At 39.7% G+C, this 72,089-nt stretch overlaps 5 protein-coding genes across 12 annotated transcripts in view; 2 read left to right on the top strand and 3 right to left on the bottom strand.

The window, feature by feature from the left end:
- Positions 1–4,944, bottom strand: part of arpc2 (actin related protein 2/3 complex, subunit 2) — a 20,847-nt gene extending 15,903 nt beyond the window's left edge. Inside the window, exon 1 of the mRNA XM_027162616.2 lies at positions 4,736–4,944. Within this exon, the coding sequence (XP_027018417.1) occupies positions 4,736–4,809 (74 nt within the window). The 5' untranslated portion in view covers positions 4,810–4,944. The remainder of the gene's footprint in view (positions 1–4,735) is intronic.
- An 8,502-nt stretch (positions 4,945–13,446) lies between these two features.
- LOC113653103 (C-X-C chemokine receptor type 1) lies at positions 13,447–16,590 on the top strand. Its single transcript, XM_027162547.2, has 2 exons — positions 13,447–13,771; positions 15,165–16,590. Exons 1-2 carry the CDS (start codon positions 13,765–13,767, stop codon positions 16,241–16,243), a joined length of 1,086 nt encoding a protein of 361 aa, XP_027018348.2. The 5' UTR covers positions 13,447–13,764; the 3' UTR covers positions 16,244–16,590.
- Positions 16,591–19,872: 3,282 nt separating this feature from the next.
- LOC125141546 (nectin-4-like) lies at positions 19,873–26,282 on the bottom strand. 3 transcript variants are annotated; one of them, XM_047815489.1, is made up of 8 exons: positions 26,046–26,282; positions 23,876–24,214; positions 22,166–22,471; positions 21,891–21,999; positions 20,829–20,977; positions 20,237–20,348; positions 20,104–20,152; positions 19,873–20,014 (listed from the first exon to the last, which is right to left on the bottom strand). In XM_047815489.1, exons 1-7 carry the CDS (start codon positions 26,107–26,109, stop codon positions 20,104–20,106), a joined length of 1,128 nt encoding a protein of 375 aa, XP_047671445.1. In that variant the 5' UTR covers positions 26,110–26,282; the 3' UTR covers positions 19,873–20,014. The 3 variants fall into 3 exon arrangements, 2 of the variants coding, with proteins under 2 accessions (XP_047671445.1, XP_047671446.1); XM_047815490.1 differs by having other exon boundaries at positions 23,876–23,953; positions 26,046–26,277; XR_007140971.1 differs by lacking the exons at positions 19,873–20,014; positions 20,829–20,977 and having other exon boundaries at positions 20,105–20,152; positions 26,046–26,280.
- Positions 26,283–50,831: 24,549 nt separating this feature from the next.
- Positions 50,832–62,370, bottom strand: LOC113653162 (nectin-4-like). 3 transcript variants are annotated; one of them, XM_047815491.1, is made up of 8 exons: positions 62,033–62,370; positions 61,268–61,345; positions 59,033–59,338; positions 58,765–58,873; positions 54,433–54,581; positions 51,199–51,310; positions 51,066–51,114; positions 50,832–50,976 (listed from the first exon to the last, which is right to left on the bottom strand). In XM_047815491.1, the coding sequence occupies exons 1-8, from the start codon at positions 62,094–62,096 to the stop codon at positions 50,953–50,955; spliced, it is 891 nt and encodes a 296-aa protein (XP_047671447.1). In that variant the 5' UTR covers positions 62,097–62,370; the 3' UTR covers positions 50,832–50,952. The 3 variants fall into 3 exon arrangements, with proteins under 3 accessions (XP_047671447.1, XP_047671449.1, XP_047671448.1); XM_047815493.1 differs by lacking the exon at positions 51,199–51,310; XM_047815492.1 differs by lacking the exon at positions 61,268–61,345.
- A 1,758-nt stretch (positions 62,371–64,128) lies between these two features.
- cxcr2 (chemokine (C-X-C motif) receptor 2) lies at positions 64,129–69,516 on the top strand. Of its 4 annotated transcripts, none has more exons than XM_047815440.1 (3): positions 64,129–64,369; positions 66,562–66,638; positions 67,272–69,516. In XM_047815440.1, exon 3 carries the CDS (start codon positions 67,287–67,289, stop codon positions 68,322–68,324), a length of 1,038 nt encoding a protein of 345 aa, XP_047671396.1. In that variant the 5' UTR covers positions 64,129–64,369; positions 66,562–66,638; positions 67,272–67,286; the 3' UTR covers positions 68,325–69,516. The 4 variants fall into 4 exon arrangements, with proteins under 4 accessions (XP_047671396.1, XP_047671394.1, XP_047671395.1 ...); XM_047815438.1 differs by having other exon boundaries at positions 64,612–66,638; XM_047815439.1 differs by lacking the exon at positions 64,129–64,369 and adding an exon at positions 64,457–64,616.
- Positions 69,517–72,089: the final 2,573 nt, after the last annotated feature.

Here is a 72,089-nt window from a genome sequence, read left to right as displayed (position 1 = left end):
GTTTTTTCATGTATCGTGCCACCCCTAGTCTCTAGGACTAACTTACTAAGTCCTTAGCCCTGTCTTTGTTCTATGTAGCACAATGGTCCTGGAGAAACGTTGTCTCATTTCACTGTGTACTGCGTCAGCTCTATATGGTTGTAATGACCTTTAAAAGCTTCTTGACTCCATGTGAAATATCTAAAAGAAGCTTAAGCTTTCTTCAAGGTTCATCTGCAGAGAATCTGGGAAGACAAAGTGCCTTCACTTGAACCTTGCTTCAAATTGAGTTCATCTACATATACCTGAACCCTACAAATGAACAATTTGGAAGCATGGGCCGACTGAAACGACTGAACCATGGGGTCGTGTCATCCTGTGAGACTCAGCGAGAAGTGATTTCCGTTTCAGTATAACCGCTGTAGGGATGTTGAGAATGAGGAACTCTTTGTTGCCTACAAGTCCTGCTCCCAGAATAGCCATGTGAGACATCTGGTCCAGCTGCTTTACTAACCTTCTGCTTGTTGAAGATCTTGTAAAAATTCCTCAATTCCCTGACAGTGATGACGGTTGTGTTTTGGGAGGATGGAGACTCTATGTTTTGTTTGTCCTTAGTGTGAGCTTTGAGGGGATAGGAAGGAGACGGTAAGGTGTCAAATGGAGAATCCGTCTTAGGGGCTTTTTACACCTGGTCACTTCATGCGTTTTCTGTGATCAGATAGCTATCCGATGGTAAAAAGACCAGGTCTGAATGCCCTCTGAAACGTTTTCGAGACGGATATAAATCCGATCTCTCAAACCACTTCAGGAGGAGGTCTGGGACGCATTTCAGATGAAACTGGACAGGTGTACATGAATGTGGTTGTTCAAGCCACATACGTCAGCGCTATACTCCTCCCAAACGGAAGTTCGTCACTCGCAGGTGATCTTTCACCCAGGAGTCTCTTTGTCGTTTTTTGTAGAATAACCGTTAAGCCATTCTTAAAAATATTTTGGTTTGCAGTAACAGTAAAAGAAAAAAAAAATAAATTAAAAAATTAAAAAAAAAATGCAATTTTGGTGATGGTGATTACATAGGTGTGACTTTAAACAAATTAACATATCGTGACGTCACTGACTGCGTCTTCAACCTGTGCCTTCGGGCACATCATTGCAAACCTAATTTTGATGCTGGGCACAGTTTTTCCAGAACTTCGTGCCAAGTTAAAGCGGCGTCGAGCCGTTTTAATGATTTTTTTTAGATGTATTATGGTGCCCGAACCCGTATGACTTTGAACGGTGAACACGAAAATTTTGTTTACTGCAGCCGCAGGCATCATTACTAAGCGCGAACCGTTGACTGACAGTGAATGAGAGAGAATGAGACGAAGTGAACGCACAGGCCGTAGTGTGACATCCGGTAAACATAGATGACGTCACAGGTTTGTATTTAAAAGAAAGAACGTAGCCTTCGTTTGTATGTATACCTAAGCAATTTATATATTTACAATACTTACTAAAATATAATTAATATTATATTATTTTATTGCTTTTGTATTAGTTGTTTGAAGAGTAAAAAAAAAATTGGTCGGTCTTAACGCAAATTTATAACCGGCAAGTCGGTCGGACTTGCAAAAATAATAAAAAAATTGAGTCGGCCCTAAATTGACAGGGTCGGTCGGGTTACGGCAAACAAGAATATTTTTAAGGATGGCCTCATAAGTTTTTTCGTCTTCTTTTTGATTGCATTCTGAAAACCGCATACACCAAAGAGTGTTCCATTTCAATTACCCCGGAAATGAAGTCAAATATATTTGCATTTTGGGCGGGAGTAAAATGATGGGATCGATATCCGATTCGCCGAGAGGCATTTATGTGGCCTAATGTAAATGGAACAGTTTTTACAAATCAGATAGCTATCGGATCAGAGAAAACACATGAAGTGACCGGGTGTAAAAAGGCTCTCACTGTTTAAACACATGTTGATGTGCACGTAAGGTAGGATTGAAGGTTTTACTGATTATCAAATCAAGCATTAAACTTTTCATTTGGTTCGCCAGGTTAAAGAAAGCAGGTGCTTCAGGGCTCAGCTGATTAAAGTCACAATGTCTCCGTAAGGAGCCCCAGGAAGCTATGAAGTGCTTTCTGCCAAACTGCTTTCCAGCCTTTCCTGATATTCGGCCATTACTGCTTTCAGTGTGTTCTTGCACTGCCGTTTCACAAGACAGTATTCCTCGCCATTCAAGATCTGTAGGCCTATTCTTTACTCAATCTGAGCACTTTCAGTTCTTTAGTGAACCAAAGCTTTGTCATTACTGTACATCACAAGTCTTCTTAGGGAGGCACATGACTTCAGATGTAGGATGTACAGTACACTGCTACACCGGTCTTACACTGGATTCTAATCAGTGGATACCACCAGGCAGTATAAGGGTGGCATGATTCGTGATTCTAGCGGCTTAAGATAGCTCCAATTATTTTTCACACGTGGCTACAACTCATAGTTCGTTCCGAGTTACCAAGACGTGTGTGTTAAAAGTGACCGAATGGATTTTTGTGGTTGTGTAGAATCAGTCAATGGATATTTCCTCCTGAGTGGTGCAGCCTATCTGCTAATGGTATTTAAGTAGATCGTGTCTCATATTACTGTGAACAATTCTCATCAGACTTGTGTGATGGCCCACAAAAGACAATAGCTAACTATTTATAGCTACAATGAATCTAACAAGACAAGTTAGTTTTTATCACTTATGTCACTGCTGTGAACAGATGCTACCTCACGAGTTCCCCAAAAAAAAAAAAAAAAAAAACCCACAGAAACCAGAAACTGCAAACTTGTATGTCTTAAACACCCCCATGATGAACACATAAATGTCTTTCCATAAATGTTAAACATCTCCTTGTTTAAGCTCACAGGCTTCATGTTTAAATCAGCTCGTCGGGCATATTTCAGGAAAAAGAACATAAAAGCGAGTATAAGAGTTAAACATACAGCTGTAATGTATCGTTTTTAGTCCTCTACAATTTTAAGAGTAGTGTGTCTTACATTTGATCTATTGTCTTCTTTCTTTTGTTGAAATGTTTGGAAAACTAAGACATTTTTGTACTGACTAATCAAATAAACATTTAAGACAAAGTCTGATGCAAACACAACGTGTGCAGTAGCGTCTATCTGTCTATCTATCGCTGCTTGTATCTATCTACTAATTATTCTCTCAATCTGGATACATGTCCCTCTTCCTTTAGCTGTCTATCTATCTCTGCCTGTCAATCTGTGTCCATTGATCAACCTCTCTTTCCCGATCTATGTGGCTCTTTAGTTTGGTTGCCTGTCTGTCTGTCTATCCATCCATCTATACATCCCTCCACCCATCACTCCATCTGAACTAATCTCTCTTTCCTTATCCGGTAATCTGTTCTGTGTATGTAATAAATATGTAATAAATATGTAAATACATATTAAAAGCACGACATAATAGACGACAGCGTCATCGTACAAATATTCTCACACAATGTAGGAGGATAACGATAGGGGATGTGTAGCCTAGTGTTTAAGGTGTTGGGCTACCATTCGGAAGGTTGTAAGTTCGAATCCCACATCTGCCAAGCTGCCGGTGTTGGGCCCCTGAGTAAGGCCCTTAACCCTCAATTACTCAGTTGTATAAAATGAAATAAAAATTGTAAGTCGCTCTAGATATAAGGGCATCTGCTAAATGCTGCAAATGTCAATAATCACAAGTGGATTTTTTTTTTTTGTCTCTCTTTCTATTTTAGTTTAATATCTTGAATCCAGAACAGTTTTAGCTTCAGGGCTTGGACTACATCATGTGGTGATATAGGTGCTGTTCCTAGCTGTATAGCTAATACATGCTTTGCAAAAGGAAAGGAAAAGAAAACAAAAGTGACAGCAGCACAAACTGGGAACGCGTCCAGACAGGAAGAAGGACGAAAATCGTGTCAATAATCTAAAACTACAAGTCAAATCGGTCAGCACCGGTTTGGCTGTGGAGAAGTGAGGAAGTGAGAAGCAGCTGTAAATCAGAGAGAGAGAGAGAGAGAGAGAGAGAGAGAGAGAGAGAGAGAGAGAGAGAGAGAGCGCTGACAGGGGCGGAGGCTTGAAAGCGATGAACAAAACCACCTTATATGGCAAAAGCTCTGTATGGAGACTGATAGGTGGAGTCACCATAAGCAGAAAAGACACAAACGTCTCAATTAACAAACACCTTAGTGAAAGATTTCACACTTAAGGCTGCACAAAGCATCCATTCGTTATAGAAAACAAAGTTTAATGTAAAGAATATTTTATCATCATCATTATTTGTATCATAACCTCAAGGGTTTGACAGGTTTAACCTGCAGGTCACCTGAATCTGGGTGGCAACTAGATAAAGCATTAGTACTGACACGTCCAGCTATAGTACTGACACGTTTACTACTACTACTACTACTACTACTACTAATAATAATAATAATAATAATAATAATAATAATAATAATATCACCACCACAAACCTTTCATTAGTTGCTGATCTTATAGTGTTGTTGTTTTAACCCTAGACTTCATACATCATTAGAGCAACACGGGAGGATTTAAAGACACCCCATTAAAAAAAAAGCACCTTTTACAGATTATTACCTCTAAAATGCACTTATATTTTCACTCGTGTCTAAAGCAAGGCGAGTCTTTTGTAAAACTATTAGCTCGTTAGCATTAGCTTGTTAGCATTAGCTTGTTAGCATTAGCTCGTTAGCATTAGCTCTGTGTATTTAAACTCACCCGTTGGAAGCGCTTTCAAACTTAAGCTTTAGCGTCTCCTCTACGATCCGATTGTTTATTTCCAACAGAATCATGGTGACTGGTGATCAGTGCGGCCTGAAATTAAAAAGATATAATAATAATAATAAAAAAAATACTATAACAAGCCTCCGAAAGATGCTACAATATCTCTGGGCTGCGCTTCCGGTCTTCACTTCCGCAGTGAAGTTCAGGCCCTGACGTCTGTAGGTGTCCATAAAGGTGCCTGCGTCAAATGCGTATAAATACATATATGAGCATTGCAGGGCCAGGCAAGAGTGACATCTCCAACCCCAACCCACCCCACCCCACCCCCACTCGAACAAAACAATTTATGATAACTTTCCAAACTTAATATTTGAATTAAACAACACATATAAGTTAATACAATGTAGTGCTGTTGTTTAGTAGCCCTGAGATTTAATTACACATAATTTATGATAAATTCATTATTTTATAAAATGTCATAAAAACCCGGGCCCCTGGCACCTTCTCAGTGCCCCCCGGTTTGAGAACCACTGACCTAGACTACTTGTTCTGAGCAGGTGTTGTCAGTGAACAGTCTGTAAAACTGTTGGCTAAGTTACAGACACTCATGAAAACCTGATGCTGTTTATCTGGGAAACGTCTCTAACAGCAGTCACAATGTCATTGTTTGTGTCAAACAAGTTGTGAATTTGTTGTAACATTACAACAGGAGATCGTGACTTATTCTGTGCTCAAAGTGATGCTCGCAGCTCAGGCGGTTTTCTCTATGGGTGAACGAGGATGATGCTGAACAGTTCCAGGATATGTTTTTTTCCATTGGTTGTTGCATTAAATCTTGCCCAGATACAATAGTGCTATTTTCTGATTGGCTATTGTGTAGCTTCTTTTTTTTTTTTTGATTGGCTGATAAGTGTCAGGCTCTACTAAGAGCTCCAGGGGAGACGCGCTTGATTCTGGCCCGGTTCCATAAAGACAGCGGTGTGGACTGATACATTTTGGATGCTGTGGCTTATTAAATATATGATAAATAGTCAGTTTTTCTGCGTGACAAATACGATGTGTGGCGGGAGCGTGACAAAAGACCGAGATGAGTGACTGTCACTTGATGCTTGAGAGCCCTGTCATTGATTTTATTTTGTTTATTATGTCCTATATATGTTATGTTTTGTGTATTTAGTGTTATTTTATCACAAGCTACTACAGGTGCATTATAATATCCCACTAATGTGACAAACTCAATAACACTGATCTTATTCTGATATTTATATCAAAACAAATAAAATTATCAAAACTTTTTCTCTAAACCAGTTATTCCACTTAGGACAAATAGAACAATACAACTATTAAAAAACTATTAAAAATGTTTGCGGTGATTATTTAATGTTGGCTCATATCACACAGTGTATTTTAACGTTCCTCTTGTTCATCTGTGTGTTTTGGTTCTTCTCATATTGTTCTTCCCTATCTGTTATCATACACTTGTCAGAAATGTGTTTGTATGTTGTAGTATTATGTTTTCCCATCATTAGGCTTGTGTGGCACAAACATGTTCCCGGCATGACGACGCCATGTGCACAAAGGAAGCTCCATGAAGACATGGTGTGTTAATTGAAGTGGAAGAACTACAGTGACCTGAGACCTGAACCCAAACCTCACTAAATATGTTTAAGATCAACTGGAACACAGACTGCACCCCAGACGTTCTCACCTGACATCAATACCTGAGCTCATGGATGCTGTTGGAACCGAATGAATCAAAACGAGACTCTGCTTTATTTGCACATACAAGGCATTATATATATTCTTTCCATCCATTCCAAGCCATGCTGTAATGATACATGACAGACACAATGATGGCTGAGTAAAACTTTATCAGCTCCTTTGGCAGGTAAAAAGATCCAACCTCGGCTGGACCTTCTTTGCAGTGGACTCAATGTGTCTTCCACTACAGGTCCTGAAAGAAACAATAGTGACGTTTAGTGAGCTCAACAGCAATGATGTCTTACTACCAAAAATAGCAGTTCAATGACGTGACGTGACATATAGCTAAGTACGGTGACCCATACTCAGAATTCGTTCTCTGCATTTAACCCATCCAAAGTGCACACATACAGCAGTGAACACACACACACCGTGAACACACACCCGGAGCAGTGGGCAGCCATTTACGCTGCGGTGCCCGGGTAGCAGTTGGGTGGGTTTGGTGCTTTGCTTAAGGTCCCTCAGTCGTGGTATTGACGGCCTGAGACTCGAACCCACAACCTTAGGGTTAGTCAAACACTCTAACCATTAGGCCACGACTTCCCCATAACATAGAGGATTCAAGTCACACTAAGGGCTGAGGTGAAGTATTGCAGAACAAATTCCAAAATTCGAACTGAATAGAATTATGACACAGTCGATCTAATCTCTCATAATAAACAGTACTGTATTTTTTTTTTAATTCTCTTTTTTTCCCTCAAATACCTTCTATAGAACTTGTCAGCTGCGGTCGAGTGTGGAATAGTTTAGGGTTTAGATCTGTCCGTATCTTTTCTCATGTCTGTAAAAACATCCTAAATGACTCAATTCAACATTATGACACAAACATCAATGACGCTGTATAGTGGTTTTTAAAATAGAGGAAGTAAAGCTGTTTTTGTCAGCTGAAGAGCTGTATACAATATCAACATTATATACAATATGTGTATATGATACACACATTTCCACAGCGGTTCCAGTCAGCTAATCACCTCTGTTGTTAGGAAATCTGAAAAAAACTGTTTTGTAATGAATTCCAAAGTAAAGCAGTCTATGATGTTGTTATGGTCACCTGTTTAATTCTCAGTTTTTCCTGAAAACAGAATGACAACACTAGAACTGTTTGGCATGTCATGCCAAAGCAGATTAGATGCTAGTTAGTGATAAAATTTGCTGAAGGATATAATGACAAGCCAGCTAGATCAAATTTCTGGAACAAACTTACAAAATAAAGCCAAACATTTAAATACAAGATTGTACATAGATTTAATGGAAATATTTACATATATCAGTAAAAGAATTTGCATAGGAGCATTTTAAAAAATTTAAATTAAAATTCAAGTATAGTCTTAAAACAATCACACATGGTTCCAGATTTTTACATTGCTAACATTAATAATATAATTATTAACATGAACTTATAAACAAAACATAAGCTCATAGTGATAAGTCTTATGAACTAAGAAAGAATGCCCATTCGTGTTAATTGTTTATCTGCACCTTTTTAAACAAGAGATTTCATGTTTTTGTTGAATAATTCTAACCTAGATCAATGTGTAAAAAATTTGTTGAATTATCTATCTTTTCTAGTCAAGACTGTAAGAGTTAACAGTGTAATAGCCGGTTGTCAGTGTACGATTTCAACACCACATTGAGATGATAGTAGTCTTTTGTCTGGCATTGATTTCATCAGAATTCCTCTCCCCTCTTTTTCCCCTGAAGAGCAAACATGTTCCTACCTGTCCGGAGAGGGGTTTTGGGATTGTATTTATTCCTGACATTTCCAAGGCAAAACAGCTTGCATTCCACATCCTTTTGAATAACGTTATACGGATTCAAAAGCACCAACTGCTGCGTCTCATAGATTTAAGGGTTTTAATAAGATACAGAGATAAAGAAAAAAAGAAACTTACTTTCTGGAAATTCTGCCTATAGTTACAGGTCACAGGTACAAATCAGACATTGCGTCTTGCAGCTGATTATGAGAGGTAAAATCATTGCAATAGATTAATTCACAATTTCCTACATCTACTAGCTCTTATGACTTTCATTCCAAAGTAACAATCAATCAACATTCCAGATTTTCATCTACGGCTTTGTTCGTTATCATTCCATCCATCTGTCAAATAGCTTTTTCTTTGGAAACACCATGATTCATTCTTTTACAAAAGAGCCAAAGGCCACACCATATTTTGTAGGTTTCATGAGAGATTGAAATCACTTAAATGTATATAGGCTTCACACGGTTTCTGCAGATTGCTATGAAAGATGAACATACAGATCTCCACAGATATCAGAGTTTATTTCAGGCACATAAGAGACAGTTATTAGTACTATAAGAACCACACCTACGTTCTGAACAAAAAGATGACCCATATGCAGCTAATAAATCTTTTATATAGTATATAAATTCTAACCTAAGTTCTGGTCCATATAAAGCCTGAGATAAGATCACAATGAGTTTGAATAATGGCCATGTCCTAGCATTAACATAACTTATAAATGTCAAAACATGTTCCCCTCACACCTTCAGGGTCAGGGTTCGATTCCCACCTCCGCCTTGTGTGTGCGGAGTTTGCATGTTTCCTCCGGGTACTCCGGTCCCCCCCCCGGTCCAAAGACATGCATGGTAGGTTGATTGGCATCTCTGGAAAACTGTCCATAGTGTGTGAGTGTGTGAGTGAATGAGAGTGTGTGTGTGCCCTGCGATGGGTTGGCACTCAATCCAGGGGGTATCCTGCCTCGATGCCCGATGACGCCTGAGGCACAGGCTCTCCGTGACCCAAGGTAGTTCGGATAAGTGGTAGAAAATGAGTGATTTAGTGAGATAAATGTCAAAAGAATTAGTGTGTTACACACAGCTTTATTTTATAAGTAAAATAATATGCAATATAAACACATCAGTTTAAACTAGTTTATTTTTAGAAAAAAAGGGGAAAAGAGGAAGGAATAGGCACAGACATTTAATACAGAGGTTTAATATCAGTATAAATCCCTCCTGTCTTTCTTTGCTCCCTGTAATAATTACTTACCTGTATTTCATAATACTAGAAAAGTGCAGTGCGCCACCTGCTGGTCAAAAATATTGTTGTTATTTCAATAATGTTTTTGATTTATTACACTTGTTATTACGACAAAAACAATAAGAGACTAATGTACGTTTCTGGTAGAATGTCCCACTAGTGTTACTACAGGAAAACATTGTTATTACAGAAATCTGGATGTAAATCCGAATCCGAATCAGAATCAGAAAGAGCTTTATTGCCAGGCATGTTTTCACATGCGAGGAATTTGTTTTAGTGACAGAAGCTCCACAGTGTAACAGAATGACATATACAATATTGGCAAAATTGTACGTACACATGTACAGGTTGAAATGTGCAATTAAAATATACATATACAAATATAGGCAATTTGTATGTACAGATGTGCAAGTATGAAAATGTGCGATTGAAGTATACAATATGTACAATATGTATGTACAAGTGTGCAATTGTGAAATGTACAAATGAACTAAACAGTATAGACAATTTGTATGTACAGATTTGCAAGTATGAAATGTGCAATTGAAGTAAACATAGTACAAACTTTTTAATGAATCCCTAATGAACAAGCCAAAGTGGCATGGAAAAGAAAAAAGGCCAGGTTATTAAAATATAATTTCAGCCAATACTTGAACACTTGGTGGAAGGGTTTCAAGGCTGCTATATGCTGTTAAAGAGTCACTATACAGTACCTATTCCTGTTGTTAGTATACGGCAATGCCCCGGGTTGGAAGGCTGTTCTGCCCCCTGCTGTGGCCTTTATTATTAATGACCAATAATAACAGTCACACAAAAAATATGGAGGAAAAATTGCATTATAAAAAATGATATGTATAAAAATCTCTCTCTCTCTCTCTCTCTCTCTCTCTCTCTCTCTCTCTCTCTCTCTCTCTCTCTCTCTCTCTCACTTTCTCTCTCTCTCTCTCTCTCTCTCTCTCTCTCTCTCTCTCTCTTACTCACTCTCTCTCTCTCTCTCTCTCTCTCTCTCTCTCTCTTTGCTTTTATTCACTGCTCCAGGTTACAGTCTTTCTTTATGTTTTTATGGAGCATTTTCAGGCTGTTTTATGTTGTTTTTACTGTTCAGTGTTTTATTTTTGGTTTTAAGTACGTTAGGAAACAAAGGTTCAGGTGCCAACTGGTCAACTTCATCTTCGGTCAAGCGAAGATGGCAATATACCTGAGCCGGAGAAACCAGATTACACAGAACACTGACTGTGAGGCCACAACGATATTAAAAAGGCTGATAAAATCAAGAATTTTAAATGATTTTAATTTTTACAAAAGTACGAACAATGTTGATGGTTTTAAATGTGTGTCGTGTTGGGAAAATGCTTTGTGCTTTGTGGAGGAAGGAGAACTGAACTTTTCCCCGGAGTTCAACTAATCACCCAACTGTTTTAATTAATGTAGAAACCATCTTAACATATTTATTTATTTATTTATTTATTTATTTATTTATTTATTTATTTATTAAGTCGCCATGAATTTTAATGATATGTGACTTGTGTAAATAAAGTGTTGAAAAAGTCAAAAAGTCTCTCTCTCTCTTTCTCTCTCTCTCTTCCTCACTTTCTAACTCTTCCTCACTTTCTCTCTCTCTCTCTCTCTCTCTCTCTCTCTCTCTCTCTCTCTCTCTCTCTCTCCCCCCCCTCTCTCTGTATTACCTGCTCTCTACCCACAGCAGCTATTGTTTGACTCCCCCTGCAGCTTCTTCCACACACATTCATTCATTCATTCAATCATTCATTTTCTACCGCTTTATCCGATTCCACACACATTACTTAACTTTATTAATCTGGTGTCTGAATTCTGTTGCCTGTAATCACCAGATATCTATAGCTGGGTCGTATCATCAGCATGACAATGAAGTTAATACCATGATTATGAGTACTCAGAGGTAACATGTTCCATAGTAACCAGGCTTAATCTCAAATATAACAAGAAAAGCATCACAATACTCCAAAAAAAAAAAAAAAAAAAGACAATCTCGCTGCTCAAAGATTATAATACTTCTAATGGGTGTATAATAAATAATGATTACATATTTCATATTTAATATATAATTTAAAATCTCATTATGGCAATCAAATCACATCCTTTTACTGGGTCTTTAACTGCAATGTAATTAAAGTGCCACTGTTCTCATGGGATTAACAAAGAGTCAGAAAAACATGTTACCCAATTTCCTTATTTGATTAAAACACTTTGGCAGAGAGATTTTTACTTAACATGTGTCTCCATGCACGTGTCCATTACGACACTTCGTTACCATATTACGAGAAAGGTTTCATTACAAGATGTTTTCTCTCATCCCTCAGCTGGTTATTTACAGCCTACGTGTTATTTTTACCTCACATATTAAATCACAAGCTTTTACTTATGGGAAATATGAGTTCATGAACAGTATTTTCTGAACAAAAATTCCAACTTTTCTGCTTCATCTTTTATTAGCTTATTATTTTATTTTCATTCATTAACTATAACTATAACTATAGGTAACATATGTATATGTAAAATGTTGCATGCATGTGTAATTGTTTTAGCACGTTATGCATTATATTAGATGTACCGTCAATATATCATTTAGATTGCAAACATAATATAATAATTTTATAATTTGAATTTTTTAGACTAATTATTACAATTAATGCAATCATTATATAATATAATAATGAATTGCTAAATAATTAAAAAAACCTGAAATTATTCAATTATTTTAGACAAAACCTTAGACCTTTATTTAACCCTACCTTCACAGGACCTTTAAGAAAGAGTTAACGTAAAAGATAGCCATATAAAATATACAGTTATAATAATAATAATAATAATAATAATAATAATAATAATAATAATAATAATAATACATAACAACAACAATAATAATAATAATAATTCATACTACTACTACTACTACTACTACTACTACTACTACTAATAATAATAATAATAATAATACAGTAATAATACAGTAATAATGATAATTCATAACAACAACAACAACAACAACAACAACAACAACAACAATAATAATAATAATAATAATAATAATAATAATAATAATAATAATAATAATAATAATAATAATTTACAATATGATCATTTACAATTTACAATATGATTACAATATGATACAAAAAAGTGTCCTGGCATTTTTGCTCAATAATACAATAATAATAAAAAAAACAGCTAACAAGAGAGTACAACACATGAACTAACATGACGATGATTGGCTGGTGTCACTGTGATTGACAGGGCCACAGGTGGCCATCACATTAAATATGTAATCTGAGTATCCCAGACATAAGGAGAAAAAATGACATTAGAGGTTTTAATAAATTGCGGAGATTATAATTAGCGGTTTAAATAAACTTTGCCTTTATGTGAAAGAGAGGAGATTTATCATTGTGTTATCATTATGGCTCAACTGCTCAGGTCAATGTTTCTATTATTTTATCATTATCTTGTTTATTCATTTGTCAACTAACAGCACATTCATGAGATTGTTATAAATACAAATTTGACCGCATAATTCGAGGAAATTAAAATCATTCGCTTAGAAATGCAATGGTTTTTTTTTAATGTAAACCATTCTAAATAATTTTCTTGTATCTGACCACATATTCATTTTTTAAGTGAATGTGTTTTAACAAAAGCTATATGTAGGTCCCTATAAAACAGTCCCATGCCAAGCAACGCTTTGTTTTGCTCTAGTTTATACATCTTAGTTTCATTTTAAGAATCACATGCTGAGAATGTGACATGTTTTGTTTTGGCTTCAGTGTTATGATCATATTGATACCCCACGGTGAACACGAGTGTAAGTCTTGTGACTGAATGGATGTTTAAAACTTCCCCAGCTGGAGCTCATCACCACCATTATGATCTTCTGCTTTTTTTTTCACATAAATGCAACATCTTTCAACATCATCAACTTCTTCCCTCAAAGCTCCACCGCACAGAATATCAACAGCATTCAACTTTTTTTAAAAAGAAGAAACTACAAAGATACTAATAGCATTGAGAAATATAAAAATGTTTCAAGTAATATTATTTACATAAAGCTTTATATAGAGTGCAGGGAACTTGGTACTTTTTGGTATATTTGGGATATTTTTGGACCTTATTTTGCAATTGGGTAAACAGGATGTAACATCATGTCCTAATGGCTGTGAGTTCTCATTGCTGTCTTCCCAGTCATGTACATCACTTCAATCTGAACTGTTGGGAAAAGAAGCCACGATGACCGGTAAGAGAGCTTTTGTTAAACAATTTTTGTTATGTCGAGATAACGAGAAAGTCATTATCATGACAAAACAAGAAAGAAAAATATAATAATTCTTGGCCTCTTAGGACGTCCGTAAAAATTTGATATAATTCAAATCTTATTTACTTTTTTTTTTTTTGTGTGTGTAGAAGTGTGTGTTGTTTATATATATATATAAATATTGTCTTAGATCTAATCTGCATTACTGTATCGGTAATATTTTAGCTTTTACTTGCATTCATTTTCCAAAATAATGTAATATTCCAGAAAAGTATTTGTATCTCATTAAAGAATGAAAAATACCAAGGAATAGGCTAAACTAAGTATAAAAAACATAATGAAGGCCTATAAGATCATTAGGATATATTCTATGTAAGCATTCACAATGTACAAGCTCTTACTGAATGGTTTGATGATGTACTGTAAATCATATGCTATTGTATATGTAAAATCATAGTCACTGAATCGCAACCTAACACCAGCTGAGGGAAAATCTGTCATTTCCAAAAAGCCGTTAAGGCACATTGAAGCTTACTCGTAGTGGCAAAAAAGGTTACTAAGAAACATTATGTTAGTTTTTCCTTTTGTTTGTGACCCAAATGTCAGTTGAATCTCACCTTTCCACCATAAAATATTATATCTAAGCTCCAACATACATGGGCATTTGGTAGAATAATTAGTGGATAAGGTGTTGAACTACCAATCAGAAGGTTGTGAGTTCGCATCCCACATCCACCAAGCTGGTATGATTTACAACATTTTGCAACTAAGCGATCGAAGGGTCTTGTTCAATCATACCTAACTGCTGAACAAGACCCTTCGATCGCTTAGTTGCAAAATGTTGTAAATCATAGCAGCTTGGTGGGTATGGGATGTGAACTCACAACCTTCTGATAGGTAGTTCAACACCTTATCCACTATTCTACCACTATTCTACCTAACTGCTGAAAGTCATTTTCTCAGCAAAGTGATTCAAGCCAGAAATCTAGATTTTGATTTATTTAGCCTAACAAACAAATCAGTGGTAAACAAAGTGACGAGTAACCTAGACAGGAACTAGACTCAAAAGGGAACTCATTCTTTCCATTCTCTTCTGGGTGACGCTGGTTAGTGAAGCAATAATAAATACATGAAAAACAGTACAAAACGTGTTAAGACGTATTAGGATGTATACAGTAAATGTGTATGCCAGGTGAATTTTTGTGATTGTTTCAGTCAAAAATGTTTGCTTTTGCTGCAGCTTTTTTTTTTTTTCAAAATTTGCTATGCAACATAAATCGGTGAAATTCCCAAGGCAGCGATTTATCCACTGCAGCAATAAGGTTAATTCACACCCAAAATCTAATGTGAACGTTGCCCTCTTTTCCACTTTTAGGTCTAAACATGTCACTTCTTCTGGTGGACTTCTCTGAGTTTTACGACCTGGAATTCAACAACAGCATCGTGAACACCACCTACATTCTAGATGAGACAACTATGGCATGCCAGGAGTTCACCATATCGCTCTCCATCAACATTGCTGTGTGCATTTTATTCGTGCACATCTTCCTCCTTGCCATCCCTGGCAATCTGATTGTAGGGCTGGTGATCCTTTCAAACCTGCGCTTTCTTTCTCCATCTGACATCTACCTGTTCCACCTGGTGATTGCAGACATGCTGATGGCCCTCGCCCTCCCCTTCTTCTCCACCTCTGTCATCGCTGGATGGATCTTTGGTGACATCATGTGCAAGCTGGTCAACTTAGTTAAAGAAGCCAACTTCTACACCAGCATCCTGTTTTTGGTCTGCATTAGTGTGGATCGCTACATGGTAATTGTGCGAGCTATGGAGGCCCGGAAGGTCCAAAGGATCTTTTGTAGCTGGGCTGTTTGCTTCGTGGTCTGGATTTTGGGTGTCCTACTTTCCCTCCCTGCTTTGTACAACGAAGTCCATTACATCACAGACAAAGACTTGCCCATCTGTGCTGAACGTTTCGAATTTGACAAATCAGACGAATGGAGAATAGCAACTCGTGTGATGAGGCATCTTCTGGGCTTCTTGCTACCTCTGTGCGTCATGCTGACGTGCTACGGAGTGACGGTGGCAAGGCTGCTACGCACGAGAGGTTTTCAGCGCCAGAGAGCCATGAAATTGATTGCAGCTGTGATTGTGGCTTTCTTACTCTGTTGGACACCCTTCAACATTGCCACCATGGTTGATACGCTCATGAGAGCCAATCTGGTGAGAAACGACTGCTCAGCTAAAAATGGTGTAAGCTTGGCCATGTTTATCACACAGAGCCTGGGGCTGCTGCACTGCTCTGTCAACCCATTGCTATATGCCTTTGTGGGAGAGAAGTTCAGGATGAGGTTCTTCAACATGATCCACAGGACACGGAAGATTGAACGTTTTACGCCATCGAGGTCCACCAGGTCCACCTCGCAGTCTTCAGATGGTGTGTCCCACTTCCTCTAAGCAAAAGCTCTTCCAATGTGTCACAGCTATGTACATCAATGTCTAAGATTCTATTTATTAAGAAAGGGATAACAATGTATATGAACTAGGATACCTGATTAATACATTAGACTAAAGGCGAATAACTACTTTTTATTTCTCAAATAATTTTTTGATCGATGAGCCTTTAATCTCTGTTGATACCAAAGAAAACGAACAAACAAAAAAAAATTACACTTAACCCGTAAATTATTTAAAACAAAGTTTGTGGTGAAAAATTATTGTTTTGTGGCAGCTTAATGTTTAGTATTTTGTACATTTAATAGGTACCTTTTTTTTTTTAATAAATTAAAAATTATTTCTTTTCATCTCTTCAAGTTTCGAGTGTATTTCCCAATAACAAATCTTGTGCAGGTGGACTGGAGTGTGAGGAAATATACCAACTAAAATCTAGACCATGAACCAATTTCACCATCTAATAACATAATTAAAAATATCTGGATCAAATAATTAAAAGAACAGAAGTGGACATTTTTAGGGTAGAATCAACATTTATTAACCACAGACCAATCCTTCTATTTTTTCTGGTTTTCTCAGGACATAATTAAATCTCTCACCACACGATTGTTTTTGGTGTATATCGTGGTGTATGTGCCTCCTTGTTAAGTGTCGGACAATTATGTGGAAGCTGACAGACCCTAATGAAAGTAAAAGCGAATGCGATCATTCATGATGCTTTTGTTGTTTCTAGACATGTTCTTATACTAAATACACAGAAAAATGAAGTAGTGATCATGAGTGAACAACTATGGTACTCAATGCAGTGTCAAGAACTATTTGAGATGCCTTCTTCTTCTTCACCTTCCACCTAACTCTATCCTCATCATCCTCTACTCTCGCACCAATTACCTTCATGTCCTCATTTAACACATCCATATATCTCCTCTTTGTCCTTCCTCTTGACCTCTTACCTGCAGCTCCATCTCCAACATCCTTCTACCAATATAACCAGCTCCCTCCTCTGTACATGTCCAAACCATCTCAGTCTAGTCTCTCTGATCTTGTCCCCAAAACAGCGAACCAGAGCTGTCCCTCTTATGTGCTTGTTTCTAATCCTGTCCATCCTCGTCACTCATAAAGAGAACCTCAACATCCTCATCTCTGCTACCTCCATCTGTGCCTCATGTCTTTTCCTCACTGCTACAGTCTCTAACCCACACAGTATAGCTGGACTCACTACTGTCTTCTACACATTACCTTTGATTCTGACACTCTTCTCTCACACAACACTACTACAGGGCTTTCACGCATCGAGAGTGAAAGTCACGCATTTGGGTATTTTATCACGCAGAAAAACTTTTGGACTATTTATCATATATTTAATCAGCCGCAGTATCAGTCCGCACTGCTTAGTCGAGCCTGACACTTATCAGCCAATCAAAAAAGAAAAGAGGATACACAATAGCCAATCAGAAAATAGCACAATCTGGGTAAGATTTAACGCAACAACCAATAAAAAAAAAAAAAACATTAGCAAGGATATTTTCGATGGTAGGTTTGAACAAAACCTCAACACGAAACAGCTTGTCTCTGGACGGGACATTGTCCTCAATCATGACCCTAAAAATGTCTGGGCTTGAGCCGAACTGTTTTATATGGGAGCAACATTACAAATGATAAAGGAGTCCAAAAAGTCAACAAACACTTACAAGAAACAACACCAGTCATAATCTCTCTCTCTCTCTCTCTCTCTCTCTCTCTCTCTCTCACACACACACACACACACACACACACACACACAGTAATAATACTTTGTATTTGGTTAAATTGTGGTCAGTGATCCTTAACAAACACAACAACTCCCCCATTATTGTTTTTTTTGTTTGTTTTTTCGGGTGCTGGGGGGGTTGGAGATGTCACGCTTGCCTGTCTTCAAAACTTGAGAGCCCTGCTACTGACACTTTTCTCCACCCAATCCAACACGCCTGCACTCACTTGCCTCTTCATCTCTTTTCCACGCTAATGTTTGAGATGTATTATTTATTATCACCCTTTCTTTTTCAGAATAGAGTGTAAAATGATTCACAGCTTCTGACTGGAGTTCATCTACTTTAACAGACCGCAGATGCGACATTGAGCCTGTAGAGGACGCTCATTTCTTACTTTACAAAATTTAAACCAGCACAGAAACAGCCAGTTATGTATTTTTTTAAATTGATTTGTTTTATTGATGCAATATCTGGATCCAGCTTGATTCAATGTCTTCTTCATCTTATGTTCAAATTTCCAGAGAAGTCTTTAAGTAGTTAAAACCTTCTCATCTAATGAAAACATTCTGAATGACGAAACAGACTTTTCTGAAATACACAAATTTGTATCCAAATTAATTAATTTATTTAATGTGTGTGTGTGTGTGCAGTTGTGCTCTGTAATGAGAAAGCAAGGCTTCCAGTGTGTCCCCTGTGTTGTGTACATAGTCGTGTGGTATACGGTGCATCTCAATAAATTAGGAAGTTAATTCATTTCAGTAAATCAACTTAAATATTGAAACTTATTTATTATATAAATTCAGTACACACAGACTGAAGTAGTTTAAGTCTTTGGTTCTTTTAACTGTGATGATTTTGGCTCAAAAAATTTGAATAACATTTTTATTGAATTGTTGCCATTCTGGAAAATATGTTCATTTATACTGTATACAGTGTGTACTCAATACTTGGTTGGTGTTATGACGCGGGGCAGGAAGTGGACCCCGAAGCGCCAAATCCCGACAAGGTCCAGGAGGGGGGCGAGGCACACGGCGAAGGCAGGTGGGGTGAGCAAGGCACACTGCGAAGGCAGGTGGGGGGAGCAAGGCACACGGCGGCCTAGCCAGCGGGGGCCAAACGACGTCCACAGCCGAGCAGAAGGGCCGAGCGACGTCCACAGCCGAGCAGAAGGGCCGAGCGACATCCACAGCCGAGCAGAAGGGCCGAGCGACGTCCACAGCCGAGCAGAAGGGCCGAGCGACGTCCACAGCCGAGCAGAAGGGCCAAGCGACTTCCATAGCTGAGCTGAAGGGCAGAGCGACATCCACAGCCGAGCAGAAGGGCCGCGAATAACTCCTGACGCTCCAAAAAATACGGGCCTGCAACACCCCCCACGAACAGGAAGTGGGGCAACGTCCTCCATGGAAACAGAATGTGAAGCGATGCCCCCTACCGGACAAATGCGGGGCGATGTCACAGGACACCGAAAAAACAAAACAAAACTCGGGCTGGCGACATGGCCCGCAACCCGGAAGTGAGGCGGCGCCCCCCACGAAGAAACCGGATGCGGAGCGGCGTCCCTCACCGAAAAAATGCGGACCGATGTCACTACACCCGCAAAGTCCGGGGGAGAAAAAAAACAAAACAAAAAAAGCTCCCACGATAACCGGTCCGAGCTGCTATCCTGCTGGGTCCTGGTGTGGCGGAATCTTCTGTCATGACGCAGGGCAGGAAGCGGACCCAGACGCAGGACAGCAAAACAAAACAGGGTTTAATAACAAAGGGAACACGAAACATGACACAGACTGAAGACAAGACAGGACAACAGTAGATTCCGCGCTGCACAAGGCAACGCGGCACAATTAAATATACAAGACAATCATGACACAATGAGGAGCAGGTGTGATGACAGGAAGCAGCAGACGAAGGCGGGGCAGACACGTGACGAGAAACATAAACAAAACTGCACGTGGCCAAAGTCCGAGCTGAATCATGACAGTTGGGGCTTCTTGTGCTTTAATTACTGCTTCAATTTGGCATGCTCCTAAGCAAAACAAACACTTTCCATTTAATCACCAACATAGATGAACAAAACAAAACCATAGAGATTTAAATAAATGGTTTCACACAGACCTATTCGTGGTCTGGAGATTCCGTACACACAGGTTGATGGATATCACGCCTGAGAGAAAACAGAAAATAAACAACTCACTTTAACAACTCATTTAATGTTTATAATCTGCTCTCATTAAATGACAAAACTCACCGCAGTATTTTATTAACACGCTGAAACAATTCAAACTTCCAAATGAGAAAACAGCAAACCCCAGCAACGAGGGTCAGGATGAACAGAGTCCAACAGGTTTTAGATTCTGTAGCTGCAATGCCATTGAGAAAGTATTTTAGTTAGTTCACATGACACACTACATCAAGATTTCCATAACTTATCTTAAACGTTACACCACATGCTGCACTTACAAAGCTAACAGCATTGTGGATGGCCCCACACAACCCTCACATTCACTTTTTACCATCCTGATATCTGAAAAAAGGCTTTGAAACATTTAGTTCCACACAACCAGACTGAGTTTTTTCAGCTAAACCCATCTGGCCTCACAGACGCACTCAATATTCTCAGTTTATTTGCAGTCTATGCATTCACTATAATGTCATTTTGCACATAATAATTCAGTGCTGCTATTGTAGCTGTACATATGCTAACACATTACTTAATAAATGTAGAAAGATGACTTGTAGTTATGTTTAATAGATAAACTGTGGATAAATGTGAAATGTGTCAACTATCTTGCCAAAGCATTTATTTACTGTTCCAGTGAAGGACAAATATACATACTTACATGTTTCAACATGCATATAGAGGGAACCAACAGCTTCCCCGTATTGGTTAGACACCAAACAGTAGTAAGGTCCGTTACTACCAGGGGTCAGCGGAACAATCAGTCTGCTACTACCACCACTGGAAAGAGTCTCGTTCACTGGAAAAGATCTAAATGAAAATGTATTTGGTAAATAACGCGAAGTGTGATTGTATAAACAGCATATTACACTGATAAACATAATACTGATGGGGAAACTGGCTTCAAAATGCTTATTTTGCAAATACTGTTTTTACTGATAACACTTAAATGACTCAAAGCATTTATTAGCATTTAAACTGTTCTATTCCTCAAATGTGAAAAATGTACATTATTAGAGCAATGTTAATGCTACTAGGCTATGTACTGAAGACACACTTCATACAAAATATCACCATGATTGTGAAGAATACGTGAAGAGTGTTTTGTGAATTTGGATAGTAATTGGACAGGAACATTGCAGTAAAGATCAGGAACATATGAGCAAGGAAAATATCAGAAATACATCAGCCATTGGAGTGATAGAGAACAGAGTGGTCTGACTTTAAGGCTAGATTCAGATCAAATAATTAAACATATGGATTAGATTATTAACACACAAATCAACATTAGGATAAACTCAAAACCTAACAATATAATAATATAGGTTAAGTTAACTTTATTTGCTATAACTCTTAAAACCATGTAAAAACAACACTGATGGCTGGCTGTCTTGATAACAAAATCCAAAACCAGGCTTGCGTTCAAGTTTCACACACACATTTTTAACAACAAAGCTGTACATGTTATATGATAATCCATATAATATGCCTCGTGTACGTTAAATATCTAAGTACTGAATTTTTCTTCTCATGACATCTGAGTTTTATTGCTACAGCAAGAAATCAAAAACTACATCTGTGTTTATTTAAAGCTTCTTTGTGCTGATGTCTGTTGTTAAGAGTACTATGAGCAGGTACAGCATTATTGTAAACATAATAAGGTTTATGTACCTTACTGTGGCATTTTATGATTAACACACAAAAGAAGACTCAGCTCTGTTACCTGCCCCAGGTAAAGTTTGTAGGTTTTGGATTAGCGTCTGTGGCACACAGAAATTCACGGGTTTCCCCTTGATCACCTGCTGAACTAATATAAACCACCTGGGGAGGATCTGAGAGAAAAATGAAAGAAACATCAATACTTTACACAATGTACCATTCAGTAAAACAGAATTAGGTGTAATATTTTTTGTGTTAAATCTGACTGCCCACATATACCTTTTATTTTAGTTTATGGTTATAAGCATCTGTATAAAAATAATAAACAAGTCATCTTACAGTGAATATCCAATGAGTAACTCAGTTCCAGTTTCTGCTTTAGGCCAGGGTGTGTGACTACACACTGAACCTTCTTCTGGTTTAGATCTTTAGATGCAGTTCCAATCAGGTTGCTTTTAACAGTGTATCTATCTTCAGAGTCCACAGTGACAGTATTTTGTACTTTCGCCGTGTTGTTTAAAGCACCCCGACTCCATGACACTTCTGCTGCAGGCTTTGCATGGGCTGCAGTGCAGGTCGCTAAAATCCCCCCAGTGTCTCCAGCAACAGCAGGAACATTAGTGCCCACAGTGACAACAGGAGGAACTGAAAATGAAAACATGAACAAGAATGAAGAAAATAAATAAATAATGTTGTTTAACAGATCTCTGAATTAATGTGTTTCATTAATATGTATGTCTGACCCTGATCACTCATGTGATTTAGAACAAGTTTTATTTATAGAACTGTGAAGACATTGTAGACTTGTTGTGATGGTAGGGTTTGACTATTTCAGTCTGCAGTGGTGAAAACCATTAAAATCCCATGCAAGCTCAAGTTCAAGTAATCAGATCTGTTTTAGTTTACAACAGCATGCACTGTCAACAGCCTGATGTTTCATTTTCATGTTTATCTAGTCTCAGCCATTTAAATGCGTTTCTCTCCCATTTGAGTTTGGTGCCTCTAAAGTTTTCTTCCACACAACATCTCATGAAGTATTTCTAGGCACAACCTTACTCATCGGGAATATAAATATTCATCTGGATTTTTAAAGCTGCTGTTAGGAAGTAGCGACATACAAATAAAATTTATCACGTGAATATATGAGATCCTCATGTGACACATTTTAGACAAACCACCAGTGCTAATAAACAGAGTACAATGCATAATTAAATGTATTTAATCTACTTCACAGTACTGTTACTTATTTCATATCTGATAAGAAAAGAATTCAATATTCTAAAGTCTCAAAATGATACATTTTCTATACTGCAAACATGAACATTGCTAAAAGATGGGTCATCAGGTTCAAAATTCAAGAAAATGCACTGAAAGCTCACTTTATATAACACTCTTAACACACACTTTACCAGTCACGTTTTTGCCGGCGCATAATTGTGATGAATGGCGATGTAGATTAAAAGTCACATAAAATCTGCCTTGGCTGTTCACACTGTGGCCACATTGGAAAAAAATCAGATTTGGGTCTGATTCAGGACCACATATGGAAGCGGCCCAGATCTGATTTGAAAAAATCAGATCTGGACCAGATTTGAGTGTTCACACTACTCCTGAAGAAGTCTGACCTGGTCACTTGACCCCAAAGAAATCGGATTTGGGCCACTTTTACCTGCAGTGTGAACGGGGCCAAAGAGCTTGTGAATTTTTTTCAAATGAACCAAATTCATTTAATTGGTTTGCAGTTTGAGATACATTTTACTGAAGATAATGGACATGCAATGGACACAGTCATGAAAATGCTTGCGTTTAAAAAGCATTACCATACCATTACCCTATACAATGTATTTTACGGCTGTGTGGACCCCCAGTATAAGTCTGTACTACAATGGGTGAAAGTCTTCTGTGTTGACCAGGTAAACACCATGTATATGTGTTTAGATGTAGGTAAGTGGAGAAAAACAAACACATTCAAAATACAAAACTGTATAATATGTTTGTTATATCCTTAACATTGTTTGGGTTTATCAGAACATCTACAAAGAATTTTACCTTGTACTCTGAGACGAATTTCTGTTTCATTTCGTCCACTTGGAAATACTCTGAAGATGCAGGTGTAGATTCCTTCATCTAAAAGAGTAACATTACTTAGAAGAATTGAGCCGTCCAGTACTGTTAAGTTCCCTGCAAATTTTACACGGTCCCCAAATCGGTTTATATATTCTTTGCCACTGGAAGTGATAACCAAAAAATCTGTATTTCTTGGCCTTTTCTTTGTTCGTCTTTGCCACCTAATAATTGTTAGAGTCTCAGTTGTCTCGATCGCTTCACAGAATAACTGCACATCATCTCCTGCTGTCACAGTCACATCCCGACCAATGACCTTTATGGCTGTGTTTAAAAAAAAACAAAAAACAGAATATTTTAATAATAAAATATGTTCACATCATGAGAATGAGCAAATTGTTGCTTTCCTCCAGAGAGCTAATTGTGTGTTGTGCACCTCTACTGTGCTAAGAACCAACCAGAATTTAGAAGAAGGCTGACTAATTAGTGGAGATTTAGCAAAGGACTCAGCAATATCTCAAGAGTAATGCAATTCAAGCATAGGCTGGGTCAATTAAGGACATCCAGAAACTTGTACTAAAGCCACATCAGTGTTATCTTTGCTGTGTGAATTGGCTGAGTGTAATACTGAAAGGGGGGGCACTTTATATTAGTGCCCATGGTTTTGTAGCAGGATGTCCATCAAGTTCATATACACTCACCAGTCACTTTATTAGATATTCATGTAAACACATTTATACAGCTATCTAATTAGCACTTACAACTGAGCAGTGGCAGCTTGGTGGACCTGGGGTTCAAACCCATGACCTTCCGATCAGTAGCCAAACACCTTAACCACTGAGCTACCAAACCCCACAAACACAGACACATTCCAGCAGCACAGTCTCTACACATTAATCAGAATGGTGCAAAAAAGTAAAAAAAAAAAAAAAAAAGTGAGCAGCAGTTTTGTGGATGCAACAGTAACAGATAAACAGAGCTGTGGTTATAACAAAACATCTCAGACTGCATGTCAGTGAGCTACAACAGCAGAAAACCACAACAGGTTTTACTTCTTTCAGACAAGAACAGAAAGCTGAGGCTGCAGTTGGAATGAACTCTCCAAATCAGGGCATCCAACGACATGAACACATACAGTAGCACACCTATAGTATAACCTATATACATGTAGGGTCAGAATTTTCTGTGGCAATATTCCATGCTAGTGGAGATGATGGTTTGGTGAATGTTTCTGAGTATTGGTGCTGCTCATCCTCCTGAGCAAAAACCTTAATCTGGTGTCACAATGACAAGGAATCCGATGTCATTTCCAGTCACTAGATCCAATTCCAATAAAACAGCAGTGGAATGTGGCAGAACAGGAGATTCACAGTATTAAAGTGCAGCTGAACAATTCCCAGAAAATGTGTGGGGAAAATATTTTTCAACATCTTGCAGAATACATGTCAGAAAGTTGTTCATGGAGTGTAGATTTTATGGTCTGGTGTCCACATACATTTCATTTATTTGGAGAAGAAACATTTAGGTAGTCAGGGTCTGTACCAAAAAGACACACTGTACACACACTGCTAACTTTATCGGAGTTTGTCAAACACATCTGCCATAAAATCCTCACGTATCAGCAATCCTCCCTCAGATATTAAAGAGTTTTTAAAACAACATAAACTATGCTTCTTGTATACATTATGATTATTGTTTTTTTGTCCCAAACTGAAATAAGGTCCAGTTTCTCTTCTCTGTCCAGTCTCCAGGAGGTCAGAATCAGCAGGATTAGAGTGGAAGGGTTTAAAATGTAAAATATCACGTTCATAATAGATCAGTATCAAGAAAAGGGCAGTTCACAGTGAAAACCTCATTTACAGAAGAAAAGTTTAAAAAATATGCATTTATTTTCCCTGAGAGAAGAAAAAACACTTTATTTAAAATAAACTGGAAAATACTAAAATCGTCACACCAAGTTGTAAATTGATAATAAACAATTAAAATATAAAATTAAGTTTGTAGTACAGACAAGAGACATTAAAAATACTATATAACAAAACATTTAGTCTATTCAGTAAAAAACAACCCAGCTACAGAGTTTCACACTTTTGTGAAGATTTTTTCAACCCCTAAAATTATACTTTTGTTTAACAGATAAAGAAGGAGCTCCTACCTTTAATGCTGGCAAAAAACAAAAGCAGCAGACAAATCCATGTAAACCCCGTCCTGAACACCATCTTATAATGATGTTACCAATGCCACCGAAGCTCCGAGGCGTGTGTCAAAAAAGGTCAGGGTATATTCTGGCAAACGGTTTCCATATTGCGATTTCGCAATCGGCAGAGCAAATGTAGCACACGCCATTTACCAACTCGCGATGGGTAATTCACAAAGCACAACATTCCTTCCGTTTACCCAGCGCAAGATCATAGGTAGGAATTAAAAGTACGAGACTCCAGGTGTAAGAGGCGGGGCAACATTTACCAAATTTCAAACTTAAAGTTCATGCAAACAGATATTAATAGACAGGTTTCAGTCAAATATTTATGAATTTAGGAATCAAAATGATAAAAGATAGGCTACTACGCCAAGTTGTCAGAGGAAATGTAACTTAACCGAGTTTTGGAGAAAAAAAACAGAAAACAATTAACTATTAGTTTTTATTTATTTATTTTATTTAACCTTTATTTAACCAGGTTCTCACTGAGATTAAAATTTACAGGAGTGACCTGGGCAAGATGAGAAGTAGCACAAGTAATTCAATAACAGACTTAAACAATACAAACAAACTTTTTATAAGTTATATAGTTATTACGAGATCTATCCTTGAAAGGTTATACCATGCTTCTCAGTCTTTAATTGTGAATTGTGTCAATTAAAAAAAAAAAGTAACATGCAAACTCCACACACACAATGCGGAGGCGGGAATCGAACCCCCAACCCTGGAGGTGTGAGGCAAACGTTCTAACCGCTAAGCCAACGTGTCCCCCACACCAACCAACATAACTTATCAAATCATTGTATAAAGCATTCTTTGTGTTATTTCATTGCTTTGTAAGTTTGAAATTGTTTCGTGTCATTCATTTTCTGTGGAAGGGGACACAAACTAGGATGCACATTGCATACTGCCAGAGGGTCTCATGCTGATACAGTTTTAGAACCACCTAATGTCTACCACATTCTGAAATAGTGATGATGACCACTGATGTGGACATTCAGACTGCAATTAAAATCATCTACAGCTTAATCTTTTTTCTTACTGTACATTAGAGTTGCTCAAATCATAAACGTCACCCGAATCGGCAGCTTCGATATCATTTAATCCTTTTTTAATGAATGCTGTTTTAAATGAACGTTCATTTATATAAATATATCATATCTCTCATATCCACCTACGACCCACCCGTGATTTATAAAAATACACGTTATTTCTTATTATGCTACCCATCCCGTGAGTTACCCACAGCGCAGCGATAGGCTTTAACCGCGATCCGAATGAAATGTGTAATGATTAACTTCAATTTTGCATTATTGTCAAATCTGTAATTGTTTTCTGCAACAAAAATAAATATAAAATATTTTATAAAATAAAAATAAAGATAAATATTGTACAATGCTGATAATATTGCTTTTATTTTATTATTATCTTGTGTGTGGAAAATTGGTTTGGTCATCAGTTTATTTAATATGGAAAAATAACTTAACACAAAAAGGTCGCAAAGTGCAATTTCATAACGAACTTTGCAAAGAGACGGTCATGTGATAAATAGCGTGAAACAAAATGGCGTGTTTAAAGCCTGAGGCCTGCGTCTCGGTACCGAGCCACGACCGCTAGGAGGCGAAAATGCATCAAATTCATTGTAACTTCATTGTAACTTTTAAGCATTAAATCCTCTAAATACACGGTTAAATTATATATTGTTTGAAAGCTTAGACTCTCAGGATTTTATTAAGCGCACACACACAGCATAATATGATTTATAGTAATTTAACCATTTGATAGAAAATTGAACTAGGTGGCGCTAGTTCGATCTGTTTACTCACTTTTAAACGCTGGTCTTTAAATTTCCCTTTCTTCACATTGTCACTAATGTTAATGTATTTTCCAAAACAAATGCTTGTAAAAATCCCCGAGAGTCCAAAAAACTTGAAAATGTAATCCTTTTAATCCAAAACGCTTTGCTCGCTTCACAAGAATTATGTGTTTGACCGGAAACTGAACACGAAGCTTCACTTCCGCCCTTTGTTGGACTCCTACGTCTCATTGGACACATACCAAAATTTCAAAACGCGTCAGATTTGTAGTCGAGGATGTGACGAAGCAAACAAGCCCTCGCATGAGCCAACCAGTGCCTGTGCGGCCGAGATAGGCAGCTAAGAAGCCAATGAGGTCTCTCCATGCTATGTGGGTGACCCGCCCTTTGACTGACATTTGCTCCGTCCAGTAGCGATTTGATGTTTCGCGAGCATCATAGCTCTTTAGCCAATAAGGAGACGATTCCAACGAGATGCAACATAATACATCTGGTGAGGGCGGGCTGTGCAATAAGCGTGCGCATATTAATTTTTTTCAGCTTTATTGCGCAATTCTCGAACGTTTCACACTCTCACACCTCAGGGTGTCAGTTTACAGGCATTTTTTCAAAACAGAGTTATAGGCAGAGGGGTTCTCTTTGTTATAGGACTTTTGAACTAAGCATGCAGTCCTTTTATACAAAGTTATACAGTAAAAAAAATAAACAAGAAAAACCTGAACAGACGGACATGTCCATAGAAAAATATTCATATAAAATCCATTTTTGAGTCTTTTGACTTCATTTTTTTTTTGGTGAAAGCCAAGACATGTGGCTATGGCCCTCAGTTGTTGTTTACCAACCAGAATTAAATACAGCAATGTATGTAATCAGTTTATCAGGTAAACAACTCAGACGGAAATAAAAATCCTCCATTCTAGCCTCTATAACTCTGTGTCAGTAAGGCTTAGAATCAAGCTGATACTTGTGTCGGAAACTAGAGACTCTCTTCTTTCCAATGAGACCAAGCTCACCTCTGTGTGTCAAAGTATATGGGAGCTGTACCACTTTTTATGTGGGTATGTCATCTAGGCGAAAATCATGAAAATGGGGGGGCGACAGGTAACAGGTTAATGAAAAGAGGTAATAGGCACTTATGCTTCGTTCATGATTATGAAAACTGTGAATATGCGAGTAAAGTAAATGGAAACAGTTGTGATTTAAATTACCATTTATAAATATTTGTTGATATGATGCAATGTATTGTTCACATTGGTGACTTATTAAGTTACTGGTAACAATATGGACTTTATTTGAAAAGAGAGACTTTATTTGAACTTATGGACTCTTGAAGACATAGTTGATTAGAAATGTATTTTCCTATTGTGTTATTTGTTTGTTTTTTTTCGGAATCTGAATAGTGATTCATGTTGACCTTGTCTGAGAGAAAAGAGAAAGAAAGGTCAGAGTTCATTAAACATTGCAAGAGTTCACAGCGCAAACGTCTTTTATTTCTCTGCAGTGTTACACATTCAACTTGCCCCTCTGGGTTTCTCTGGCCTAGAGCGGGTAACACATGGTATAACCTTTCAAGGATAGATCTCGTAATAACTATATAACTTATAAAAAGTTTGTTTGTATTGTTTAAGTCTGTTATTGAATTACTTGTGCTACTTCTCATCTTGCCCAGGTCACTCCTGTAAATTTTAATCTCAGTGAGAACCTGGTTAAATAAAGGTTAAATAAAATAAATAAATAAAAACTAATAGTTAATTGTTTTCTGTTTTTTTTCTCCAAAACTCGGTTAAGTTACATTTCCTCTGACAACTTGGCGTAGTAGCCTATCTTTTATCATTTTGATTCCTAAATTCATAAATATTTGACTGAAACCTGTCTATTAATATCTGTTTGCATGAACTTTAAGTTTGAAATTTGGTAAATGTTGCCCCGCCTCTTACACCTGGAGTCTCGTACTTTTAATTCCTACCTATGATCTTGCGCTGGGTAAACGGAAGGAATGTTGTGCTTTGTGAATTACCCATCGCGAGTTGGTAAATGGCGTGTGCTACATTTGCTCTGCCGATTGCGAAATCGCAATATGGAAACCGTTTGCCAGAATATACCCTGACCGGGATGGGACGGGAATTTTTTTCTGGGAGTGGGACGGGAGAGGTTTGAAAATCCACTCCCGTGTCCCCCTCTATACGAAACGTAATTAATTATTATTCAGCATCAATTTACTTGTTTTTGTGATACCATTTTCACACAAATGGATTTATCTAACACAAACATTGAAACATAATGAATTAAATGAATAAATTAAAAGGCACAAAAATAAATTTAATTTCCTCTGACATGTGTAGTAGCCTATCTTTTATTATTTTGATTCCTACGTTTATGATGCTCACTTTGATGAGAATATTAGAAGAGGAACCATAGAAGAGAATGCATGTTTATAAAATAGTTGATCAAATGCGTGTCCACAAAATTTTGAATGTTGTTTTGCACTTTCTTATTTATTATTATATGTTGCTTAAATTTTATATTTAGTGTTAAATAAATAATTGTTAAATGTTGTACAGAGTCTGTGGTCTGCGGCGCCCTCGTGTGTTGTTTTGGAGTATTGCGATATTATTTGTAAGGGAGGGGAGATGTAATGTATTGTCATTTTGGCAGTGTTTCTTTAAGTGCTACTTAGGCCTCCGTAGTTGATGTTATGACTCCTCCTACTTTTGTATATGCACTGCAGTACTGAGTAAAGAACCGAGCATGTCTTGAAGCTGCGTGTCAGTAGCATTACTTTACATTGTTTCAGAAGTCTGTCAGGAACAGATAATAAACAAAGTATGGCATCATCACAGTTTGATCACCCTAAGATCGACTGGGATGCTCCAGATTTGTTCCAAGAGTTTGAAAGATTTCGGAGCCACATCACATTCTTGTTTGACCCCCGCTATCGGAGCAAACGGCTAAGCAGTGTGCAGGCTGGCTGGGCACGTGGATCGGTGAGCAGGGCAGAGAGATATATAAGACGCTACACTGGGGTGAAGGTGAGAAAGATGACCCGTCTAAAGTCCTGGACAAGTTTTTCACCTATATAAGGCCGAGGAAAAATAAGAGAATAGCCAGACACCGTTTTAAACAAAGAAAACAAGGAGTCACGGAAGGTTTTGATCACTTTGTGAAGGATTTGAGACTCCTGCTCATGGATTGCGAGTTTGGTGATCCAGATGATATGTTAATCGATGCAATAATCACGGGTGTCAGAGAAAAGCGCGTCCAAGAGAGACTGTTTTAACCTGTTTTAATCTGTTCTCAAAGAGATTTGAGACAGATTTAACGCTACCAAAAGCAATTGAAATCGCCCAGCAGTTTGAACTGTCACAGAAGCAAATTAAAATTGTCAGAGAAGAAGAATCTCAGGTGCAAGCAGTGAAGATGAATACAAAACACCAAACAGCAGACAAGAAAACATTTCAGAAAAATTAGACAAAATTTGTGCAGAAAGACATACATGCAGGTTGGTGGAGAGCTCCTGCCTCAAGTGGAGGAGTTTAAGTATCTTGGGGTCTAGTTTACGAGTGAGGGAAGGATGGAGCGGGAGATCGACAGGCGGATTGGTGTATCTTCTGCAGTGATGCGGTCGATATACCGATCTGTTGTGGTGAAGAAAGAGCTGAGCCACAAGGTGAAGCTCTCTATTTACCGGTCGATCTACGTTTCTACCCTCACGTATGGTCATGAGCTTTGGGTCATGACCGAAAGGACGAGATCCCGGATACAGGCGGTTGAAATGAGTTTCCTCCGCAGGGTGGCTGGCCGCTCCCTTATAGATAGGGTGAGGAGCTCGGTCACTCGGGAGGAGCTCAGAGTAGAGCCACTGCTCCTCCACATTGAGAGGGGTCAGCTGAGGTGGCTCGGGCATCTGTTTCGGATGCCTCCTGGACGCCTCCCTAGGGAGGTGTTCCGGACATGTCCAACCGGGAGGAGGCCCCGGGGAAGACCTAGGACACGCTGGAGGGACTATGTCTCTCAGCTGGCCTGGGAACGCCTCGGTATTCCCCCGGAACTGCTGGAGGAAGTGTCTGGGGAGAGGGAAGTCTGGGCATCCCTGCTTAGACTGCTGCCCCCGTGACCTGGCCCCGGATAAGAGGTAGAAGAAGACATACATGCAAACCGACCAAAAACCTGTCCAAGTTGTGGCAAAGACCAACAGCATAAGTGGAATCAAGGTAAATGTCCAGCAAAAGGCTCTGTATGCTCGTACTGTCATAAACCGAACCACTGGGTGGCAGTATGCCGAAAAAGATCAGTAAACGCAGTCATTGTGCAGATGCGATCAGAATCAGAAGATGATGAGATGCTGAGCATAAATATCACACAATCAAATGAGCACAGTGATGATAAATGGACAGCAGACATTGAAATTCTGTCTCAGAAGGTGCCATTCCGAATTGATACTGGTGCAAGATGTAACACATTGACTTTAAGTAGTTATCAGGCACTCCTGCATGATGGTGAGCTCAGATTTTCTAATCGAGTGCTGATGTCCTACTCTAACCACAAGCTGAAGCCTATAGCTGCGGTTGACCTTCTGGCTAAAAATAAGGATGCTGAGATTTTAACAGAATTTGAGATTGTGGACATCTCTCAGGAAAATGTACTCAGCGGTGCGACAGCAGAAGCATTAGGCTTAATTATGCGACTTGATGCATTGCAGTCTACTAACAAAGGACATAAGACACATTATGGTCATACGACAACGGAACAAAAAGTGCCAACGGGACTAGACGATTACCCAGAGCTGACTCGCACTACTGGAACTTTACCAGGCAAATACACAATTAAAATTGATCCTGATGCAAAAGGTGTAGTTCATCCTGTCTGCCGTCAACCAGCTGCGCTGAAAAAGAAAATAATAGAGAAGCTACATGAGATGGTTAAAGAAGGATACATCAAAAAGTCAGCCAGCCGACTGAGTGGGTGAGTTCAATGGTAGCAGCTGTCCGTAATGACAAGATAAGGATCTGCATTGACCCAAGCGACTTGAATAAGGTCATAAAAAGAGAACAATACCCAATGTGAACGATCGAAGAGGTAGTCTCCGCAATGCCTGGTGCTAAAGTGTTCTCGGTCTTGGATGCAAAATCTGGTTTCCTACAAATAGAACTAGATGAAGCATCATCATTTTTGACAACCTTTAACAAGCCCATTGGTAGATTTAGGTGACTTAGGTTACCTTTTGGCCTAAAATGCGCACCAAAGATCTTTCAGCGTATTATGGATGAGATTCTTGAGGGTGTCAGCGGAGCAATAAGTGTCATGGACGACATTCTCATCGCAGCACCCTCAGTAAAGGAACATGATGAGACCCTCCGCAAAGTCATTCAGAGAACAACAAGCTATAATCTGAGCCTCAATTTCGGCAAATGCCATATCAGGCAATCTTCTGTGCCCTACGTAGGCCACCTAATAACATCAGATGGTCTGAAGGCAGACCCAGCGAAAATAGAGGCTGTCAAGTCCATGCCAACACTGACGGACAAGGATGGTGTTTGTCGTTTCTTAGGTTTTCTCACCTATCTGTCAAAATTCCTGCCAAACCTCAGCGAAGTCGACGCTCCTCTAAGACAGCTCCTGAAACCGGATGTTGAATTTGCATGGCAACCAGCACAACAGCAAGCATTTGACAAACTCAAGGACTTGTGCACAAGGTTCCCCGTACTGCATTTTTTCGATCCATTCAAGCCTGTTGAGATATTCTGTGATGCCAGCAGCAATGGCCTCGGTGCTGTCTTACTTCAGGACAGTCATCCAGTGGCTTTCTCATCCAGGTCTCTGACAGATACAGAAACGCGCAATGCGCAAATTGAGAAGGAGATGCTCTGCATAGTTCATGCATGTGTCAAGTTCCACAATTACATATTTGGAGACCACGTCACAGTGTACAACGACAATAAGTCCCTGGATATTTTTAGAAAGCCACTGCTCTCTACCCCCATGCGAATACAAAGAATGCGGCTCCGCCTGCAGTGGTATGATCTGTCTGTAAAGTACAGACGAGGAAAGGATATGGAACTGCCTGACACACTGTCTAGAGCTCAGTTACCTGAAAACAAGCCAGAGATGGATTGCTTTGAGTGTGTCTCCATGCTCAACTTTGTTTCGGTGAGTGAGCAGAAATATTCAGAGCTCCAGGACTGCACAAAGAAGGAGCTCAGCGGTCTTCATCACATAATCCGACAAGATTGGCCAGACCACAGGCGTGATGTACCTAATTCAGTTCAGCCGTTTTGGGACTCACGAAGCCAACTTGTCGTTGCTGATGGTGTTGTCTATAAAGGCCTTCGTCCTTCCATGCGAGAACATATGCTGAAGCTTATACATCAGTCTCACTTAGGTATAGTGAAGAGCAAGCAGAGTGCTCGCGAGGTCCTATACTGGCCAGGCATGAGTTCGGATATTGACCAAATGGTGAAGAACTGCGGCAAGTGTGCAGACTTTCAGAATCGGTTACCTAGACAACCGCTCAAACAAACAGAAACGCCTGATCTTCCATTCGAAGAAGTAGCTTCTGACCTGTTTGAGTTTGAAGGAAACCATTATGTTCTGCTGGTGGATTACTACTCGAAATTCATCGAAGTGGAGAAGCTGAAGGGCTTACACTGTCGTGCTGTAATAGAAAAGCTCAAGGCTCAATTCAGCAGACATGGAATCCCAATTATCCTCGAACAGACAATGGGCCACAATATTCAGCGGATGAGTTTAAGGATTTCTGCCAAAGTTATGGAATCATTCACAAAACATCATCCCCACATACGCCACACTCTAATGGTGAGGCAGAGCCCGCAGTCCAGACCGTTAAAAAACTTTGGTGTAAGACACCAGACACCAGACACTTGCACTGCTTGACTACAGAACGACGCCACTGGAGTCAGTAGGCCTTTCACCAGCTCAGCTGCTGATGGCCAGGTGTCCCCGCAACAACCTGCCTGCTGCCCGTCTGCTGCTCACACCAACAGCGTACGACCCCCTTAAAGTTAAACGGCAACTAGACAAAAACAAAAGTGTTCAGAAGTTTTACCACGACCGCAAACGGGCAAGCCACCCTCGTGCTGCGCTGAGGCCTGGAGATGAAGTAAGGATGCAACCACATCCTGGCAGTCACACATGGTCTCCTGGAGTTGTTGTGAGATCACACTGTGCCCCAAGATCTTATGTTGTTGACTGTGGAAGCAGATAGTTCCGTTGCAACATTCAGCATCTTCGCAAGAGCACAGCAGCTGCTAACGAGTCTCGTCACAGGCTTAACGGTGATCAGTGGGCAGAGACACCAGAGTCAGTGAGTGTCGAGGAGCCAAAGTCTGTGGATCATCCTAATCCATCCCAAGCATCACCTGCAGAACTAAGGGCTGCTAAGCAGACATTGTCAACTGGGCAATATACTACTAGACGAGGCAGAGTGGTGAAGCCTCCAGACAGGCTCTGCTTGTAGTTAGGGAAAGGCGTGGTAAAGACGCTTGTGGAAGTGATGTGCTAGCAACCTCTCCTTCCTAGTTACATCTGTTTGTGTTCAACAGTTCATTGTTTGATAGATTGTGTTTTGACTAGGATGTATGCATGTTGTGTTAAAATCCCTTTTATATGTGAACATGCAAGTTTATGCAAATTTCAGAGTTAAAGAGTAAACGCCGCAATGTCTAATTCTTGTGATGTCTGTATATATACACAAGTGATTATTTTAGCATGGTTTTGTTTCATGCTTAGGAGGGGAGATGTAATGTATTGTCATTTTGGCAGTGTTTCTTTAAGTGCTACTCAGGCCTCCGTAGTTGATGTTATGACTCCTCCTACTTTTGTATATGCACTGCAGTACTGAGTAAAGAACCGAGCATGTCTTGAAGCTGCGTGTCAGTAGCATTACTTTACACTATTTACCCCCCTATAAAAATAATGGATCAATCCCTATGGCATCACATCCAGGAAGTGACATCACACAAGTCTCTTGAAGAACTGTCAGATTAAGATTGCCAGGCTCAACATTTCAACTCTGTTGTATGACTAAATGATAGTAAACAACTGTTTAAGAAAAATTAAATAATAGTTTTCAAAAACATTAAACTTGTATGATGTCCTAAATGCCATGTGATGCTGCTGTCTTAGCTAAGTACGGAGTTACAGCTACTGTTAGCCAAAAACGTCAACCCCGTCACATTTTTTTATTATAACAGGGCTGAATCGTTGGGACAGGGTTTACTGTTTGACACTTCTTAGTAGATTACTCAATTGTAGACTTGTTGTATTGTGATGTGAACTGTTAGAAATAATCGATTATGGTATTTTATGTTCAATATTTTCAGACATCGAAAATGGCAAAAACAGCAGCAGAAAGGCAGAGACAGTACAGAGCAAGAAGAGATGCAGACACAGAGAGAAGGGAAACATATCTCAGGAGTGAGCGTGAAAGGTGGAAAAGAGACTCAGAGGCAGGGAAAAAGAATAAAATAAGTGATCTGGGTGACAGAACTAAACAATATAAGCGAAAGATGTGGAGGGATGCTAAAAAAAAGACACCCCTCCACAAAGTCCGGATAATCAAAATGCAGGGCAACCTAGATCTGGGTCCTTGAGGTCAGTTGTAAGGAGTTAATTTAGATTAGACTTACTAAAACTGTGTCCTGTGATACCACTCGCAAGGATTGTATGTGTGAGAACTGTAAAGATAAAACAGTTCCCCTCTCCAGTATGTACGACAGTGTAAAAAAAGTGTCCTATACTCTGTGGGGGACAGAAGAGAAGGCAAAAATGGATGATCAGGAGGGGCCAAAAGTAATGATATCTGTTAAACAAATTGTTGAGGGAACCCAGGAGCAACTTGCTGAGCAGTTCAAGAAGCATTCATTCAATATTAGACAACAGTATGCCTACAGTACTACCGTGAGCTGAGAAAGAGCATGGCCACTGATGAATGTCTAATTCACATAGATTTTTCGGAGAACTTCACCTGCAAGTACAGTTCTGAAATCCAAGCAGAGCACTTTGGATCATATCAACAGGCAACACTACATACGGGGATTCTTTGTGTAGGCGGTAGCAAAGAATCGACCTGCTTTAGCACAATATCTCCATCAAAGCACAAAAGCCCAGCAGCTATTTGGGAGCATCTGAACCCTGTATTGGATTATGTGCAGGCAACACACCCAGAGGTTTCTGTGATACACTTCTTTAGTGATGGGCCTTGTACCCATTACAAGCAGAAGGGCAATTTTTTCCTTTTTAGCACTGAGCTGGCGAAAAGAGCCATAAAGGCAGGGACATGGAATTTTTTTGAGGCCAGCCATGGCAAAGGAGCACCAGATGGTGTTGGAGCAGCCTTGAAGAGGGCTGCTGACATGCTAATAAGCCATGGCCGGGACATCCAAGATGCACATGAGCTCTTCGAGGCCCTTTTGGAGACCAACACATCAATCAAGTTGTTCTTTGTCAATAATGATACTGTTGAGCAGGCACTTGAGAGGATGCCATCAAACCTACCAGCAGTCCCAGCAACCATGCGGATACATCAGGTGGTAACTCTTGCTCCAGGAGAGATACTGTCTCGCAGTGTTGTATAAAGTAGTAGAAAGCAATACTTGAGTAAAAGTACAAGTATCGTACTAGAAAAAGACTTTGGTAGAAGTGAAAGTCCCCTTTTAGAATATTACTCAAAAGTCTTAAAGTATCTGAAGTTTACTGTACTTAAGTATCAAAAGTAATTTTCTGATATTTAATGTACTTAAGTATTTGAAGTAAAAAGTAAAATTTCAGTGATTTTCGGTAGGCATAAGAGCAGGGGCGGTTCTAGGATTTCATCTTTAGGGGTTTTAGCCCTCAGTGAGAATTTAAAACAAGAAGAGTTTTATATTATATATTATTTGACTACACAGTAAGCCAAAAGATATGGTATTATTTAAAATGGCAGAAGTGGACACAAATTTTATGCATGATGTAATGATGCCAGTCTTGGATCAGATCAGTTCATGTGCATTCTCTACAAACAGTGTGTCAATGAATGCAGTCATTAATAAACTAATATTCACAAGACAAAGACCAAATCAATAAATGTCATTTTTATTTAGTATTGATATTGCATTAATATTTTGTATGTGCTATCAACTCTGGTAATAAGAATAGTGACATTTCACTGCTTTTGGTTGCCGCCGTTATAGATAAATGCCTCCAGCTCTGACTGCGTGTGCACGCTGCGCGTACCTGAGCTTCTCCGTAGAGCGCGCGTAATTCGCCAAACCTCCCTTATTGCAGTCGCACACATTTCTTCTATTTTATTTCATAGTAACGAGTAACGAAGATGCTTAGTGGAAATATAACGGAGTAAAAGTATTCATTTTATCTAGGAAATGTAGGGGAGTAAAAGTGAAAGTTGTCATAAATTTAAATAGCGAAGTAAAGTACAGATACGAAGTATTTTTACTCCGTTATATTACAACACTGCTGTCTCGTGATGTCAGCTGTATGTGCTCGACCCATTAGCAGTTACAATGTGAGTGTTGAAACACACAACATTTCAGCTTTGTTAAGTAAGTGTCAGGTGCTGTGTCACAGAGGCAGACACGAATCCATTGAGAAGGTGCTAGGGCAGTGGTGTGTGCTCACATATGATAAAGAGCTGTTCCCAGGAATAATACTTGCAATGGATGAAACACATGTGCAAGTAAAAATGCATGCATCGTGTCAGGTCAAACAGGTTCTTTTGGCCTGCTCGTGAGTATGTGCTTTGGTATGTTTTTGATGATGTGCTTGAGCTCATCCCACCTCCTAAGCCAGTGACAACATGGAAATTCAAAAAGATGTTTGGGCCAGGCTTTCTGAATAAAGAATGAATTGATGGACATCTTACAGTCCTGTTTTCAAAATGTTGAGCACTAAAAACAAGTTTTAATCAAAATGAGATCCAGCGAGGTAGTTTTCCATAGCCTATGTTGTTTTTATAAGGGATTTTTTGGATCAAATGGAAAGATCGATTGATGTTTGTGATTAATCAATGCTTAATGCTTTTGATTTAATGTTAAATAGGGCTGGGCAAGTGAACGCATTTTTATCGCGTTAACGCATTAATTAATTAACGCCGACAATTAGTTTATTGCGCCTTAACGTACTTTTTATTTTGCAAGTCCGTTGCTCACTGCCTTTGAATACACATAGACAGACTGTAATAATACAAACGAATACAACACAAACCATGGGTTACAGGAAGGGTGGGATGTGTATCAGTAGGCTACTGACTGCTTGGGATGAGCGTCATCACGCGTCTCAACCAACGAAAGCATTTGAAAGGAATCAAGCGCATCTCAGTTCTTAGTCGAGCCTGACACGTATCAGCCAATCAAAAAAAGAGGTTACACAATAGCCAATCATAAAATAGCACAATCTGGGTCAGATTTCACGCAACAACCAATGAAAAAAAAAAATTCATTAGCGAGGGTATTTTCGATAGTCGTTTTGAACAAAACGCCCCTCCTTGAACCGCCACCTTATTGTGGTGGAGGGGTTTGCGTGCCTGAATGATCCTAGGAGCTATGTTGTCTGGGGCTTTTTGCCCCTGGTAGGGTCTCCCAAGGCAAACAGGTCCTAGGTGACAGGCCAGACAAAGAGAGGTTCAAAAAGCCCCTTATGAAGAATTCAATATCAAGGTCCATGACCTTGGGGGTTGGGGCTCGCATGCGAGCGCCTGGTGGCCGGGTCTTTCCCCACGCTGCACGGCTGGGCTCAGCCCGAAGGAGCAACGTGGGGGCCGATCTCCCGTGGGCCCACCACCTGCAGGAGGAACCGTAAGGGGTCGGTGCATTGTGGATTGGGTGGCAGTCGAAGGCAGGGGCCTCGGCAACCCAATCCCCGGACACGTAATCTGACTCTAGGGACATGGAATGTCACCTCGCTGGGGGGGGGGAGCCTGAGCTGGTGCAGGAGGCTGAGAGATACCGACTAGAGATATTTGGGCTCACCTCCACGCACAGCTTGGGCTCTGGAACCCAACTCCTCGACAGAGGCTGGACTCTCTACTACTCTGGAGTTGCCCGTGGTGAGAGGAGGTGTGGGCTTGCTCATAGCCCCCCAGCTCAGTCACCATGTGTTGGAGTTCACCCCGGTGAACGAGAGGGTCGTTTCCCTACGCCTTCAGAATGGGGATAGGTCTTCTTACAGTTATTTGTGCTTATGGGCCAAATGGCAGTGTAGAGTACCCAACCTTCTTGACCCTGGGAGGGGTGCTGGAAAGTGCTCCCACCGGGGACTCCGTCATTCTACTGGGGGACTTCAATGCTCACGTGGGCAGTGACAGTGATGCCTGGAGGGGCGTGATTGGGAGGAACGGCCCCCCGACCTGAACCCGAGTGGTGTTCTATTTTTGGACTTCTGTGCTAGTCACAGTTTGTCCATAACGAACACTAAGTTCAAGCAAATAAGGGTGTCCATCAGTACACACCCTAGGTCGGAGTAACTTTGTGGTTGTTTCATCTGACCTCCGGCCATATGTCTTGGACACTCGGGTAAAGAGAGGGGCGGAGCTATCAACTGATCACCACCTGGTGATGAGTTGGATCCAATGGCAGGGGAGGAAGTTGGACAGACTTGGCAGACCCACACATACTGTGAGGGTTTGCTGGGAACGTTTGGTAGAGTCTCCGGTCAGAAAGATCTTCAACTCCCACCTCCGGCAGAGCTTCAACCAGTTCCCAGGGTGGACCATGTTCTCCACCTCCATTGTCAACGCGGCTGCTCGGAGCTGAGGTCGCAAGGTTTCCAGTGCCTGTCGTGGCGGCAATCCCCATACCCGGTGGTGGACCCCAGAAGTAAGGGATGCCGTCAAGCTGAAGAAGGAGTCCTATCGAGCCTGGTTGGCTCTGGGGACTCTGGAGGCAGCTAATAGGTACCGGAGGGCCAAGCGAGCTTCAGCCCGGGTGGTTGAGGAGGCGAAAACTCGGTTCTGGGAGGAGTTCGGTGAGGCCATGGAAGAGGGGAAAGCAGGAGGGGAAAGCAGTGCCCTGCACACACTGTTTACAGTGGAAGTGGGAATCTGCTGACTTCGACTGGGGACATTCTCGGACGGTGGAAGGAGTACTTCGAGGATCTCCTCGACCCCACCGACATGTCTTCCACTGAGGAAGCAGAGGCCGAGGGCTCGGTTGTGGACTCGTCGATCCCCCAAGCTGAGGTCACTGAGGTATTGGCAAGGCACCAGAGGTGGATGAGATCTGCCCAGAGTACCTCAAGTCTCTGGATATTGTGGGGCTGTCTTGGTTGACACGCCTCTGCAACATCACGTGGCGGCTGGGGACAGTGCCTCTGGACTGGCAGACTGGGGTAGTGGTCCCTCTGTTTAAGAAGGGGGACCGGAGGGTGTGTTCCAACTACAGGGGGATCACACTCCTCAGCCTCCCCGGAAAAGTCTATGCCAGGGTACTGGAGAGGAGAATTCAGCCGATTGTTGAACCTCGGATTCAGGAGGAACAATGCGGGTTTCGTCCCGGTCGTGGAACACTGGACCATCTCTATACCCTCGCCAGGTTGCTGGAGGGTGCATGGGAGTTTGCCCAACCTGTCCACATGTGCTTTGTGGATTTGGAGACGGCATTCGACTGTGTCCCTCGTGGTGACCTGTGGGGGGTGTTCTGGGAATATGGGGTCCAGGGCCCTCTGTTAAGGGCTGTCCGGTCCCTATATGCCCAGAGCAGGAGTTTGGTTCGCATAGACGGCAGTAAGTCAGACTTGTTCCCAGTGCATGTTGGACTCCGACAGGGCTGCCCTTTGTCACCGGTCCTGTTCATTATTTATATGGACAGGATTTCTAGGCGCAGTCAGGGTCCGGAGGGAGTCCGTTTTGGGGACCACAGGATTTCATCTCTGCTTTTTGCAGATGATGTTGTCCTGTTGGCTTCCTCAAATCAGGACCTTCAGTGTGCACTGGGACGGTTTGCAGCCGAGTGTGAAGCGGCAGGGATGAGAATCAGCACCTCCAAGTCCGTGGCCATGGTTCTCAGCCGGAAAAGGGTGGCTTGTCCCCTTCAGGTTGGCGGAGAGCTCCTGCCTCAAGTGGAAGAGTTTAAGTATCTTGGGGTCTTGTTCACGAGTGAGGGAAGGATGGAGCGGGAGATCAACAGGCGGATCGGTGTATCTTCTGCAGTGATGCGCTCTCTGTACCGGTCTATTGTGGTGAAGAAAGAGCTGAGCCACAAGGCATAGCTCTCTATTTACCAGTCGATCTACATTTCTACCCTCACCTATGGTCATGAGCTTTGGGTCATGACTGAAAGGACAAAATCCCGGATACAGGTGGCCGAAATGAGTTTCCTCTGGTCACTCAGGAGGAGCTCAGAGTAGAGCCGCTGCTCCTCCACATCGAGAGGAGTCAGTTGAGGTGGCTCGGGCATCTGTTTCGGATGCCTCCTGGACGCCTCCCTAGGGAGGTGTTCCGGGTATGTCCAACTGGGAGGAGGCCCAGGGGAAGACCTAGGACACGCTGGAGGGACTATGTCTCTCGGCTGGCCTGGGAACGCCTGGGTATTGCCCCGGAAGAGCTGGAGGAGAGGGAAGTCTGGGCATCCCTGCTTAGTCTGCTGCCCCCGCGACCCGGCCCCGGATAAAGCGGTAGAAGATGGATGGATGGATGGTTTTGAACAAAACCTCAACACGAAACAATCATGACCCTAAAAATGTCAGGGCTTGAGCCAAACTGTTTTAAATGGGAGCAACATTGCAAATGATAAAGGAGTCCAAAAAGGCAACAAACACTTATAATAAATAACACCAGTCATAATCTCTCTCTCTCTCTCTCTCTCTCTCTCTCTCTCTGTCTCTCACACACACACACACAGAAAAACACACACACACAGACACACACACACACACACACACACACACACACACACAAACAAATGAATAAATGGAAATTGATCAAATACTTTGTATTTGGTTAGATTGCGGTCAGTGATCCTCATGTCCTTTCTTCATGTCATGACTTTCATGTCCTCATTTAACACATCCATATATCTCCTCTTTGTCCTGCCTCTTGACCTCTTACCTTACTGTGGCGCATTGCTGCCACCTACAATTATTTTTTCCACTCAAATATGTCATAATAACGAGATATGTTGTTTTAACGAGAAAATATGTCGTTTTAACGAGAAAATATGTAATAATAACAAAGAAATATGTAATAATAACGAGAAAATATGTCATTTTAATGAGAAAATGTCATAATAATGAGAAAATATGTCGTTTTAACGAGAAAATATGTCATAATAACGAGAAAATATGTCGTTAAAACGAGAAAATATGTCATAATAACGAGAAAATATGCCGTTAAAACGGGAAAATATGTCTTTAAAACGAGATAATATGTCTATCGAAATAACGGAATTACATGAAGGGCATTGAATTGTAAGTTGGCACAAGATGGCACATGTAACGGAACTGATTTTGTTTTATTACCTCGGTTTAAACCACGAAAAGATTTTAATGGCATTAAGCCATGTTGACGGACTTATTATCAGTATGAAGACACTGCGTCGGCATCTTAAACATCTGAGACTGTACAGACGAAAGAATCAAACAGATCCATTGGATGTGGTATTATTCCTTGTTGATTAACTAGACTGTTACGGGAAGCTACATGGCTATAAACTACAACATCTAAAATGTATTCAGGCTGGATTTGTTGTCAGTCAAAGTGTAATTCGACATTTATTAAATATTCTGAATCCGTATGGAGTGCAACTCAGAAAGAGAAATCGCTTAAGACGTTGTATGTATAAAAATCCTGGCCCCAATTTTATGTGGCACCTAGACTCCTATGACAAACTGAAACCTTTTGGTATCTGCATTAACGGCGCAATCGATGGATTTTCTAGGATGGTAATTTGGCTACATGCTTATACTACTAATTCTAACCCGAAGGTCATCGCGAGCTATTTTATTAATGAGGTTGCAGAGAGGATGGGGACACCAGCCAGACTGAGGTCAGATATGGGAACAGAGAATTGTTACGTGGAATAAATGCAAAAGTTCCTCCATTATGGCCACAATGACGAATACGCTGAAAACTGCTTCGTTTACGGTTCAAGCAATCACAATCTGCGCATAGAGAGCTGGTGGGCATTTATGAGAAAACAGATGGCTCAGTACTGGATAAATTGTTTCCAGAATTTGAAGGAGGTGGTTTTCTGGTCACTCAATTGATATTATTCACTTGTCTGAATATCATTGAGGTAAGGTTATATTAAAACTAAACCTAAAATGCCCACAATTTCTATTCTTTATTAGCTCTTTTTATAATAATAAATAATTTTACATGATTCTTTTATATGCAGCTGTCTACTCAAGTGGGGGTTCAGTCTTCAACTGGCTGGCAGGAGTTGGCACGTGACCCGCCAACCAGACACTGGCAGGTCCTGCAATTGGCAGCACTTTGAATTTAGTGATAATTTAGTGTCAGAGGCAATATTTTTTGTTGTTTCATGTAATTTTATCAACTTTATTATTCTGTAAGGTGTTTGAAAGGATTACTTATATAATGCATTTTACACGCTACAAAGAAACACTCAGTCCAGTCAACTGCTCAGAGATATGTCATCTGCGCTTCTCTCTATACAGTACAGTATGTTTATATGAATGAACTACGTCTGTTTTAAGTGAATTACTCAAATGAATATGTCCTTAAACTTGATACAAGTTAATTTTCGATCTATTGCCTCTATACGTGGCTCGAAATATTGTGATGCCCACCGAATTTTACGCGTTTTTCATGTACTTTAAAATTAAAGTAATTTTCTATTCGCATTTGTACCTATGGATGTCTTCTTATACACTATGTACATTTTGTCCACATTTTTTACTGTTAAGGGGTGAAAACAGTGTGATCCCAAATGGCAGGTAATATCTCTAACTGACAGCTCCATTCAATGCGCACACTATAAGGAAATTATAATAACTTCTTTTGGATATCTTCAGTCTTATTTAACTGTTAAAACTAATTTAGACGTTTAAACCCAGTTGGTGGAAATGTCAGACGGTACCTTATATATCATGCGCAATGCGCAAGTCACCTTCCAGTTGGGATCACGTGAATTTGAGTGCCTTAACAGTAATAAATGTTGACATAAATGGGTATCTTACAAAAGAAGATATCCATACGTAATGCATGATCGAATCACTATAAATTCTTGAGAGGTGTCAAAGTGTGCGCATTTAATGGAGCTGTCAGTTAAAGAAATTACCTGCCAGTTGGAATCACACTGTTTACCCCCTTATTAGTAAAAAAAAATTGGACAAAACACGTCAAAGTGTGTGCATTAAATGGAGCTGTGCAAATGCAAAATAGAAAATTACTTTAATTTTAAAGTATGTGATAGCAAAGGGAGGAGTCAAAGTCCTGCCAGCCAGTAGAAGATGAACCCATAGTGGGTGGTTTATTGTTACAATAATGTTATTGTATGTGTAAAGTATGTTTGTTTACTTCACTGTCACAGGAAGAGCTGCAACAAGTTCAGCATTTGTGGCACAGTCACAGAATTCGCCAGAGCAGACATGCAGTGGCTCCAAATGGCCGTCCACTCATGATGTATCATCTACCACAACTTTTTGGAGCAATAGATTACCTGAAACCTGGCTCTCAGGATGCTGTGGATGCCTGTAGAGAGGAATGTCTTCAAAGAGGACCATACTCATGTGATGAGACAGTTTTTACTTTTTTTTATCATGCCTTCTTATGGAAGAGAACCATCTTCATCCACCCACAACACCTGATGAAGCTATTGAATTGTACATGTTCCTGATGAGCTATATAGTTGCAAATCTGTAATAATTTATTTTAACATGAGACTGTCTCCTCAGTTTTACTTTCATAATTGCATTTGTTGTACATCAGACTGAAGATTTGGTAATTGTGTAATTTGGTAATCATCTTTCCTCCATCAGTTCATCTGCATTACAATTTGAGAAGTGAATGATGCAAAAATGTAATCAAATCTATTGTGAAATGTGAGACACACTAACAATTATAACATCAAGCACAATGTAAAATCAAATTGCAATAATAAATTCCATACTGTTTTATAAAATTAACTGGGTTCTTTTTATTTATGTCACATGAAATGCAACCTTTTTAAACATTTCCAGTTAACATGAACTGTAAAAAAAGAAAGATTGAATTACATTTGAAGATGTAAATAAAAAAGTCACCTGAGCAGCCTTGAACACCTTACATTAATTACATTATTTGAAGAGGATAAGATCAACTGTTCAAATTTACATTGAATGTTTTAACGGTTTATATGCTGAATATGAACATTTGTAAACAATGTAAACATTTTAAAAGAACTGAAATTTCAAAAATTAAAAACCCTGCAGTGCACATGTTTGAGGTAGCATATTTAACTCCAATTTTTATGGCAAATACAATAACAGATCACAGCTATATTCTTCTGTTAACATTTAGGTCATGATTCATACAATGTCCATGATAAGTGCATGTCTACTTGATAATATACTTTCGAAATCAGAGCGCAGCTCTGGGTAAGAGCTGTATGTGGAAGGAAGCTCCAGCTTTCAGTCCTTCAATTTAGGACTGAAAGTCCTCAGATGAACCAGCCTCTGTTCTGGTATTTATTCCCATCTTTTGTCTTAGTTTTTCAAGCAGATTCTGTCTTGTATCATGTGATTTGATTTTTTTGATTTTTTTTTTACAGAAGCCTTTTGCTGCAATCCTGTCACCATATATGGGAATGTACCTTGATAAGCTGTCATCATCAAGGTCTTCTATTGTAGCTTCATCTATCTAATTAAAAGATGATAAAATCCTAGATTTTATAGATATAGATTTACAGACAGGTTATTTGCTAAAACGTTGCTACGTTTACCTACAGTAATCCGTGAGGCGCCGTATGGGGGTTTAAATCAAACATTTTGAATATACATTATATATATATATATATATATATATATATATATATATATATATATATACATTATATATATATATATATATATATATATATATATATATATATATATATATATATATATATATACACGTATATAAATTACTCACATATAGGTAAACTATCGGATGTTGAAACAAATATATGTGCATACTAACATACTACAATTAAACTACATGCACTTTAAGTCACTCACACAAACATATGAACTCGACACATCATATCACTATTAAACATATGCGCACTTATAAGATGTATCGATTGGATTGATCGATTTCATATTAGTATGCACATGTATTTAACATGTATTTGTTTGAACATCTGATAGTATATCTACTGTATATATGCGAGCTATTGTTTATAATTTATAAGCGATGTTTGATTTAAACCGTGCACGGCGCCTCATAGTAAACAATAATCATACATGAGAATTAAATAAATGTGCCTATATTTTGCATGAACACAATTCAAAAAGAATATGTTCATCTGAAACCCCTCGATTTTACAGAAAGGTCCAAAAATCCATGGTGACCTGACCGTCTTGTGACTATGTTGACTACCATAGCCAACAGTGGGCCGTGCGGAGTTCACCTATGAAAACATGACTAAACTTCTACCAAAAATATATAATTTTAACGACATATTTTCTCGTTTTAATTACATATTTTCTCATTACTATGACATAATTGAGTGGAAAACAATATTTGTAGGTGGCAGCAATGCGCTTGTCACGATTAGGCACGGTGAGACAAAGGCGAGTGAGGATCCAAATGCAGTTTAAAGTTTTAATAAACAAAACACAAATGAACAGACAGGCAACACAAGGCAGAACACGGAACAAAACAGGAAACGGGACCATGGACATGAACACACCACATACCAACAACGACTAACACCAGGGAAGTGAACAAACAGAGTAAATGTAGTAAACAGGAACCAATCACAAAGCGGAGACGATCAGAGACAAAGACAAAACACCTGGGGAAGAGATTGAGTCCAATTAGTGTGCATGGTAACAAATAAGTGGGTGGGGCCAACAATTAACAGCAGGGCAAGACAGCAAACAGAAACAGGACAAAACCACAGACAGACTTATTACAGTGCCACTGTACTCTCTCTCTCACACACAAATTAATAAATGGAAATTGAACAAGTACTTTGTATTTGGTTAAATTGTGGTCAGTGATCCTCATGTCCTTTCTTCATGTCATGACTTTCATGTCCTCATTTAACACGTAGATATATCTCCTCTTTGTCCTTCCTCTTGACCTCTTACCTGTAGCTCCATCTCCAACATCCTTCTACCAATACAACCATCTCCCTCCTTTGTACATGTCCAAACTCAATCTAGTCTCTCTGACCTTGTCCCCAAAATAGACAACCTGAGCCATCCCTCTGTTGTGCTTGTTCCTAATCCTGTCCATCCTCGTCACTCCTAAAGAGAACCTCAACATCCTCATCTCTGCTACCTCTCACTGCTACAGTCTCTAACCCACACAGTATAGCTGGACTCACTACTGTCTTCTACACATTACCTTTGATTCTGACACTCTTCTCTCACACAACACTACTACAGGGCTTTCAAGTATCACGCATTGAGAGTAAAGTCACGCATTTGGGTATTTTCTCACGCTCTCCCGCCACACATCGTATTTCTCACGCAGAAAAACTTTTGGACTATTTATCATATATTTAATCAGCCGCGGCGCCCAAAATGTATCAGTCCGCACCGCTTAGTCGAGCCTGACACTTATCAGCCAATCAAAAAAAAAGAGGATACACAATAGCTAAATAGCACCATCTGGGTAAGATTTAACGCAACAACCAAAAAAAAAAAAAAAAAAAACATTAGCGAGGATATTTTCGATGGTCGGTTTAACAAAACCTCAACACGAAACAGCTTGTCTCTGGACAGGACATTGTCCTCAATCATGACCCTAAAAATGTCTGGGCTTGAGCCGAACTGTTTTATATGGGAGCAACATTACAAATGATAAAGGAGTCCAAAAAGGCAACAAACACTTACAAGAAACAACACCAGTCATAATCTCTCTCTCTCTCTCTCTCTCTCTCTCTCTCTCTCTCTCTCTCTCTCTCTCTCTCTCTCTCACACACACACACACACACACGAGTGGAGTGGAGATGTCACGCTGGCCTGTCTTCAAAACTTGAGAGCCCTGCTACTGACACTTTTCTCCACCCAATCCAACACGCCTGCACTCACTTGCCTCTTCACCTCTTTTCCACGCTAATGTTTGAGATGTATTATTTATTATCACCCTTTCTTTTTCAGAATAGAGTGTAAAATGATTCACAGCTTCTGACTGGAGTTCATCTACTTTAACAGACTGCAGATGCGACATTGAGCCTGTAGAGGACGCTCATTGCGTACGTTACAAAATTTAAACCAGCACAGAAACAGCCAGTTATTTATTTTTTTAATTGAATTGTTTTATTGGTGGATTATCTGGATCCAGCTTGATTCAATGTCTTCTTCATCTTATGTTCAAATTTCCAGAGAAGTCTTTAAGTAGTTAAAACCTTCTCATCTAATGAAAACATTCTGAATGACGAAACAGACTTTTCTGAAATACACAAATTTGTAGCCAAATTAATTAATTTATTTAATGTGTGTGTGTGTGTGTGTGCAGTTGTGCTCTGTAATGAGAAAGCAAGGCTTCCAGTGTGTCCCCTGTGTTGTGTACATAGTCGTGTGGTATACGGTGCATCTCAATAAATTAGGAAGTTAATTCATTTCAGTAAATCAACTTAAATATTGAAACTTATTTATTATATAAATTCAGTACACACAGACTGAAGTAGTTTAAGTCTTTGGTTCTTTTAATTGTGATGATTTTGGCTCAAAAAATTTGAATAACATTTTTATTGAATTGTTGCCATTCTGGAAAATATGTTCATTTATACTGTATACAGTGTGTACTCAATACTTGGTTGGTGTTATGACACGGGGCAGGAAGTGGACCCCGAAGCGCCAAATCCCGACAAGGTCCAGGAGGGGGGGCGAGGCACACGGTGAAGGCAGGTGGGGTGAGCAAGGCACACTGCGAAGGCAGGTGGGGGGAGCAAGGCACACGGCGGCCTAGCCAGCGGGGGCCAAACGACGTCCACAGCCGAGCAGAAGGGCCGAGCGACGTCCACAGCCGAGCAGAAGGGCCGAGCGGCATCCACAGCCGAGCAGAAGGGCCGAGCGACGTCCACAGCCGAGCAGAAGGGCCGAGCGACGTCCACAGCCGAGCAGAGGGGCCGAACGACGTCCACAGCCGAGCAGAAGGGCCGAGCGACGTCCACAGCCGAGCAGAAGGGCCGAGCGACGTCCACAGCCGAGCAGAAGGGCCACGCGACTTTCATAGCCAAGCTGAAGGGCAGAGCGACATCCACAGCAGAGCTGAAGGGCCGCGAATAACTCCTGATGCACCAAAAAATACGGGCCTGCAACACCCCCCACAAACAGGAAGTGGGTTCAACGTCCTCCACGAAAACAGAATGTGAAGCGACGCCCCCCACCAGACAAATGCGGGGCGATGTCACAGGACACCGAAAAAACAAAACAAAACTCGGGCTGGCGACATGGCCCGCAACCCGGAAGTGAGGCGGCGCCCCCCACGAAGAAACCGGATGCGGAGCGGCGTCCCTCACCGAAAAAATGCGGACCGATGTCACTAAACCCGCAAAGTCCGGGGGAGAAAAAAAACAAAACAAAAAAAGCTCCCACGATAACCGGTCTGAGCTGCTATCCTGCTGGGTCCTGGTGCGGCGGAATCTTCTGTCATGACGCGGGGCAGGAAGCGGACCCAGACGCAGGATAGCAAAACAAAACAGGGTTTAATAACAAAGGGAACACGAAACATGACAGACTGAAGACAAGACAGGACAACAGTAGATTCCGCGCTGCACAATTAAATATACAAGACAATCATGACACAATGAGGAGCAGGTGTGATGACAGGAAGGAGCAGACGAAGGCGGGGCAGACACGTGACGAGAAACATAAACAAAACTGCACGTGGCCAAAGTCCGAGCTGAATCATGACAGTTGGGGCTTCTTGTGCTTTAATTACTGCTTCAATTTGGCATGCTCCTAAGCAAAACAAACATCTTCCATTTAATCACCAACATAGATGAACAAAACAAAACCACAGAGATTTAAATAAATGGTTTCACACAGACCTCTTTGTGGTCTGGAATTTCACCACGCACAGGTTGATGGATATCACCCCTGAGAGAAAACAGAAAATAAACAACTCACTTTAACAACTCATTTAATGTTTATAATCTGTTCTCATTAAATGACAAAACTCACCACAGTATTTTATTAACACGCTGAAACAATTCAAACTTCCAAAAGAGAAAACAGCAAACCCCAGCAATGAGGGTTAGGATGAACAGAGTCCAACAGGTTTTAGATTCTGTAGCTGCAATGCCATTGAGAAAGTATTTTAGTTAGTTCACATGACACACTACATCAAGATTTCCATAAATTATCTTAAACGTTACACCACATGCTGCACTTACAAAGCTAACAGCATTGTGGATGGCCCCACACAACCCTCACATTCACTTTTTACCCTCCTGATATCTGGAAAAAGGCTTTGAAACATTTAGTTCCTCAAAACCAGACTGAGTTTTTTCAGCTCAACCCATCAGGCCTCACAGACTCACTCGATATTCTCAGTTTATTTGCAGTCTATGCATTCACTATAATGCAGTTTTGCACATAATAATTCAGTGCTGCTATTGTAGCTGTACATATGCTAACACATTACTGAATAAATGTAAAAAGATGACTTGTAGTTATGTTTAATAGATAAACTGTGTATAAATGTGAACTGTGTCCGGATCTGGCCGATGAACTGGAAAAAGATATTTTGGTAAATGAGATAGTTTTTGCAATGAGAGACATGCAAAGTGGCAAGTCCCCGGGACCGGATGGCTTTCCAGCAGAGTTTTTCAAGACATTTTCAGAACCGCTGTCTCCTTTATTACTGTCAGTTTTCAATGAGTCTTCTGTAAACTTGTCACTTCCAGTATCTATGCGTCAAGCTGTCATCTCTTTACTGCTTAAAAAGGATAAAAACCCTCTAAATTGTGGTTCATACCGGCCAGTGTCGCTTCTGAATGCGGATGTCAAGATCTTCGCAAAGATCTTGGCAAAGCGCCTTGAGAAGGAAGTTCCCACTGTTGTTTCACCTGACCAGACAGGGTTTGTGAAAAATCGCCAATCCTTTTTTAACATTAGACGACTGTTAGGTGTGTTGTATACTCCCACTCCACTCGGCCACAAAGACGATGAGGTGATACTTTCTCTTGATGCTGAAAAAGCATTTGACCGGGTTGAGTGGGGTTATCTCTTTAAGACTTTAGAAATATTTAAATTCGGCCCTAAATTTATATCTTGGATAAAATTGCTTTATTCTTCTCCAATGGCAGTGGTACGTACCAATAATAATATATCCAGTTACTTTGCATTACAACGAGGTACACGGCAGGGATGCCCACTCTCGCCCCTTTTATTTGCGATGGCGATTGAACCTTTGGCTATTGCCATAAGGCAGAGTTTAGTCATTAAAGGTATAAATCGTATGGGCTTTCTGCATAAGGTCTCTCTTTATGCCGTTAACACGCTGTTGTTTATTTCGGATCCTCTGTCTAGTATCCCTGAGTTATTGATCTTACTTGGTAAATTCGGGAGAATTTCTGGCTATAAGGTTAATGTTCAGAAAAGCGAGATGATGCCTGTGACCTCTCTTGAAGGGAAACTTACTGGCACAGTCCCATTTAAAGTTAGTTCGGAAAAGTTTAAATATCTGGGTATTTGGATTACACGCAACTTTAAGAATCTTTATAGGGCTAATTATCATCCTTTGTTGGCAAATTTTAAACAAGATATTGCTCGTTGGGAATCCTTGCCTCTTTCCCTGGGGGGAAGGATTAATTTAGTCAAGATGATTATCTTACCTAAATTTCTTTACTTGTTCCAATCCCTGCCAATTTTTCTTTCTAAATCATTCTTTTCCAACCTGAATAGCCAGCTATCATCCTTTATTTGGAATAAAATCATCCAAGGATCAACAAAAAGATATTACAACTGCCCCAAAATTTGGGGGGCATGGCTTCCTAATTTCATGTACTAATACTGGGCAGCTAATATCAGAGCGTGGTTGCATTGGTTGAGAAGGGACACTTCTCCACCAAGCTGGGTGACTTTAGAGAGGGCCTCAATTACGTCCAGCTCTCGGTTAACCTTTAAACAATCAATTTCAACATACTCTTCTAACCCAGTTGTTGTCCACACAGTTAAGATTTGGAATCAGTGTAGACGGTCTTTTGGCTCCACCGGGTTATTATTTGCCGCCCCTGTGGCGAATAACCACATGTTTATCCCTTCGGTAACTGATGAGGCTTTTGATAGTTGGGCTTTGAATGGACTACGTTCACTGTATAATCTGTACATTGATCATAAGTTTGCCTCATTTGAACAACTGGTAGAGAAATTTAATATTAAAAAAAAATCACAGTTTTTTTAGATATTTGCAATTGAGAAACTTTGTTATGGCCAATTCTGATTGTTTTCCTCAGTGTCCAGCTCAGTCCCTTATGATTAAGATATTTGATTGTAGAATAGACACTAAACAGGTCCTGAGTAGGATTTACACACTGCTCAGTTCATTCCATGTGACCAATCTGGACATTCTGAAACACAAGTGGGAATCTGACTTGGATGAAGACATATCGGACGTGGTCTGGCAAAAGGTCATACAGAACATTCACTCATCTTCGGTGTGTCTGAGACATGCTGTTACTCAGTTTAAAGTGGTACACCGTCTACATTGGTCCAAAGATAAACTGTCCAATATAAAGTTGGACTTGGATCCTGCATTTGATCGTTGCAAGCAAACACCTGCTACACTTCTAGACATGTTCTGGACTTGTACAAAACTTCATGGATATTGGCTATCTATTTTTGGTGCATTTTCCAAAATATGTGGAAAAACTGTGCACCCATGCCCTTTGATTGCATTATTTGGGGTGATCAAGGTGGGTGCCTCTTTTAGCAGGTGCCAGGTGAACATGATCGCTCTTTGCTCTCTGCTAGCTAGAAGACTTATTTTGTGTAGGTGGAAGGATTCACGCCCACCGACATATGGACTCTGGATCAGAGAGGTCATGTGTCATATACATTTGGAAAAGATTAGATACAGTATAAAAGGGTCGGTTGAGAAGTTTTATAACATGTGGATGCCATTTATGTCTTATTTTGAAAATGTGTCAGTTGACAATTTTGTGTAATTGTCTACACATACCTGTGTTAAGAATTGTGTGATGTTACCTAGAGGCCTGACTATTGTTTATATTCCTGACTGATCCAGTATGGGGTGGGGGGAAGGGTGTTCTTTGTTGCTGTGTTAATTTAAATGTGAAACTGAAACTAAATCAATAAAAAGACATTGTTTAAAAAAAATGTGAACTGTGTCAACCATCTTGCAAGAGCATTTATTTACTGTTCCAGTGAAGGACAAATAATATACATACTTACATGTTTTAACATGCATATAGAGGGAACCAACAGCTTCCCCGTATTGGTTAGACGCCAAACAGTAGTAAGATCCGTAACTACCAGGGGTCAGCTGAACAATCAGTCTGCTACTACCACCACTGGAAAGAGTCTCGTTCACTGGAAAAGATCTAAATGAAAATGTATTTGGTAAACAACGCGAAGTGTGATTGTATAAACAGCATATTACACTGATAAACATAATACTGATGGGGAAACTGGCTTCAAAATGCTTATTTTGCAAATCCTGTTTTTACTGATAACACTTAAATGACTCAAAGCATTTATTAGCATTTAAACTGTTCTATTCCTCAAATGTGAAAAATGTACATTATTAGAGGAATGTTAATGCTACTAGGCTATGTACTGAAGACACACTTCATACAAAATATCACCATGATTGTGAAGAATACGTGAAGAGTGTTTTGTGAATTTGGATAGTAATTGGATAGGATCCACAGGAACATTGCAGTAAAGATCAGGAACATATGAGCAAGGAAGATATCAGAAATACATCAGCCATTGGAGTGATAGAGAACAGAGTGGTCTGACTTTAAGGCTAGATTCAGATCAAATTATTAAACATATGGATTAGATTATTAACACACAAATCAACATTAGGATAAACTCAAAACCTAACAATATAATAATATAGGTTAAGTTAACTTTATTTGCTATAACTCTTAAAACCATGTAAAAACATTTACATTTACATTTACAGCATTTGGCAGACGCCCTTATCCAGAGCGACGTACATAAGTGCTTAAATCTCTAACACTGAATACATTAATGCTGGTTCACTAGGTTACATACTTAAGATACCAAGAGTTTAAAACATTTGTTCAAAGTTAGAATGAAAAAGTGTCAAGGGTTTTTTTTTTTTTTTTTTTTAAATGCAAAAGATAAGGAAAGAAGTGCTAGTTGAAGTGCTTCCTGAATAAGTAGGTCTTCAACCGCCGCTTGAAAATAGCCAGTGACTCGGCTGTCCGGACCTCTAGGGGAAGTTCATTCCACCACCTTGGTGCCAGTACAGAGAAGAGTCTTGTAGTATACTTGCCTCTTACCCTGAGAGATGGTGGAACCAGTCGAGCAGTGCTGGTAGATCGGAGGTTACGGGGTGCAGTGCGAGGAATGATGAGGGCTTTGAGGTAAGAGGGGGCTGGTCCATTTTTGGCTTTGTAGTCCAGCATCAGTGTTTTGAACCGGATGCGTGCAGCTACCGGAAGCCAGTGGAGGGATCGCAGTAGCGGGGTGGTATGCGAGAACTTTGGCAGGTTGAAAACAAGCCGGGCAGCTGCATTTTGGATCATTTGCAGAGGACGGATTGCGTTCATAGGTAGACCTGCCAGCAGTGCATTGCAATAATCCAGTCTAGAAATGACAAGAGACTGAACAAGTACCTGGGCAGTCTGTGTGGACAAAAATGGCCGAATCCTTCTAATGTTGTATAGAAGAAACCGACATGAGCGAGTCACATTTGCAACATGAGAGGAAAAGGACAGTTGATTGTCCATGGTTACCCCAAGGTTGCGAGCTGTGGCTGAAGGGGAGATCAGATCGTTGTGCAAGGATATAGCAAGATCATGACCTGGGGATGAATCACCTGGGATGAACAGCAGTTCAGTTTTGCTAGGATTGAGCTTTAACTGATGAGCAGTCATCCATGATGAAATTTCTGCCAGACATGCTGAGATCCGGTCAGAAGCTGTGGCATCTGAGGGTGGGAAAGAGAAGATAAGTTGTGTATCATCAGCATAGCAGTGGTAAGAGAACCCATGTGATGAAATAACTTCACCAAGAGAGTGAGTATACAAGGAGAAAAGAAGAGGACCAAGTACTGAGCCCTGTGGGACGCCAGTGGAGAGTCTGCGTGGAGCAGATGTCACTCCCCTCCATGTTACTTGATATGAGCGTCCTTCCAGGTAGGAGGCAAACCATTCCCAAGCTGATCCGCAAATCCCAAGACTCTTGAGGGAGGATAAGAGAGTCTTGTGGTTGACCGTATCAAACGCTGCTGAAAGGTCAAGGAGGATAAGGACGGATGATAGTTTGGCTGATCTAGCAGTATGTAGCTTCTCAGAGACATCCAAAAGGGCTGTCTCTGTAGAGTGAGCTGCTTTAAAGCCAGACTGTTTGGGATCTTGGAGGTTGTTCTGTGAGAGATAGACAGACAGTTGATTATAGACAATGCGTTCAAGAATTTTTGAAAGAAATGAGAGAAGTGATACCGGTCTGTAGTTACTGATGTCTGATGGATCCAGAGCAGGTTTCTTTAGGATGGGAATAACCCTTGCTCTCTTGAAAGTAGTTGGCACCTGACCAGATGCTATGGATCTATTGACGATAGTGGAAATGAAGGGCAAGAGGTCTTGTGAGATGGTCTGGAGCATAGTGGTAGGGAGTGGATCCAATGGGCAGGTGGTAGGATTGCAGGACTGGATGAGTTGTAAAATCTCTTCTGCTGCCACAGTTGAAAAATGTGACAACGAAGGTGTAGGGGAATCCATACTCTGAGATGTAAGTGCAGTCGGGGCTGAAGTGAAGGTCCGGCAGATTTCCTCAATCTTCTCCTGGTAGAAAGAAGCAAAGTCTTCTGCAGTCAGGGAGGATGAAGAAGGTGGAGCCGGGGGGTTGAGCAGAGAAGAGATGATGTTGTGGAATTTCCGAGGGTCATGTGAGGAAGCTTCAAGCTTTTCCTTGTAGAAGGAAGTCTTGGCAGAAGTCACATCTGAGGAGAACTTGACAAGAAGTGTTCTGTAAAAATCAAGATCTGCATCAAGTTGTGATTTCTTCCACTTTCTCTCTGATGATCTTAGCTCTCTTCGATTGTTGCGCAGCACATCTGAAAGCCAAGGAGCAGAAGAAGAAGTTTTCTTGGGTTTAGTGAACATAGGGCAGAGGGAGTCCATAGTTGAGGAAAGAGATGAGAGGAAAGTATCTGTGGCTGAGTCTAAGGGTAGTGAGGAAAAAGACTTAGCATCAGGAAGGGAAGAAAGAGTGCCAGAAGCTACAGATGAAGGTGAGACAGAGTGAAGGTTGCGGCGAGTAAGAGCAAGGGGGTGAGAGGTAGTTTTAGGTAAGATAGGTAGAGTGATGGTGAAGGATACCAGGTGATGATCAGAGACGTGGAGTGGGGTAGCAGTCATATCTGTAGCTGGAGAAGGACGGGTGAAAACCAGGTCCAGGACATTGCCTCCTTTGTGTGTGGGGATGTAGCTGTTGAGTGTGAGGGAGAAAGAGTCGAGAAGAGACAGGAGGGAAGAAGAATGTAGCTTGTCAGAGGGGAGGTTGAAGTCACCAAGCACTGTCAGGGGGGAGCTATCGGAAGGGAAAGCACTAAGCAGTGAGTCCATTTCTTCCAGGAAGTTTCCTAGGGGACCAGGAGGGCGGTAGACAACAATGATAACAAGGCTGATAGGAGAGGTAACTGAAATGGCATGAAATTCAAAAGAAGAGATGGTTAAATTAGAGAAGAGTAGAGGTTTAAAGCACCATTTCTTTGACAACAATAAACCTGTACCACCACCCCTGCCTGTTTCTCGTGGTGAGTGAGAGAAAGCATAGGCAGAGGATAAAGCAGCTGGTGTAGCAGTGTTCTGTGGGGATATCCAGGTTTCTGTTAGAGCAAGAAAATCAAAGGAGTAATGGGAAGTTAAAGCAGAGATAAAATCAGCTTTCTTTACCGCAGACTGACAATTCCAGAGCCCACCTACCACTACTGTTTGAGACTTACACAACAGAGGAGGGTAGATGAGGTTATTGGGATTGTGACCTCTGCTTTGTGGATGAGAGCGTCTGCGAGAGTAGGCCTTGAGTACAGAGATGGGTTTAAGGCACATATTTGTAGTCAAACAAGAGTGAGAATTGAGGTATGGTAGAATATATCAAGACAGTACTAGACACTAATGTTAGAGAGAGAGAGAGCTACTAACAAACCGCTACAGACGCTAGATGAAACAACACTGATGGCTGTCTTGGTAACATGAACATCAAACATTACACCAAAATTGTGTTCAAGTTTCACACACGTATTTTTAACAACAAAGCTGTACATGTTATATGATAATCCATATAATATGCCTCGTGTACGTTAAATATCTAAGTACTGAATTTTTCTTCTCATGACATCTGAGTTTTATTGCTACAGCAAGAAATCAAAAACTATATCTGTGTTTATTTAAAGCTTCTTTGTGCTGATGTCTGTTGTTAAGAGTACTATGAGCAGGTGAAGCATTATTGTAAACATAATAAGGTTTATGTACCTTACTGTGGCATTTTATGATTAACACACAAAAGAAGACTCAGCTCTGTTACCTGCCCCAGGTAAAGTTTGTAGGTTTTGGATTAGCGTCTGTGGCACACAGAAATTCACGGGTTTCCCCTTGATCACCTGCTGAACTAATATAAACCACCTGGGGAGGATCTGAGAGAAAAATGAAAGAAACATCAATACTTTACACAATGTACCAAAACAGAATTAGGTGTAATATATTCTGTGTTAAATCTGACTCCCCACATATTCCTTTTCTTTTAGTTTATGGTTATAAGCATCTGTATAAAAATAATAAACAAGTCATCTTACAGTGAATATCCAATGTGTAACTCAGTTCCAGTTTCTGCATTAGGCCAGGGTGTGTGACTACACACTGAACCTTCTTTTGGTTTAGATCTTTAGATGCAGTTCCAATCAGGTTGCTTTTAACAGTGTATCTATCTTCAGAGTCCACAGTGACAGTATTTTGTACTTTCACTGTGTTGTTTAAAGCACCCAGACTCCATAACACTTCTGCTGCAGGCTTTGCATTGGCTGCAGTGCAGGTCGCTAAAATCCCTTCAGTGTCTCCAGCAACAGCAGGAACATTAGTGCCCACAGTGACAACAGGAGGAACTGAAAATGAAAACATGAACAAGAATGAAGAAAATAAATAAATAAATAATGTTGTTTAACAGATCTCTGAATTAATGTGTTTCATTAATATGTATGTCTGACCCTGATCACTCATGATTTAATACGTTTTATTTATAGAACTGTGAAGACATTGTAGACTTGTTGTGATGGTAGGGTTTGACTATTTCGGTCTGCAGTGGTGAAAACCATTAAAATCCCATGCAAGCTCAAGTTCAAGTAATCAGATCTGTTTTAGTTTACAACTGCATGCACTGTCAACAGCCTGATGTCTCATTTTCATATTTATCTAGCCTCAGCCATTTAAAATTGTTTATGCAACAGCATTTTGAATTCTGTAATGGATTATAGACCCAATACCTGTTTTTTTCCAAGAACATTATTGGCTCAGATTTGAGTTTGGTGCCTCTGAAGTTTTCTTCTATACTGCTGTTGTGGAAGTTTTGAGGTTCGAGAGAATTAAAGCATAAAAATATCACACCAACAGGCACGGGCAAGAGTATAAAGGTTTTCACGGTTTATTGTTTTCAGCTTTGCAGAAGGACCCAACACTCTACTTGTAAAATCAGAGAGGAAGGGCCTCCATTATTGATAACACCAGCATTTTATAGACAGGAATAAAATAAACAGGACATGTAAAACCAAAACATCATCCACCATTGGCTTAGAAGCATCGCCTGTTCATCTTCTGACCAAGCTAATCCCACGGGAACAGAAAAGGTCTCATGGGAAAGGTCTGATTAAATGCAGTTTTAGGAAGAAACAACTGAAATCTCTAGTCACAATAACTACCGGCCATGGGAAATACAGAAGCCTAGAAGGACAGATTCATGTGTTCTTCTCTAAAGTAAAAATTTCCACTACACTGCAAACATGAGCATTGCTAAAAGACGGGTCATCAGGTTCCATTTTCATTTAATTACGGATTAAAATTCAAGAAAACGCACTGGAAAGTCAGCTTTCAGTGATCAAGACAGATCTGACCAACTGGTGTCCTGCCACACCGGTGTCCTGTCTCACTGTTGTGTTAAATGGTTTCTAAGACCTGACTGATTCTCTGTATCCAGGCAACGCACAAAGGCCACGTTCACACTGCAAGTCTTGCGCTAAAAAGTTGGCGAGGTTATGGAGGAAGTATTGTATCATCTGGTGCAAGCAAACATATCGTGTAATGCTATAATGTGATGTATTCAATGCAAACATTATGAGCTGGTTCACGTAACCACTTTATATAACACTCTTAACACACACTTTACTAGTCATGTTTGTGTCACGTTTTTGCCGGCGCATGATTGTGACGAATATCGATGTAGATTGACGTAAAAGTCGCATCAAATCCACCTTGGCTGTTCACACTGCAGCCACATTGGAAAAAATCAGATTTGGGTCTGATTCAGGACCACATATGGAAACGGCCCAGATCTGATTTGAAAATATCAGATCTGGACCAGATTTCAGTGTTCACACTACTCCTGAAGAAGTCTGACCTGGTCACTTGACCCCAAAGAAATCGGATTTGGGCCACTTTTACCTGCAGTGTGAACAGGGCCAAAGAGCTTGTGAATTTTTTTCAAATGAACCAAATTCATTTAATTGGTTTGCAGTTTGAGATACATTTTACTGAAGATAATGGACATGCAATGGACACAGTCATGAGAATGCTTGCGTTTAAAAAGCATTACCATACCATTACCCTATACAATGTATTTTACGGCTGTGTGGACCCCCAGTATAAGTCTGTACTACAATGGGTGAAAGTCTTCTGTGTTGACCAGGTAAACACCATGTATATGTGTTTAGATGTAGGTAAGTGGAGAAAAACAAACACATTCAAAATACAAAACTGTATAATATGCTTGTTATATCCTTAACATTGTTTGGGTTTATCAGAACATCTACAAAGAATTTTACCTTGTACTCTGAGACGAATTTCTGTTTCATTTCGTCCACTTGGAAATACTCTGAAGATGCAGGTGTAGATTCCTTCATCTAAAAGAGTAACATTACTTAGAAGAATTGAGCCGTCCAGTACTGTTAAGTTCCCTGCAAATTTTACACGGTCTCTTACACAATAGGTTTTAATGTCTCTTGTCTGTACTACACCTCTTGCACCATAGGTTTTAATGTCTCTTGTCTGTACTACACCTCTTACACCATAGGGTTTAATGTCTCTTAGAGGTGTAGTACAGACAAGAGACATTAAAACCTATGGTGTAAGAGGTGTAGTACAGACAAGAGACATTAAAACCTATGGTGCAAGAGGTGTAGTACAGACAAGAGAGACTAAAACCTATGGTGTAAGAGGTGTAGTACAGACAAGAGACATTAAAACCTACAGTATGTTGTAAGAGGTGTAGTACAGACAAGAGACATTAAAACCTATGTTGTAAGAGGTGTAGTACAGACAAGAGACATTAAAACCTATGTTGTAAGAGGTGTAGTACAGACAAGAGAGACTAAAACCTATGTTGTAAGAGGTGTAGTACAGACAAGAGAGACTAAAACCTATGTTGTAAGAGGTGTAGTACAGACAAGAGACATTAAAAATACTATATAACAAAACATTTAGTCTATTCAGTAAAAAACAACCCAGCTACAGAGTTTCACACTTTTGTGAAGATTTTTTCAACCCCTAAAATTATACTTTTGTTTAACAGATAAAGAAGGAGCTCCTACCTTTAATGCTGGCAAAAAACAAAAGCAGCAGACAAATCCATGTAAACCCCGTCCTGAACACCATCTTATAATGATGTTACCAATGCCACCGAAGCTCCGAGGCGTGTGTCAAAAAACGATTTGCGTTGAAGCTTTCTATCGCAGCTCAGGGTTTCCTGCTTTTCAGTTCGCACTTTTCTTTTTAAACCTTACCGCCTTAACTACTGTACTCGTCCAAAAAATTCCTCTGCACAAAAGGCTGTTAAGTGCATCTCGGAGAATAGCGCGGACGCTCTTCACACCGCGTGACGCAGAAAAACTTTTTGACTATTTATTATATATTTAATAAGCCGCAGCGCCCAAATCAAAAAAAAGGGGCTACACAATAGCCAATCAGAAAATAACACTATCTGGATAGGATTTAACGCAACAACCAATGAAAAAAAAAACATTCATTAGCGAGGATATTTTCGATGGTCGGTTTGAACAAAACCTCAACACGAAACAATCATGACCCTAAAAATGTCTGGGCTTGAGCTGAACTGTTTTATATGGGAGCAACATTACAAATGATAAAGGAGTCCAAAAAGGCAACAAACACTTACGATAAACAACACCAGTCATAATCTCTCTCTCTCTCTCTCTCTCTCTCTCTCTCTCTCTCTCTCTCTCTCTCTCTCTCTCTCTCTCTCTCAAATACTTTGTATTTGCGGTCAGTGATCTTCATGTCCTGTCTTCATGTCATGACTTTCATGTCCTCATTTAACCACAGGTGTATACATATATGTGTGTGTGTGTGTGTGTGTGTGTGTGTGTGTGTGTGTGTGTGTGTGTGTGTGTGTGTGTGTGTGTGTGTGTGTGTGTGTGTGTGTGAATATTTAATTTTGGAGTGTGCTGATGGATCTTTGTTTTCATCAGCCACAAGATTGTTCCGAAAGGCAGGCACTGATGTAGGTGAGGTAGGGTGGAGTCAGCGTTCACATTCATCCCAAAGGTGTTCAGTAGGGATGAGATCAGAAAACAACAACATATAGCAGGAAAGGTCAGGTGACTCAATACTTTTGGAAATATAATGTATACTAAGTGTATCACCAAGGCCATATCCCAAGCTGTAGGGAGATTCCAGCTCTGTCCTGGAAAACAACTCAAATTTATTAAGCACTTCGTGTTTTTCGAGTTGACACCAGGGGCGGTTCTAGGGTTTCATCTTTAGGGTTTAGCCCTCAGTGAGAATTTAAAACAAGAAGAGTTCTATATTATATATTATATGACAACTCTGGTAATAAGAGTAGTGACATTTCACTGCTTTTGGTTGCCGTTTTTGCGTCTTTCCGCCGATTAACGATATAGATAAACACCTCCAGCTCTGGCTGCGCGTGCACGCTGCGCGTACCTGTGCTTTTCCGTTCGAATAAAGCAGACAGCACTTTTGAAAGAATACAACACACGCGCGTAAAAGCAAAGTAAAAAAAATAGCTCTTGGATCAAACTGATAAATAATTTTCTTCCCCATCGACATGTCCTGCATTTTAACGTAATTTTTATTGTTTATTTATGAAAGTAAAAATTAGACTTATAGTTTTAGGGTGGCTGAGATTACAGACAAGGGGCTGAAGACACCCTAAAAAAGGGCTAGAACTGCCCCCGGTTCACACAATTGGCAACGCATTCGCCAGGAATCATTTTTGACGCCGATTATTTCTAATATCTCCCTCATATATGGCCATGTGTGTTCAGGAATGTCCTCGTTGTTAGTTATTTTAACATCGGTGACTCCCTCTGTATTAACATTAGCCATTCCTTTTGTAGGCGTGCTGCTCATTGTTAGCTCCGCTCGTTTCTAATCCTGTCCATCCTCGTCACTCCTAAAGAGAACCTCAACATCCTCATCTCTGCTACCTCCATCTCTGCCTCATGTCTTTTCCTCACTTCTACAGTCTCTAACCCACACAGTATAGCTGAATTCACTACTGTCTTCTTCACCTTTCCTTTGATTCTGACACTCTTCTCTCACACAACACTACTGGCACTTTTCTCCACCCAATCCAACACGCCTGCGCTCACTTGCCTCTTCACCTCTTTTCCACGCTAATGTTTGAGATGTATTATTTATTATCACCCTTTCTTTTTCAGAAGTGTAAAATGATTCACAGCTTCTGACTGGAGTTCATCTACTTTAACAGACCGCAGATGCGACATTGAGCCTGTAGAGGACGCTCATTGCTTACTTTACAACATTTAAACCAGCACAGAAACAGCCAGTTATTTATTTTTTAAATTGAATTGTTTTGTTGGTGCAATTAAATATCTGGATCCAGCTTGATTCAATGTCTTCTTCATCTTATGTCCAAATTTCCAGTAAGTAGTTAAAACCTTCTCGGGTAATAAAAACATATTCTGAATGACGGAACATTGAAACTCGTGTATTATATAAATTAATTTAATTACTGCCTCAATTTGGCATGGCATGGAGGTGACCAGTCTGTGGCACTGCTGAGGTGGTGTGAAAGCCCAGGTTTCTTCGACAGTGGCATTCAGCTCATCTGCACGTTTCTCATTTTCCTCTTGACAACAGCTCATAGATTCTCTATGGGTTTCAGGTCTGGTGAGTTTGCGGTCCAGTCAAGCACACCAAACACCATGGTCATTTAACCAACTAGTGGTGCATTTAGCAGCATGGGCAGGTACCAAATCCTGCTGGAAAATGAAATCAGCATCTTTAAAAAGCAGAAGGAAGCATGATGTGCTCTAAAATTTCTTGGTAAACGGGTGCAGTGACTTTGGTCTTCAAAAAAACACAGTGGACCAACACCAGCAGATGACATTGCACACCGAATCATCACAGACTGTGGAAACTTAACACTGAACTTCAAGCAAACTTGTGCTATGAGCTTCTACACCCACCTTGGTTTCCAAATGAAATACAAAACTTGTTCTCATCTGAAAAGAGGACTTCGGACCATTGTGCAACAGTCCAGTTCTTCTTCTCCTTAACTCAACTAAAACGCCTCTGATGTTGTCTGTGGTTCAGGAATTGCTTAATACGACAACTGTAGCCAAGTTCCTCGACACGTCTGTGTGTCATGGCTCTTGATGCCTTGACCCCAGCCTCAGACCATTCCTTGTGAAGTTCACGTAAATTCTTGAATAGATTTTGCTTAACAGGTTGGTTGGTTGTGCATCTTTTTCTTCCACACTTTTTCCTTCCACTCAACGTTTTGTTAACAGGCTTGGATTCAGCCCTCTGTGAACAGCCAGCTTCTTTGGCAATGAATGTTTGTGGCTTACCTTCCATTATATCCACATTTAAAAGATTAAACGTACAAAAGATAAGGTTACTGGCCAAGCAACAGGAACAGTTTAATACCTTTTTTTATTAACACACTAACCCCAACATATAATTATGTGGCATGAACACCAGAAAAACCTGATTATCTGCTTCATCCAGCATAAATTCTTAAGTAGGCTGAACTCCTGAATTCCACAGGTGTCTAAATCACAGACTTCTACTTCCTCTGTAGTGCCAAGTGTTGTGTTTTTCGCATTTGTTTGGTTGGGTGCTTAAACATTTACCCTCACCCCATGCACCAGTACCTTGTAGAACAACCTTTGGCAGGAAATTCCAGCATTTCTTCTAGTATATGCTGTAGTCTATTAGCTTTGCAGATATGGAAGCTTATATACCTTTTTCCCAGCAGCAAGTTTTATCCTGTTGTTCCATCCATTATGAGGATGGTGCTTTATGTTGATCAGTAGAGATTGTTTTCCACCAAGTTCTTTGTCCCAGTGTTAAAACAATGTAAGATTTAGTCACGATTGCTGATTTTCACATGATGTGTTTTCTCAATAATGGATTTTTTCTTACCACTTTTCCGTTAAACTCAATATGGATGTCATGTGTACAACTTCTCTCATCTTGTGGATCTCTCTAACGCCTTCAGACTTACCCTTGGCCTCTTGGATGGTTCTCTGAACATCCTTATTACTGTCACTATCTTTTGATGGACAGCCTGTGACAATTATTTTAATGGTGACGTGTTAAAAGATTAAGGGATTTTTATGCAAGGCACTGTACGTTTTTGTCCCTTTCGAATATCTTTTCATATACGATCATTTCCTTGCAATTCTTCCAGGAGTATTTTGTCAATGATTTTACATACTGTAGGTGTGACAAATAAAATGTATAATAGTTCAGGAGGTACAGCAATCTGCTGTTGTAGTAACAGTTAGTGAACACAGTTATGCTGTAACAAAAAACAATCGCAATAATCACAAACATGGGACTGCTAGTACAGCACGTCCACAACAATACACAGTATTGTCTTTTATACCTTTTTATTTATTTTATCTTTTTAATGTTGGCATGAACACTTAACACACGTGGGCGAGAGTGACTTTTAAAGGCCACAAGCCACCTATATTGTCTCCTTTCCAGTTATGAAACTGCTGATTGTATCATTGCATGTGTGTTGATTAGACTTCACACACAGGAAGAACCTGGTAATGATCATTTGTTTTTCACTATGAAGTGTGTGCATCTATTACACTAGTGTCACCCGTGGAGTCTTTCACACTCATAAGCAGCTGCCTGTTTGCTACAACTTAGTGGATTTATCTTCAGAAAAAGGTAAGAAAATGTATCATTAAAAAAAATCTTGCAAAAAACTTAAAAGTCATTGCGATAAAAATCCAAAATCCAGGAACAATTGTACAAAAAAAAGTTTCTTTCTTAGAATGGAAACATTAAATGTTTCAGTGCTTATCCATTGTACTCTTATGAACCTAATTTCACTTTATTACTTCACACGTTGTCTTATTTCACAGAATAATTTAGGCACAAATATTTCTATTTTCTATTTATTCCAAAGTTATATTGCATGCTTTGCTGATGTGAGGTAATGGAATAAATCTATAATATTTTTTCCATGAATACAGTCATTGGCAAAATTTTCACACATTGTAGCTGTAGTTGTTTTGAATGAACAATATTGTGAAATTTTCATGGTTTTACAAAGTCCATATTTACAAATTTGCATACAAAGTAAAAGTGTAGTTCATCACATAGTGCTGAATGATAGTCAGTTGCTCCTCCACTACATGCAAGTCTGAGTGCCATTAATGAAGGTCTAGATACAATCTGGATATTTTTCAGAAATGTATTTAATGAAATCGACTTTCTTTAGGGAAAAAAAATGTGTGAAATTCATTTTTTGATTCTTGAAACTAAACTCTATTAAAAAAAAATCGTCTTCTTTTCCAGGCCAACATATCAAACATGGAGTATGATTACAGTTACCTCGGGAACTATACAGAATTTTTTAGCTCCTCCCCATGTATCAATTCCCTGAGTGAAGTAAACGGCAGTGTGGTTGTGATCGGCTACATCGTTGTATTCTTCTTTGGTCTCATGGGGAATAGTTTGGTGATGATTGCCGTGTGCACCATGAAAAATCACAGAACATCTACAGACGTGTACCTGATGCATTTGGCCATCGCAGACCTGCTCTTCTCACTCACGCTGCCATTCTGGGCCGTCTATATCAACGAATCCAATTGGGTTTTTGGCACTTTTCTGTGTAAGTTGATCTCGGGTGTCCAGGAGTTGTCGTTCTACAGCTGCGTCTTCCTGATGGCATGCATTAGCATTGACCGCTACATGGCCATCGTCAAAGCTACTCAGTTCCTCTCAAAGCAGATCCATGTAGTGAGGTTAGTGTGTCTGTTTGTATGGATAGGGGCTGCTGTTCTGTCCATTCCTATTGTGGTTCAGCGAGAAGCACTGCAAATTAACAACTCTGATATAACGCGTTGCTACGAAAACGTAACAGCGAATACGATGGACAATTGGCGTGTGGGACTACGAGTCGTTCGTCACATCCTTGGCTTTTTCTTTCCACTTGCAGTCATGCTGGTCTGCTACGGTTGCACGGTTGAAACTCTGTTTCGTTCACGTAATAGCCAAAAAACAAAAGCAATGAGAGTGATCTTTTGTGTGGTTTTGGCTTATGTCATCTGCTGGCTGCCCAATAATGTGGCTGAGTTTGTAGACACACTGTTACGAGGTGGGCTGATCAGTGACACGTGCTCTACACGAGATAATCTGGAGGTGGCCATGTATGTCACTCAGGCTTTGGCCTTTATGCACTGTGCCATCAATCCCATTCTCTACGCCTTTGTGGGCAAGAAGTTCCGGAACCATCTGCTGGCTTTATTCTTGAAAAAGGCACTGGTGACCAGAGCAACGTTTAGTCGCTACCGAGCTGGCTCAATCTACAGCTCAGGAAGCACCAGACACTCTTCTGTCACGCTATAAAGCTTCCATTGATTTTTACACCTGTTTTGAAGTAGAATAGAAGATTTCCCACATTATGTGCTCACCTCAGTAGAACTTTCTGCAGATCACAGACATCATAAGTTCATATATGAAAATATGGGCATAATTAATTACTGTATGTAAAGAAATAAGAGCAACTAAGTGGGTATAAATTGGGTGGGGCTTTGAGTTCATAAATAGTTCAAGCTATGTTGTTAAATAAAGACATTATTTTCATTCGTTATCTTTTATTTTCAAATAATTTGTTAGCCAGCTAGCTAACATTAGTGACCTTGACAAACATTGAGAGGAAGTCACATAATCTCACTGCTAACACGGCAACTATAACACAGGTATATTCATAGTTTTTCCTAATCTATAATGCTAATAGAAGCTTGATAGCATGATCAAACCTGACATGATTGTTGACATTTTTCAGGCATAAATATTTGTAATCTATATGGCTAACTGCACTTAGCTAGCTATCAGGAACAAATAGCATTTTTTAAATCATATTCATAAATGTTCATCATCTCTACTGCAAACTTTAGTTAACTAGTGACAAACCTGACAGCAATTCTCAGAGGATTTTTCAATGTTGTTCATAAATATTTCTAAAATATTTACTACCATAGTAAAACTGGCATTATCCTGGTATTATTTTAAGTCATTATGATAAATGTTGTTTATATAACTTGACAGATTTCTCTGTGGAAGTCATATTCATAAATGTTTCTAATCTAAAAGCTAATAGTTATTAGATAGCTAAAATAAGAGACAGGATTTCTGAGTCTTTTAAGTTGCATTAATAAATTTTAAATAAAGTTATCTAATGTGAGAATTTTTTGTTATGTTTATCAATGTTTCTAATCTACACAGCTAATAGCAGTTAGTTAAACTAACATAATATTTTCCAGATAGGATTGTTTTTTTTTCATATTAACAAATATCCATAAACTTTATCGCTAATAGTTGCTAGCTAGCTAACATGAACAAACCAGACATGATTTCTGGAGTTTTTTTAATCTATCCAGCTAACAATGGCTATATTTTATGATAATATAAATATTTATAATATATAAATATTTTATGATATAATTTTGTATATGAACTCGAAGCCGTGTTGGTCTGCAGACAGATAATTCTGGCTCAGCGTTCCATGCGTTCCATTTTTTTTTTTTCACTTTAAAATCTCATCTAAACTAACGCCTGTTATCAGAAGAAATTATGAAGAAGGACTCCATTATATCAGAATTGTTTATCTTAGTAACAATAGGGATAGAAGAAAAGGTACAAACAAATGGTTAAATTAGAGTACACTGGGGTAAAGAGAACAGAAATAGGAACAAAAAAAGGAACCGAAAAAATGTTTGCAAAGATTTTTTTCTATCTTTATATATTAATTTTTTTTCCTGCCTTTCTTTCTTTATTACTTTCTTTCTTTTTTATTTTTTTATTTTTCTTTTTGACAACATAACATAAATTACTCCTTTTAACATTTTTTTTACATTTCTTACTTTAACTACACCCAAGGGACAGATCAATAATAATAAAAAAACCCTTATCTTACTCTGCAGATGAAAGTTCTGTAGTAACACCTGGGAATGTTTTAAATAGATCTGCTTAAAACATGGTATATGATTTCTTAACATTACTGTTAATCTAAGAGTGGAAATGCGCCATATTTGATGTTTTAATGTTATAAGAACAAATAATAAAAGAAATTTACAAATAAAAAAAAACATTATTTTGTCTTTCTTGCTTTCTTGCTTTTCTTTTTTAACACATAATCTGTTAATGAGTCATGACTGTAGTGGAGGAAATCTCAAAACTGATAGCAATCTGTAGAATTTCCTTTTAACCTTTACTGATTTTCTTTGTTTCTGAAACATACACTTAAAATTAAAAAAAAAAAAAATCACCTCCTCACACCTACGATTATACATAACATATTAGAAGTAGTGTTAATATAAATGTCATCTGCAGCCAGAATGGTTGTCAGTGATGCTGTTATAGAGAATGAATAAATACCTTCAGATTTAACTACACTATATTGAGGTGATGCTTTATTTGGAAGATCTAGTGGTTAAATGAACTGTAGGTTCAAAACTGTGAAGTGTTAGAAAAACTTATATTATTTCTATATATTATGTCTAAAAATAATTGTTAGACATGAGCATGTGAGGAATAGTAACAATAATTTGAGTGCCGTGGAATATGACCTCACAAAGGGACTTGAATATAGACGGAAGTGGCGGCTCAGTGGTTAAGGCATTGGGTTTCTAATCAGATTGTGAGTTCAAATCCCATTCAATCCCACCATAAAAATGTACTGTAGGTCGCTCTGGATAAGTGTGTCTGCTAAACACTGTAAATATAGAGGGCTCCCCTGCCTCCAACCTGTTTTTCCAAGCATATCAGTGAATCAGTAAGCTTTCTACTATGGCAGAGTCTTCAGAGCAGAAGACGTTTCCCTTTCTATTTTCATGGTAGACGCCAAGCAGTGATTTTTTTGGTCAGCCAAAATGTCTGTTTATTGCTATAAACATATATAAGAGATCATTTGTTCAGGGACATTCCACAACAATTAATGTAAATACCATAGATGGAAATTAGGTATTGTTCTTGTGGTGTTAGAGGAATAAACTTTGCTGTGTTACTGTATAATGATCAACTCTTAGGTTGTAATGGTTATGTTTGTAAGTAACAGTCATACTGTATGTTTAGCAAGATAACAGCGAAATCTACATTTTTCTATCCAAAGTTACTCCTTAAACAATACACTCTATGGGCAAAAGAATGTGCACATCTGACCACCTTACTAATAAAGGTTTTATAAACATCACATTCCAGATGTAGTCCACCTTTGCTATCAGAATAGTCTCCATTTTTCTGGGAGGTTTTTTCACTAGATATTGGAGTGTGAATGTAGGGATTTGTGGTCATTAAGCTACAAGAGCATTAGTGACGTTAGACAACGATGTTGAGTGAGGACGTTCTGGGGGTCCAGTCGGTATTCCAGTTCATCCCAAAGGTGTTTATTGGGGTTGAGTCAGATGCCCGTTTCCACCAGAAAGGACCGGGTGCTGGTTCAGAGTGCTGGTTCGAAGTTGGTTCCAATGGCGAGCCTTCTAAGAACCAATTTGCCATGACATCAACAATGACGGATGTTGCTTTACTGTTAATGCTCATGGCTTTGAGAACCTACATTGGCATCCAAATGCGGTGAATCCTGATTTAAAATTATTTAAAAATGGCACTAACGTCGTTCTCTTTTGTCTTGTTGGTCACAGTAGCCCCGACCCCAGCCCCTTAAGTCTAGACCAGCAAAGTTTTGGTGATACTAACGAACCACTTTTCCTGGTTCAGAGCCGGTGCTTTGGGTGTCAGAAAGAAAGAACCGGTTTTAAATTAGGCTCTAGCTCTGAACCAGCACTCAAACTGCCTCGATGGAAACGGGGAATCATGTGTTCCAGTGAAGAGAAACTGTTAAGCTACAGCAAACAAAAAGAATCTTCTTCTTGGAACAGTTTAAGGAAGAACTACATATACCAACACACACACAAACACAAACACACACACACACACACACAAACACACACACACACACACACACACACACACACACACACACACACACACACACACATTTAATATACATCTCTATACACCACTTTTTTGCCTTTCATTTCGCTAACTACTGCATCAGCTATATATATATATATATGTATATGTGTGTGTGTGTGTGTGTGTCGCAATATTACT

The sequence above is a fragment of the Tachysurus fulvidraco genome, chromosome 6 (assembly GCF_022655615.1).
Source record: "Tachysurus fulvidraco isolate hzauxx_2018 chromosome 6, HZAU_PFXX_2.0, whole genome shotgun sequence".
Classification (NCBI taxonomy): domain Eukaryota; kingdom Metazoa; phylum Chordata; class Actinopteri; order Siluriformes; family Bagridae; genus Tachysurus; species Tachysurus fulvidraco.
The sequence above is the reverse complement of the archived record's forward strand: the minus strand, read 5'-3'. Positions and strand labels throughout refer to the sequence as shown.

Excerpts from the sequence above, each read along its gene's own strand:
- cxcr2 (XM_047815440.1), top strand. The coding sequence starts at position 67,287 with ATGGAGTATGATTACAGTTACCTCGGGAACTATACAGAATTTTTTAGC.
- LOC125141546 (XM_047815489.1), bottom strand. The coding sequence starts at position 26,109 with ATGGTGTTCAGGACGGGGTTTACATGGATTTGTCTGCTGCTTTTGTTT. Across the intron at positions 22,472-23,875 it reads AATTCGTCTCAGAGTACAAG|TTCCTCCTGTTGTCACTGTG; the intron begins GTAAAATTCTTT and ends TTTCATTTTCAG. Across the intron at positions 20,153-20,236 it reads CGTGTTAATAAAATACTGCG|GCGTGATATCCATCAACCTG; the intron begins GTGAGTTTTGTC and ends GTTTTCTCTCAG.
- LOC113653162 (XM_047815491.1), bottom strand. The coding sequence starts at position 62,096 with ATGGTGTTCAGGACGGGGTTTACATGGATTTGTCTGCTGCTTTTGTTT. Across the intron at positions 54,582-58,764 it reads ACAAACTTTACCTGGGGCAG|ATCTTTTCCAGTGAACGAGA; the intron begins GTAACAGAGCTG and ends ATTTTCATTTAG. Across the intron at positions 51,115-51,198 it reads CGTGTTAATAAAATACTGTG|GGGTGATATCCATCAACCTG; the intron begins GTGAGTTTTGTC and ends GTTTTCTCTCAG.